This window comes from Cavia porcellus, unplaced genomic scaffold (assembly GCF_034190915.1).
Source record: "Cavia porcellus strain 051 isolate PalLab524CR breed Dunkin Hartley unplaced genomic scaffold, mCavPor4.1 scaffold_3, whole genome shotgun sequence".
In the NCBI taxonomy this organism is placed as follows: Eukaryota; Metazoa; Chordata; class Mammalia; order Rodentia; family Caviidae; genus Cavia; species Cavia porcellus.
Window position 1 is genome coordinate 27,045,102 of NW_026947486.1, and position 72,089 is coordinate 27,117,190.

Genomic DNA, 72,089 nt, shown 5'->3' on the forward strand with positions numbered 1-72,089 from the left:
TGGGTTTGTTTCATTACCTCAGTCATTACCATATCAGAAATTTCAGGTGCCTTTGAAAATCTTCTGTGGTTAATGTCTCCTGGACTTGTTCTGTGTGGGCTGGAGGTTTGAGTTTGTATTTCACTTTTTCATCTTGTCATTTTCTATTTAACACTTTTAATTCAGATTTTTTATTTTGCTTTTAGTGATGATCCTAGTGAATTTTTCTAGCAGGTAGCTATGTCACTAGGCTCAAGGCCTCTCTAGGAAAAGTCTGGTCTTCAGGAATGTCTTTTGTGTGTTGGAAATTCTCATTTGCATCCGTTCTAAGGTCCTCTCTTCCCAATTGATTAAAAATGGGATGTTCTTATTTGTTTGGCTTAGTCCCCAGTCATTTGGTTTAGGGATAAGTGAGATTATTATGCAAGAGCTTCCCAGAAGGTAGAACAAGTGATTACAACAAATCTGATATTCTAGCTAAAGTAGTAAAACTGAAAATAAAAATAGCATCAAACACAGTTTAGAAACAGACAAACTGTGGTAGCTATCGATTTTGCTCATTAGATCCCGTGGGAAAGATGCTATAGATACAGTAAAGAACTAGTCATAAATTAGAATTTTCTATGCAAAGTGTTTCTCCCTTGTAAAAGTTAAAGAGGATGGTGTATAACAATGATAACTTTGAAGGAATTAGAAGCAAAGCTGAAGGACAAAATGTAATCATTCAAGGTTTGGAAAACTAGAGAAGGAGGTAGAAAGTAAAGAATTAAGGAGCATTTGAGGGGTTATCTGAAATTGTTCTCTGTGTTTGGGGGATGGGATTAGCTTTCTGTGTCTTGATTTCTCCCAAGCCATTTAGAAATGAAAGAAAAAAGAAAGAATGAAATGAAAAAAGAAAAGAGAAGAAAAAGAAAATTGAGAGAATATGGCTGGTTACCATGTCCCAGCTTCTTCTTGCACTTGTTACAGGTCTCACAGTGTAATGGGAATGGCCAGATATGTGGATTACTGAAGTGGACCTGGTTAAGGAGTTCTGGCTTCTTTCTGCACTAGTTGCTGGTCCCATGGTGCAGTCTTGAATTGATTTTTGTACAATATGGACATTAGTGACCCATTTTCAGTCTTCTACAAATGAATATCCAGTTTTTTCAGGCTATTTGATGAAGAGGCTATTTTTTCCAATATGTATTTTTGGGTTTTTTTTTTTTTTTTGTCTAGAATCTGATAGCTGTAATCAAGTGGGTTTGCTCTTGTGTCCTCTATTCTGTTCCTTTGTTCCTTTTGTCTATTTTTGTGCCTGTAACATGTTGTTTTTCTACTATAGCTTAATAGTATAATTTGAAATTGGGTAATGTGATACCTGCTGCCTTTCTTTTTTGTGTTCTAGATTGATTTGATTATTCTCAGTCTTTTCTGCTTACATATGAATTTTAGGGTTGTTTGTCTGGTTCTGTGAGGGATGTTATTGGTATTTTCATGGGGATTACGTTGAATCTGTAGGCCAATTTTGAAAATGTGGCCATTTTGACAATATTATTTCTGTCAACCCATGAACATGGGAGATCTTTCTATCTTCTAGTGTCTTCGTCAATAACTTTTTTCAGTGTTCTGAAATTTTCATTGTAGATCTCATTCACTTCGTTGGTGAGATTTATCCTTAGGTACTTTTATTTTTTCAAACTATTGCAAATGGAATTGTTTTATTGATTAATTTTTATTTAGTTCATTATTAGTATATAAAAAAGGTATGCACTGTAATGTTATGCATTTTAATTTTTTTCTAAAAATGTAGAAAAAATTTCAATGAATGAAATAGAACTATAGTCAAAATGTTCCCCAAACAAAATATTTATTCATTACTATCCTTATAGTATAAAACATGGGCAAACATAATTTTAAGTAATTGATCCAATGAACATAACTGATATTATAAAAATTGTAATAATCCTGCCTGAAGTCTGGTGTTGTGGTGCACACCTGTAATCCCAACATTCAGGAAACTGAGGCAGGAGGATTGCTGTGAGTTTGAGGCCAGCTTTGACTATAAAGTGAGTTGAAGGCTAGCCTGAACTGCATAGTGAAATCCTGTCTCAGAAAGACAAATAGTAATAATAATAATAATGATAGTAATAATAATAATTCTGCCTAAGATGCATAATTTGAGCCTAATGATGAATACAAAAGAGAGAAACTCAAATTAATGAGCCCGTTATAAAATATCTGCATATTTAAAGGTATCAAGTATATAAAAATCAAAGAAAATGGTAACAATTACGGAACTGGAGAAAGAAATGTCAACTGAATAGGTAATAGATAATTTTTACTTGATCATCTTACTTTAAAGCTGTTAATGGGACATATTGGAAATTTAATCAGTAACAGGATTAGATGGTAGTAATATATTAATTTTAATTTTCTTATTTTGGTGGTCATGTTTGGGTTGTATATGAAAATGTTCTATTTTGTAGGAAATATATGCTAAAGTATTTGGGGCACAGGAGAGAGTGAGAGCAGTAAAACAGCACAAAATTTTATATATGTCATGTAAATTTAAGAGATCTATTATACAACACAGTGATTATAGTTAGTAAAAATATATAAAATTTGTTAAGAAAGCACAATTGTATTGCTCTTACTAAAAATAAATAAGAATTAAAGTGATGCATATGTTAATTATCTCAATTTAGCTAGTCTACAATGTACATATACTTAAAAATATCACATTGCACATTGAAGTTGTATAAAATTTCTTTGTTTTAAAAAACAACAGAAAAAAAGGATAGAAATAACACATCATTAAAAAACAATAAGAAATCAACATTACTTAATATAATACATGTTATTACCTTTGAACTAGTTGTTCAGGTTTCAAGATCTAGCATAAAAATGATAAATCAAACAATGAGCGCAAACTCTTCTTTTTGATGAACTAACAGAGCTTATCCTTTTATAACTGAGTAATATTCCATCGAATAAAAATGCCATGTCTTAGGGCTGGGGATTTAGCTCAGTGGCATAAGTGCCTGCCTGGCAAGGTCGTGAGTTCAATCCCCAGTACCACAAAAAAATGAAGAAAGAAAGAAAAATAAAGAAAAATGCCATGTCTTTTGTATCTATTCTGTGATTGATGGGCTTTTCAGTTGTTTCCAAGATTTAGCTATTACAAATTGGGCTGCTATAAACATAGTTGCACATAAATCTCTGTGGCATGACATTGTCAACTTTCCTGAGAAAATACACAGAAAAAGAAGAGCTACATTGAATGAGACTTCCGATACTAGTTTTTTGAAGAATCTCCACACTGATTTCCACAGTGGCCCACCAGTCTACATTCCCATCAACAGTAGAGAAGGTTCCGTTTTCCCACAGCCATACCAACATTTGGTATCAGTTGATTTCTTGATGGCAGCCATTCTTTCTGGAGTGAGATGTAATTCCAATACTATTTTAATTCAAATTTTTGAATGATCGGTGGTTTTGAACATTTCTTCATGTATTTATTTACCATTTGTATTTCTTCAGTTGAGAAGTGCTTATTCAACTCAGATACCCATTTTTGAAGTGGGTCTTTGAATGGGGGGGGCTGATGTTTTTCAGTTCTTTATGTGTTCTAGGTATAATTCCTTTGTCTGACATAGCTGGCTAAAATTCTTTCCCATTCTGTAGATTTTCTTCACAATCTGTTGGTGATTTCTTCCAAAGTTCAATAACTTTTTAGTAAGGTGAAGTCTCATATGTTGTTTCTTTGAAATACTTCCTGCATTGTTTGTGGTTTTTTCATGAATTGTGTGCCTACTCCTATGTCTTCAAGATTTCTACCTGCCTTGTCTTTCAGTAGATTTAGTGTTTGTATTTTAATATTTATATTTTTGATCCATTTTGACTTTAGTTTAGTGTATGGTGATAGACATGAGTCTAGTTTCAGTCTTCAGCATTTGGAAAGCCAATTTTTCCAGCACCATTTAATAAATAAATTATCTTTCTTCCAATGAACATGTTTAATCACTTTGTCAAATATAAGGTGACTAAGTGTCTTTGTAGTTGTGTGCATCTTCTAATCTGTTCAGTTGATGCTCAGGTCTCTTTTTTGCCAGTAAGTAATGCGCTGATTTCATCACAATAGTTTGTAGAATAATTTTGAGTCAGGGATTGTGATGCCTCCTGCCTTGATTTTGTTGTCAAGGATTGCCTTTGCTATTCTAGGTTTCTTGTTTCCAAATGAATTTTAGGAATGTTTTCTCTAGATATGCAAGAAACATACTTTCTTGTGTTTTGATAGGGATTGCATTAAATCTGTATAACAGTTTTGGGAGTTGTCTATTTTCACAATCTTGGTTCTTCTTAACCAAGAACAAGGAATATCTTTTCCATTTTCTGACATCCTCTTCCATCTTCTTTTTTAGAGTACTATAGTTTTCAACATATAGGTCTTCTACTTCCTTTGTTAGGTTGATTCCTAAGTATTTCATTTTTGTGGATTTTATTGTGAAAGGTGTTATTTCCATAAGTTATCTCTCAGTGTGTTTGTTCTTTGGGTACAGGAATGCAATTGATTTTTGAGTATTGACTTTGTACCCAGCTATAGTGCTGAATTTGCTCATTACCTTTAGTGGTAGTCTTTTGATGAATTCTTTAGTGTCTTCTATGTAGAATATCATGTCATCTGCAAATCATGGTAATTTAAATTCTTACTTTTCCATCCTTATTCCTTTTATTTCTCTCTCTAGTATAATTGCTCTGGCTAATATTTTTAGCACTGTATTAAATAGGAAGTCGTGATAATTGACATCTTTGTCTTGCTCCTGAGATTAGAATGAAGGCTTTCCATTTATGTCCATTTAGTATAATGTTGGCTGTTGGTTTGTCATATATGGACTTTAGCCGATTGAGGCAAATACCATCTATTCTGAGTTTTTGAAGGGTTTTTATCATGAACAAGTGCTGGACTTTATCAAAAGCTTCTTCTACATCTATTGAGATGATCATGTGATTTTGTCTTTGGCTTTGTTGGTGTAGTCTTTACACATATTGATCAGCATATTTTAAACCATCCCTGCATTCCTGGGATTAAGCCCTCTTGGTCATTATGCATAGTCTTCTTCATGATTTGCTGCATTCCATTTGCCAGTATTTATTGAGAATCTTTGCATCAGTATTCATTAGGGAGACTGGGCTATAGTTCTTCCTTTTGGTCGGGTCTGTCTCTGTTTCTTGTGTCACAGTAATACTTGCCTTCAGGAATGAGTTAGGGAGGATTTCTTTCCTTTCAATTTCATTAAAGAGTTTGAGGAGTATTGACATTAAATTTTCTCTAAATTTCTTATAGAATTCAGCCATGAATCCATCATGACCTGGGCATTCTTTGTTGGTGTCTTTTTAAAAAATTTTTTTCTACTTTTTTTTTTAGAATGTAGTAAAAACACAACAGAACAAGATAAAACAAAGCCAATTGAAACAATGTAGAGACATTGGTACAGAACTTCAAAGCAGGATACTGGGATAGTAGTAATAGGCAGTATATCTCATTATCGTCACAATAGTTGTCCAGTCAATTAGGTATAGTTAAATCAAACCAGTAACAGAACATTGTAAAAACAACTGAAGGAGAATATTGAATAGAGCATAACAATCATTACAAAACATAACAGTGAAAATAACCTTTGCCTTCAAACAGAACATAGAAGGAAATCCCCCTTATTTGCTGTATTGCATATCCTCCCCAGAGGTGGTTAAAACTGTCCCCAGTTGCTGACAGGGCAGGGGGAGATGTTTGATTCTTAACCCATGTGCCAGTAGGCTCACAGGAACAGCTGACTGGTTCTCCTCCTGGCTGGCACCAGGGTGGGCAAATTGCTTTCTTGTACAGCCACCTAACTTCCAACATGGACGGGTCTCGGGTAGCCACTTCTGGTTCTCCTCCCAGCTGGCATGAGGGGTGCTTATGTTGGTAAGTCTTTAATCATGTTTTCAATTTCGATAGCTAATATTGGATTATTCAAAATTATTATATCATCTGGATTCAGCTTTGGTAATTCACATATTTCTCAGAATGTGTCCATTTCCTCTGTGTTTTCCATCCTATATGAGTAAATATTTTCAAATTATGTATTCATGATCTCCTGAATTTCTATGGGATCTTTAGTAATTTCACCCTTTTTATTCCTTATTTCATGAATTTGAGTTTTTAATTTTTCTCAATAATGTTGGCTAGAGGTTTATCAATTTTCTTTATTCTTTCAAAGAAGTCAACTTTTCAATTCATTAATTCTTTGTATTGCTTTTGTTAGTAGCAATTGCATTAATTTATGCTCTGATCTTTATAATTTCCTCTTTTCTATGAGCTTTGGGCTTGCCTCTTTTTTCTAGAAGCTTGATGTGTGATATTATGCTGACTTGCCTAAGAGTATTAATATAAGCCAACCCGCAGTTCCTATTGTTACTGCGGCTTTCAGCTGGTTCATACTGCTGGATCTACCTGGCTATCATGTACACTTCAGCTGGAACACTAATGTCTCACTGGATGTCTCCTGTGCCTTTTTGAGTTCTTTTGGGTTGGGGATAGTCTTGTTGGCATTCTGCTCAATCCATCTGGTGTTGTCTGTATGGAAGAATGACTCACCCACACTCTTACTGGGTTTGCCAATGTCCTGTAGCTGGAGGGGAGGGTTTGTTGCTGCTCCTGTTTACCCACTGAGGTCCTCTATTTGAAGGGAAATCTGACCAATTTGTCACTGGTACACTGTGTCCTCAGTGTGTGTGAGGTTTTGCTGAGGCTTCCATCATCCCACCAGGGTTCTGAAGGGGTTGGAGGGGTTTGCTAGATTACACCCCCTGTTTTCCATATGTCTCATGTATAGTGGTGTAGATTGTGGGAGTCAAAACTGAAAGTGCATATATGAAGTGCGTTGCATCTAGGCAGTATATGTGTCCATCCTGACAGGTCAGCTAAGGGCTCTGTAGATGGACTACGGCATGACTTACAAGGAGATCATAGCCTTGCAGCCACAAAACATAGGCACATTTTCTGTGCTGTTCTCAAGTCGATCTACTCTAGCATATCAGCTCAGTTCCCTGTGCTATTGTCCAATATGAGTTAATTTTTACGGACATTAAAATGCATAAGGTGTCCACTATAATATATAGTTTTATATATTATTATCACTGTAGCTTTGTAGTAGGATTTCAAGTCACAGATTGTGATGTCCCAAATATTGCCTTGGTTGCCTAGAATTTCATTTGATGTTTTAAGTGTCTTGTGCTCCCAAATAATTTTTACAATTATTTTCTCTAATTCTGTGAGGTATATTATTGGTATTTTGATTGGGAATTCATTAAATCAGCTTTGCAATTTTTAGAGTATGACCATTTCACAAGATGTTTTTTCCTACTTAAGTACAGACATATCATTCCATTTTTAATGTACTCTTTGATCTCCCTTTTGAGTACTGTAGTTCACAATGTAGAGGTCTTTTTCTTCATTAGATTCATTTGTAGATATTTCATTTCTGGGAGCTATTGTGAAAGTTGTTGTTTCTCTAGTTTCTCTCTCAGTGAGTTTGCTAACTGTGTACAGAAAGGCTAAGGCATTTTTAGTGTTGGCTTTGTGCCCAGCTACACTACTGAAATTGGTTAGTAAATCTAAAAATATTTTGGGGTGATGTTTAGGATTCTTTTATGTAGAATATCATGTCATCTGTAAATAATAATAGTTTAACTTTCTTGTTTCCTCTATACTCTTCTTATGAAATCTTTCTCTTGTCTAATTGTACTGGCTAATGTTTCCAAAATCATTGAATAAGAGTGGTGATATATCCTTTTTAGAAATTTTTATTTTAAAGAGGGTAAAATTAAGCAGAACAAAACAGATCAGAAGAAAACAATGTAAGAGACACAGATTTCAAAGCAAGACAACCGGAGATGTTCACTATCACATTGTCTCTTATTTTCTTCCAAATAGTTGCCTATATCTTCACATACAATGAATTTGTACAAAACAAAATAGTATAAAACTGATTAGAACGTGATGATGAAGGCATTTTAGGTCTTCAAGACAAGACAATAGGGAAGTCAACAATGGCTGCCATGTCTCTCATTCTCTTCAAAATAGCTGTCCATACCTTCACATATGTTGAAATTAAACAAAACAGACAAAAATCACTCTGAACAAAGAATAATAGTATTGCTGGATTTCACATCATGATGCTATGGAATCAGCACTGGATACCTTAGTGTCTCTTTTTCTTCAAAGTAGCTTTTCATTTCATTGTGCATTATGTGATTGATTCTTATAAAGTGTTTAGAAGTTCTATGCATGCATGAGTCTCTTACATGTATAGCTATTCATTCTGTATTATAAGGAAAAACAAGACAAAACAAAACAAATTCCTAGAAAAACACAAAATAAAAGACATATAAACAATGATAGCAAAGAGCCTAGAACACTGACAATATAGGCCTTCAAATCAAGGTGGTATGAAAACAACTATGGTTGTTATTTTACATAATGACCTTCAAGAGTTCCTCAGATCATCATAAAATAATATGCACAATTGTTCCAATCCTATGAATATTAACTGTTTTGTTCCAAGAACTTATAGAATTTGTAGCACAATCATCTTAAGTATCCTAAGTGTTTTTATATAATTTTAGATAATTTTTATTTTCCCTTACTTTTTCTTTTTCCTCATTTTCCCTGAAACATTAGTTTTCTCCTTTAAGCAGATTCTTGTCCTTACACTGTGTTTATTGAGTTTTTTGTATCTTATGTACTCTTACCATTTCTTACACTAGGGATACTATATGGTATTTACACATGTGAGTTTGATTTATTTCACTTATGAGTACGGTCTCATGTTGTATCTATTTACTTACAAATATCTCAGTGTGATCATTCTTTATGTCAGAGTAGTACTCCATTGTATAGAAATATCACATCTTTTTTTTAAAATCCATTCCTCAATTGATAGGCAATAAGGTTGTTTCCAAGATCTATTACAAATTTTGCTGCTATAAACATGGGTGCACATATATCATTGTGGTATGATATTTTCAGTTCTTCTGGGAATATGCCCAGAAGTGGAATAGCGGGATCAAATGGGACTTCCAATCCCAGATTTTTGAGGAATCTCCAGACTGACCTCCACAGTGACTGCAACAGTCTACACTCCCACCAACAGTGAAGAAGAGTTCCTTGTTCCTGCAGTCTCTCCAGCATTTGTTGGTAGTTTGGACAATCTTTCTGAAGTGAGATGGAACCTCAGTTTTAACCATTTAACCTGGTTTTAATTTGCATTTCTGTAATGATCAATGATGCTGAACCTTTTTCCATATATTTATTTGCCATTTGTATTTCTTTATCTGAGAACTGTGTATTCATCTCAGATGCCCATTTTTTGGAATGGGTCTTTAAATTTTGGAGATCTGATTTTTAAAATTCTTTATATGTTCTGGGTAGAAGTCTCTTCTGAGGGACCATTCACTAATATTTTTTTTCTCAAATTTTGGGGTTTTTTTCACTATGCAAGAGATTTCTTTCAACACGTAAAAACAATTTAATAGGATGCTATCCCAGTTGTTGATTCTGTGAAGTATTTGGCATGCAGTTTGATTCTTGATCATGAATTCTCTACTTACCCCTATGATTTCAAGATTTCTACCTACTTTGTTTTCCACCAGATTGGGTGTTTCTGTTTTAATATTTAGATCTTTGATCCATTTAGACTTTAGTTTAGTACACAGTGATAGGGACGGATCTAGTTTTAATTTTCAGCATATGGAGAGTCAATCATTCCAGCACCCTTTGCTGTAGATACTATCTTTCTTCCAGTGGATATATTTGGCCCATTTATCAAAGATAAGGTGGCTGAGTGTGTTTGTAGATACATCCTTATTCTTTTCTTGATTTTAGAGTCAAAGCTTTCAATTTTGTCTACTTGGAACAGGGTTGGCTGTTGTGATTTCATAGATGGCTTTCATCAGATTGAGATGAAGACCATGTATTCCAATCATCTGCAAAGTTTTTTTGGTCATAAATGAATGTTGGAATTTATCAAACAATTTTTCTACATCTAATGAAATAATCATGTGGGTTTTGTCCTTGGCTTTGTTAATATTGCATATTACATTTGTTGATTTCCACATGTTGAATGATCCTGAATCCTTGGGGGTGAATCTTGGTCATGGTCTATAATCTTTTTGATCATTTGACACATTCAGTTTCCCATCTTTTTAAAGATTTTTGCATCTATTGTCATTAGGGTGATTGCTTGTAGTTCTATTTTGGTTGAGTCATTTTCTGATTTGGGGTAATTCTTGCTTCCAGGAATGAATTTGCAAATTTTGCTTTCCTTTCAATTTCATTAAATATTACAAAGAAGTGGCATCAAATCTTCTCTAAATTTGCTGTATAATTCAGTAGCAAACCCATCAAGATCTGAGATTTTGTCTGTTGGTCTTCACTTACATTGACTGATACTGGTTTAGCTAGAATTTTATAACTTCTTGATTGATTCAGCTTTGATAATTCATGTATATCTAGACATCTGTGCAATTCTTTGTTTTCTGTTTATTAGAATACAGTTTCTAAACTATGAATTGAAGATCTGGTTTTCTGAAGCATGTGTTTTGAATTTATACTTTTCATTCCTAATTACATGGATTTGAGTCTTTTTATTCCTTTCTTGATAGGGTTGGCTAAGATTTGTGAAATATATTTAATCTTTCAAAGAACAAACTCACTGATTCATTGATCCTTGTATTATTTTCTTAGACAAGATTCCATTAATTTCTGCTCAGATATTTACAATTTCTTCCCCTGTATGTGCTTTGGGCTTTACTTTCCTCATCTTTTAGTGGAAGCCTGAGGGTCAATATTAAGTTGCTTATTTGATTTTGCTCTTTTTTCCTGATATGGGAATTCACCAGTATAAATTTCCCTCATAGGATTGTTTTTCTTGTATCCCGTAAGTTCTGATGTGTTGTGTTGGCACTATCATTTAATTGTAGAAGCTCTCTAATTTCTTCTTTAATTTCATCTATAACCAATTGGTTGTTCAGGAGGATGTCACGTGGGTTTATTAAGCTCTTATAGTTTATTTTATGACTGATATCCAAATTCATTGCACTGTTGTTGGATAATAAGCATGGAATAAATTTAATGACTTTGTATTTATTTAAGCATGTTCGAACAGCTTCTTTGTGGCCTGGTTTTGAAAATGTTCTGTGTTCAGTTGAGAAAGAATTTATTTTTTTATTTTTTTTTTAAATTTTATTTAAGGAGAAAAGAAAAAAAGCAGAGAAAGGGTACAAGTTATACAGATTTGCAGAAAAAAAAATGAACAGTAGGAAATTACTAGTTAATGGATTACATATTGTCATCTTAGAAATAATTGTTCAAGTCACAAAATTAAAGCTTGTAAAGTGGACATTCCATCAATGATACTGCAAACAGTTCTGTTCAATGATCCAATAAAACTCTGTGATATCATTTTCTATCTTATACACTTAAATATACATGCAGTTATATAGTACAGAGCACTTTCTTTTCCTCTCTTTTGTACAATGACTATTACACATTTTGGGTTTCATTGCTCCCATGGTTCTTATTACTTTTTTGGAAGAGAGTAAAACCAAATGTGACATAACAGAACAGAATCGGTCAAGTCAAAAGGGTGGACATAATAGATAATGTGAAAACATAATACAAGGTGATCAACAATGGTTACCATAATGCCTCCCGCTATCTCTAATAGAATTGCCTATATTGTTAGTTACAATACAATTGAACAAAACTGTAAAGAATAAAACCGACAAAACCAAAACATTGGAGACATTGTAGGTCTTCAAAAATAGATAAAAGTCAATGAGAATGGGCGTCATAATGAATCTCATTATCTTCACAGCTGATGCCTAAATTTTCGAACCTGATACTATCCAGCAAAACAGAATGGGGGAACATCAGTTAAAAACCAGATGGTGAGAGTAATACAGGGCTTTAAATCGAGGTAATGGAAAGTCAAAGTGGGTTACTATAATATATCCTGCTATTTTTTTCCTTTAATTAAAAGGATAAAAATAAAAAAGTAAATAATGGAGTGGAGATTGAGATAAAAGAGGGCATAACAACGAAACAGCACAGATCAAAACATAACCATTTAAGCAGAATAGTGTTTCACCACCAGATAATCCTGACCTAAAAGTAGTTACCATATTATCTCTTTCCTTGAAATCCTTGAGTACAACTTCGTATACTGTAGCATTAAGTATATCAAAACAATGTAAAACCATTCAAGAGAATGACAGCATTACAGAGTATTTAGAATCGACTAACAGAAAATGAACAATGGTTTCTGTATAATCTCCTTGTCTTTAAAAGGTTTTTGCTTATACTATCATACATAATAAAATCCAGTAAGATACAACCTATTTGGACCATTGGAGACAGAAGGACAAAAGCTAGATGAGACTTCAAAACAAGATGATACTAAATCAGTATTACCTATTAAGATGTCATTTTCTCCAAAATAGCTGTTCCTATCATCCAATCTTCTCTGCCTCATTTCTGTTGAGCTCTTATTCTGTCAGTAGCTGTCAGTTTGTCTTCTTCACTTTGTTCTCTGCTCCATTCGTTGTGGCCTCCATTATTTCTGGATTCTTTGTATTTTTCTTTTTTTAGAATATCCTGCAATACTCTCTGTAGAGTTGAATTGGTGGTTGCAAATTCCCCCAGTTCCTCTTTATCCTGGAAGCACCTTGTTTTTCCATCAATTTCGAGGGACAGTTGTGCAGGATATCTCAATCTTGGCTGGAGATTATTATCTTTCAAAGCTTGAATTATTTCCCCCCAAGCTCTTCATGATTTGATGGTTTGTGCAGAGAAATCTGCTGTAATTCTGGTGGGTGTTCCCTTGTAAGTGGTCTGCTTCTTGTCTCTGACAGCTTTTAATATTCTGTTCTTGTATTGAATTTCTGGAATTTTTATTATTATATGCCTGGGTGTTGCTCTGTTTGGGTTGTAGGTAGCTGGGGTCCTGTATGCCTCATACATCTGAGTATCTTTACCTTTTGCTAAATTAGGAAAATTCTCCTGGATTATTTCTGTGAGTAGCTTTTGTAGTTCATTTGTTTGTGTCCCTACTTCTTCTTTTATGTTCTTAATCCTTAAGTTATGGCTCCTCTTATCATCTTCTTGTCTTTGTATTATTGCTGTTTGTTTCTTTGTTATTTTTAAGAAGTTTTTCATTTCATTCTCCCATATTACAATTCTGCCCTCCAGTTCAGATAGTCTGTCCTTAGTTTCTTTCAAGCTGTTATGCCAGTCTTCGATAGACTTCTTAGTTTCTTGGTAGTCCCTTTGAACCTGCTTCACGTATTCTATGCTTTCCCTGTTTTCTCCATCAAACACTTCTCCCCTCTTTTTCTGTTCTTCCATTCCACCATCTGTTTTTTCTTGGGTGGTGCTTAGTATTTCTCTAACTATTTTGCATACTTCTAGCTTCAGGTCGTTGATAACTTCATTCCTGAATTGGTCTATGAGGCTCTCTATATGGCGCCTTATGTGTAATGGTGCGGTGTCTGTTATTGCCTGTTTCTCAGAATTGGGGGCCGAGGAGCCTTTCTTGTTGCTGCCTCTTCCCATATTCTCTGTTCCTTATGTATGCAAGCTTATATGAGAGGCCTAGCTTCTCTCTCTGTCAGCCACAGCCTGATCGAATTGCGCCGGTTAGGTGTTTCCACTCACTGCTGCACACCAGGCAGCCTACGCGGGGGCCCGCCCCTCCCGGCCTCTGTCAGGCTCTGGGATCTGGGTTGGGCCAGCCTATGGGGTCCGCTGGCAGCGTCACGCAGGCCAGGCACTTTTCACCAATCCCGCCCGACAGGGGAATGTGTGGCTGGAGTCGCCAGCGCGCCCTGCTCCCGCAGGACTGCCTGGGCCCAGAAAGTCCGCTGGAGTCAAACTGTGGTGGAGTGTCAGTTTCTCTCACTCACCTCGCCACAAGTCAGAACATGCCTCCCTGCCTGTCCTGTTTTCAACTCCGTTCACAGACTCCCGTTCTCAGAGTTTCCGTGCGTCTCTCTCCTTGCCGAGCCGATGTAGAGGCAGCCAGCCACCGCGCGGCGGGAAACCCAAATGGCGTGGGGTCCAGCCTCAGCAGCGAGGCTTTTCTGTTCCTGTTTTAGCACCAGGACTGCATTCCGAGTTGGTTTCTCTCAGCCGAGTTCGTTCCTGAGTCAGCAGAGCATAACTCCACCTGCTTATGTCTCTTTAGTCCGCACCATACCTGGCTTCTGAGCCTAGTTTTCAGAGAGCCTCCGGTAGTTGCTGTTATCTGTCCGCCATGTTCTCCCGGAAGTCTAGAAAGAATTTATTTTGATATTGTTGTTTGGAATACTATAGACATCTATTAAGGTTATTCCATCAAAAGTTTGGTTAAATTCTAAAATTTTATTGACTTTTTGCTAGTTGATCTGTCCTTTTGTGACAGTGGGGTATTGAGGTCATCCACTGAAATTATATTAATGCTTATTTGACTTTTCACTTCTGATAATATTTGTTTTATATAACTGAGTGCTCTGGTATTTGGTGCATATATATTTATATTTATGTTTATATATTCCTTTTGGATTGTTCCCTTCACAAAGATATAGTGACTGTATTTATCTCTCTTAATAATTCGAATTGAAATTCAGTTTTTCTGGAAAAAGAATAGTTACTCTTGCTTTCTCCATGTTCCTGTCATATGGAGTGTTATTTTTCATTCTTTGACTCTGAGTTTATGCACTTATTTTGAACTAAATGTGTTCATTGTGTGCAACATATTGTTATATATTGCTTCTTAATCCATTCTGCCAATGTTTCTTTCATTGCAAATTGAGATCATTTACATCGATCATTAATGATATGCATTGATTTGTTCTTGTCAAGTTAGTCTCCTACTGTTGGTTACCTTTTTTTCTCACCTGTATGGTTGCTTGACTTTCCTAGTGGATTCCTTATGTAGGCATTCATGGAGTTGTATTCCTTGTTATCTCTTTTTAGAATGTCTTTCAGAACATTTTTTAGAGCTTGCATTGTGTTCATGAATTTTTTCAGGTGTTCTTTGTCATGGAAGCATCTTATTTCTTGATCAATTTTAAAAGGTAATTTTGTGGAGGTACATAATTCTGGGTTGGAGGATGTTTTCTTCTATTACTTGGAACACTTCACTCCAAACTATCCTTAACTTGAAGGTTTGTGTTGCGAAAACTGCTGTAATCTGATGTGGTTTCCTAAATATATTATTTTGTTTCACTTCTCTAATAGATTTTAATGGTTGATCCTTTTGATGACTTTCTAGGATCTTGACTATTACATGATTTGGTGTAGATACTTCTCATCATGGCCAATTATAATTCTATATGGCTCACTTCTCTGAATGTCAAATTTTGTTTCTCTGCTTAGGAAGTTTTCTACCGTGACTTTCGTGAGCAGTTTTTTTGTGTGTCATTAGTGGTATCTCCTTTTTTATTGACTCTGATCAATCTTATGTAACTGTTTCTCTATGATCCAGAGACTATTGTATAGATTTCTTATTGTGTCTTGATATTTTAAAGTATCTTTCTTATGTGATTGCTAATTGCCTTCCAGTGTTCTATATCTGAGATTATGTGCTCACATTGGTTTATTATGCAGTGTATACTTTAAATGAAATGTTAATATCTTGGATATGTATTAGAATGTGTTTCACAAATTTAATGTCTTTTTTGTGTTTGCAGTTTAAACAAAAATGATGGTGTTCAACAAAATGATGGTGTTTCCATCATTTTTTTGAGCTGCTCTATTTCTTTTATCTGTATCTGCTCTAGAGTCACCAAGTAAATCTTCCATTACAGACACCATCTCTGTAGTTAACTGAGAAACTATTTCTGTTTGGTTTTTTTTCTAGAGCTTCATTCATCTGCTGTTACTTCTGCTTTTACCACTTCAGGGAATCCAGACAGGTGGCTTTCAGATTGTTCAAATTCATTACTTTGTGTGTTTGCCTTTGGTAAGCTGGAAGTCTCTGGTTGCATCTTGTTTAAATGTGTTCTCATTTCCTGGTGTTTTTGTTTGATTGTTTGCTTGATATTTGTAAATTTCTTATGATGAAATTTACAAATTTATACTTAATCCTTATAATCATTCGGACATGACTACTTCTCACGTGTCTTCCAGAGGTACTTGAAATTTGAATTTTGGGTGTTTTGCAAGATCCCAATTCTTCAATTTATTGTGAATGAAAAGTTGCTGCCTACTTTATTCAGTCCCTGGTTTGGAGAGGCCCTTCTATAGCATTTTTTTTTGAACCATAGGCAATCTCAGTCTTTGTATGTCAAAAATAACTAGTAACTTCATTTGTTAAAATTTCTTTTATTTTAAAGAGATTAAGATAAAAGAGGACATAAAAAAGCAGATCAGAAGAGAACAATTTAAGTAACACAGTATTTCACCCCAACACAACCTTATGTAACAGTAACTATCATGTTCCTTTCTTGAAATAGTTGAACATACTTTCATATAAAATAGTATTAAACATAACAAAATAGTATAAAACTACTAAAGAAAATGAAAGTATTACAGGGCATTCAGAACCAAATAACAGAAAATGAACAATGGTTACTATATTATTCAATTATCCATAAAAATTTTGTTTATACTACCACACATGATAAAATCCAACAATATACTACATGATAGAACCAATGGAAACAGAAGAACAAAAGCATGGTAGGACTTCAAAACAAGATGATATTAAATCAGCACTGGCTATTATAGTGTCTTGTTTTCTTCAAAATAGCTGTTCTTACCCCCACAGATAATAAAATCAAACAACCCAGGATAATACCATTCCAACTAATTAATAGAAACAATATAAGGATTCAAAACAATGTAATGGGGAGTCGGGATTACCGTAAATTATTATGCACTCTTACTATTTCTTACACTAGCGAGACTATACAGTATTTATACATGTGAGTTTGATTTATTTCGCTTATGAGTATGGTCTAAAGTTGCATCCATTTTTAAATAAATATCTCAGTGTGAGTTTGGAATCCTCATTCAGCCCCAGACAGGGAATTTCGCAGCTTCCTGTTGTCCTGGACCAGCTCCGTAGGTCTTGAACCGGCCTGCACAGGTCTTGCAGCTCCCTGCTGGGCTTCGTGGACTCTGGAGTTCTGGGCCTGCCAGCACCATCCTTGCAGAGGCTGGGAGGCCTGGGGTGAGTGTTGCCACACCATCCCTGGAGCCCAGCTAGTTTGGAATCCTTGCTCAGCCCCAGAGAGGAAACTTAGTGCTTCCAGGGCTTCCTGTTGCACTGGAACAGCTTGGTGGGTTTTGAGGCAGGCTGCCCCATACCAATGACCTACTTTCAGTCCAGGGACCTGGGCAGGCAGAGTCCCAGAAACTGAGGGCATAGAAGAGGATTTCTAACAGGCCCTGGAGAAGCCTTGGAATAACACTTCAAACACAGAAATATAGGAAAATGACAAAATGAAATACCAAATTACAATCTCAAACTTCTAGTCCATTCTAAGAAACGTTAGGAACTATGTACATAGAAGAACATATATGCTATACACCTGAAATATCAGACATAATGGTAACTGAAATAAAGAAGCAACTCTGGTAAGCTTTAAAGTAATTCAAACTAGAAATAATCTCCCAGGCAAAAGAAGAAATGATAAAAGAAATGAAAGAGATGCTGAATATATCTAAAGAAGACAAAGTTAAAATTTGGAGAAACTAAACAAAAAGGTAGAATCCCTGGATGAACAATATAAGAAACAGAATACATAAAGCAGATGCAAAGAGATAAACTGGAAATCAAAAATTCCATTGAAAGTTGTAAAAACTGCCTCAATGAAAGTGAAGATAGCATTTCAGACCTCGACGTCAAGATTGCAGCTAGTGAACAGAAAAGGAATGATCTTTTAAAAATAACAAGAAATCAGGGAATAAAAATTCAACAGCTGCAAGATGATGTAAAGAAAAACAATATACAATAGATAGGGATATATTATAAAAGAAAGGGACAACATAAAGGATGTCAAGAGGATATTTAGAGAAGTAATAGATGAAAATTTCCCAAACATGAGATTGGAAACTGATATCAGGATCAGTGAAGCATAGAAAACACCAAATAGCCATAACCAAAATAAAACTACACCTAGACATATAATAATCACCATCCCCGAAATCCAACAAAAGAATAGAATGTTAAAAGCTGTCAGACAGAAAAGACAGATCACCTATAAAGGAAAAGCTATCAGAATCACAGCCGACTTTTCAGCACAAACAATAAAGTCAAGAAGAGGATGGAGTGAAGTATTCCAGATCCTAAAGGAAAATTATTTCCAACCTAGACTGATGTACCCTGAAACACTGTCCTTCAAAATCAATGGTGAAATAAGATACTTCCATGACAAAGAACAGCTGAAGAACTTCATGATCACCAAGCAAACCCTGCAAACAATACTGAAAGACAGTGTAGATACACTTAGGAAAAAACCACTGAGCAAAGCAGACAAACAGAACAGAAAGATTTGGTTCTTTTTCAGAATAAATAAAATTGATAAGCCCCTAGGAAACCTTATTTTAAAAAGGGAAGAAAAAGCTCAAATTCCTGCAGTAAGTAATGAAAAATGCAAAATCACTTCAAACTCTGTAGAAATACAAAAGATCATCAACACCTATATCAAAAACCTTTACTCCCAAAAGTTTGATCACACAGAAGAAATAGAAAGATTCCTAGAAACATATGAAGTACCAAAGCTAGGTCAAGAAGATGTAAAACTGCTGAATAACCCAATTTCTATTAATGAAATTGAAAATGTAATTAAGTTCTTACTTACAAAGAAGAGCCCAGGCCCAGATGGATTCACTGCAGAATTCAACAAGAATTACAAAGAATACATAATGCCAACACTCCTTAAACTCTTCAAAGAAATTGAAAGGGAAGCAACCCTTTCTAAGTCATTCCTGGAAGCAAATACTACTCTATTAACAAAACCTGACCTGAGAAAGATCTAACTAAAAACAAACAAACAAACAAACAAAAAACTACAGACCAATCTCCCTAATGAACATAGATGAAAAAATCCACAGTAAAATATTGGCAAATAGGATGCAGCAAATCATCAAGAAGATTATACACCATGACCAAGTGGGATTCATCCCAGGCATGAAGGGATGATTCAACATATGTAAATCAATAAATGTAATCCACCATATCAATAAAGCCCAAAGTAAGAAGCACATGATCATTTCTATAGATGCAGAAAAAGCTTCTGATAAGGTCCAACATTCATTTATGATAAGAACCTTACATAAAATTAGAACAGATAGTCTTTATTTCAATATAATAAAAGCCATCTATGACAACCCAACAGCCAGTATCATACTAAATGTCCAAAAACTGAAGGTCTTTAGTTTAAAATCAGGCACAAGACAAGGATGTTCCTTATCATCACTCCTATTTAATGTAGCACTGGAAACACTAGCCAGAGCAATTAGACAAGAGAGAGAAATAAAAGGGATAAAGATAAGAAAAAGTTAAATTATCATTATTTGCAGATGCCATGATACACTACATAGAAGACCCCGATATATCTATTTGTTATATCAATTTTGTTAGATATAACAAATCAATTCAGCAGTGTAGCTGGATACAAAATCAATACTCAAAAATCAGTAGCATTCCTATACACTAACTACAAAATCACTGAGAGAGAAATAAGAGAAGCCACACCCCTTCACACTAGCAACCAAAGAATGAAATATTTAGGAGTTACTCTCATTAAAGAAGTGAATGACCTATACAGGTAAATTTTCATACACTGAAAAAAGAAATTGAAGAGTATCTCAGAAAGTGGAAAGACATCCCTTGCTCATGGATAGGAAGAATAAATATTGTGAAATTGGTCATTCTCCTCAAACTGTTTTACAGATTCAATGCAATCCCAATAAAAATAACATCAACATACCTCATAGATCTAGAGAAATCACTCCTAAAATTCATCTGGAACTAGAAGGGACCTAGAATAGCGAAGACAGTTCTAAGCAGCAAAGGCAAGGCAGGAGGCATCACAATCCCTGACTGGAAGTCATACTACAAAGCAACTCTAGTAAAATCAACATCATCCTGGAATCAAAACAGAGCTGAAGATCAATGGAATATATCAGAACATACAACCACAACTACAAACACACTCAACCACCTTATCTTTGATAAAAGGGCCAAAAATGTTTACTGGGAGAAGACAATCATTTTAATAAATTGTGTTGGAAAAACTGGCTCGCAGTATACTAAAAATTAAAACTAGACCCATGCCTATCACCATGTACTAAATTAAAATCTAAATGGATGAAAGATCTGAATATTGAAACAGAAACTCTAAATCTGTTGGATGACAAATTGACTAAAAACCTTAAAGACATAGGGGTAGGTAGAGAATTCATGAACAGGAATCAAACCGCATGGGAAATACTTCCCAGAATCAATAACTGGGATCACATCTTATTAAAAAGTTTTTGCAAGTCAAAAGAAATCTCCAGAATATTGAAAAGAAAACCCACAAACTGGGAAAAAATCTTAGTGTACTCTCCCTCGGACAGAGGACTTCTGACAAAAACATATAAAGAATTAAAAAAAAATCAGACCCCCAAAAATTCAAAGATCCAATCCAAAAATGGGCATCTGAGATGAATACTCAATTCTCAGATGAAGAATTCTCAAATGGCGAATAAATGCCTGAAAAAATATTCATCATTATTACTCCTTTGATAAACGCAAATTAAAACCACACTAAGATTCCATCTCTGTCCTGAAAGTATGGCCAGGTCAAGAAAACCAACAACAACAACTGCTGGAGAGGCTGTGGGGAAAAAGAAATTCTCCTGCACTGTTGGTGGAAGTGTAAATTGGTACAACCATTGTGGATTTCAGTCTGGAAATTTCTCAAAAAGCTGGGATTGGAAGTCCCATTTGTTCCAACTATTCCACTTCTAGGCGTATTCCCAGAAGAACTGAAAGCCTCATACCACAGTGATATATGTGCCTCAGTTTATAGCAGCACCATTTGTAATAGCCAGATGTTAGAAACAACCTAAATGTCCATCAACTGAGGAATGGATAAAAAAATGTAGTATTTTTATACAATGGAGTACTACTCAGATATAAAGAATGATCACATTGAGATATTTATAAATAAATGGATGCAGCTTGAGAGCACACTCATAAGTGAAATAAATGAAAGTCACATATATAAAAACTGAATAGTTTCCCTACTGCACGAAATGGTAAGAATACATAATAGTATGTGGTAATCATTACTCCCCATTTTATTGCTTTGAAGCCTTATAATGTTTTCATTCAGTAATTGAAATGGTTTTATTCTGGGTTGTTTGATTTTTGTCTGTGATGGTATGAACAGCTATTTTGCAGAAAACAAGACATTATAATAGCTAGTGATGATTTAATATCATTTTGTTTTGAAACCCCACCAAGCTTTTGTTCTTCTGTCTCCATTGTTTTAATCATGTTTCTTATTAGATGTTAGTGTAAGCAAATTTTTATAGGTAAGGAGATAATACAGTCACTATTGTTCATTTTCTGTCAGTTGGTTCTGAATACCCTGTAATACTTCCATTCTCTTGGGAGGATTTACACTGTCTTGTTATGTTTGATACTATAGTATATGAAAGCATATTCATATTTCAAGGAAAGAGACACTATGGTAGCTACTGTTATGTCAGGTTATCTTGTGGTTAAACACTATGTTGCTTACATTGTTGTGTTCTGACCTGTGTTGTTTTATCCTCTTTTATCTTAGTCTTTTTTAAATAAAAAATCCATGATTCATTTATTTATATTTCCAACTGACCAAAAAATTTCCAAAAGACAGAGGTTATTAATGTATGTAAAAGTAGAAATGCTTATTACTCTGATTTGTTTGTTATTCACTTTATACGGGTATTGAATTACAATAGTGTATCCCTTGAAGATGTACAAAGATGTGTCACTTGTGGAAGTAAAAAGATAGAAAATCAATAACACAGGTGTCAAATTGAAAGAAAATCACAAATTCTGCAATGTAACAATACATATAAAGACTAACATTTTGATCAAGTAGAGTTCTCTACACATGAAAATGTGGTTCAATATGAGCAAATAAAAAGTATAACCCACCAAATTCATGGTTTAAAGAATAAAACAAATGATTATGATATTTTCCTAAAAATGTATCAAAGCTTTCCGTAAAGTTATTATAAATAATAGGGCATGTGATATTGGAACACAAATAGATACTTAAAATATTTAATATCACAGAAATAATATTGTTGGTGAGAAAATGATGGACATTTTCATAAGTCTTGCTTAGAACTTATTTTATACATGTAAAAGAAATAATGTAATACTACCATCTCATAACATATGAAAATTAGCTTTAGGTCGAATTAATGTCTGGCTCTAAAAGATAGAATTTTATTTGTCTTAGATAATAATGTATGCATTATATTAGGACATGCTTTCTGTATCAAAACATTTAAGTGAATGAAGGAAGCTGCAGGATGCAGAAGGAAATGTGGAACTGCAATACAGTTACAGCAAACATTAGAGTCATGAGTGTTCTGAAGAGTCAGCGATGCTTCAAAGTTGCCCTAAAATGAAGCCATAGTCTAAGCCTTTATAAACCTGCATTAAGAAGCACTCAAATAATTCAAGGAAAGAGGTACTATGGCGACTATTATTATGTTAGATTATCAGGTGGTGAAACACAATGACGCTTGAATTGTTCAGTTCTGACCTGCATTGTTCTGTTACAATGTCCTCTCTTATCTCAATCTCCCCCCATTTTTAAAATTAATCTATTTTCTATCATTTTTTAATTAAGGGAAAACTAAATTAAAAAATAGCGGGACATATTATAGTAACTTTCTTGGTTTTCCTATTAACCTGATTTGAACCCCAGTATTGCTGTCCCCATCTTGTTCTGTCTGATTATTACATATTCTATTTTGTTTGATAGTATCAAGTTTGAGGGTATAGGCAACCACTTTGAAGGCAATAAGATATACTATGATGCCCATTATGGTTTGACTATTATCTTCTTTTGAAGTCCTCTAATGTTTACAATGTTTAGGTTTTATTGGTCTTGTTCTGTACTGTTTTGATCAATTCTATTATACCTGATGACATAGGCAACTCAATTTAAAAATAGCAAGAGGCACAATGGTAACCACTTTTGATCACCTGGTATTCTATTTTTGCATCATGTACTATGTCCATCCTTCTGTTCTAACTGACTCTGTTTTGCTTAGTCATGTTTGGTTTTATTCTCTTCAAAAAAAGTAATAAGAACTGTGGGAGTAATAAAACCCAAAAAGTCTAATTGTTATTGTGAAAAAGAGAGAAAAGGAAGGTGGACTAAGGGATATAACCACAGATATGTTTGAGTAGGATGTAGGATTAAAAACCATATTACTGAGCTTTTGTTGGATCATTGAACGGAACTGTCTACAATGTCACTGTATGAATGTCCACTTTATATGCTTTAATTTTGTAATTTGGACAACTGTTTCTGGGAAGATAATATGTAACCTATCAACTGGAGATTTCTTACTACTGTATATTTTTTTCTTAAAATTCTGTATTCCTTGTACCCTTTTACTGCTTTGTTTTTTCATGTCCTTTCTTTTTTTTTCTCTTTAAATAAAAAAAAAGAAGCTACTGAATTTAGGCTATAAATCCTAAAATGGGTTTTTAAATTTCAGTCACTCCAGTCTGGGGAACAATTAAGCTGAGACATGTATGCTTCAAACATTCTCATCAATTTGAAAACAAGTGTCTCTTCCCAGAATGTGGTGTATTGGAGGTATGTAATAGCATCCATTATTGATTTCAACAGACATTTCAGTAGAAGATATCTGAACGGTCAATAACTGTGTGAAAAATATCTAATTTTATTGGCATTGAAAAAATTCTGATGAAAGCCATAAAATGTCCTATACACCAATAAATTGGTATTTTTAAAAAGTTCACTATTTGAAGGTATATTTCAGTGGTAGATCTTGCCTAGCACATATGAGTCCCTGGGTTACTTCAAAATCAAGATGGTATTATATTACCACAGATGTAGGATAATTTAAACACTCATACATTTCTGATGAAAACATAAATTGTAACAACTGCATAGAAAGAATTGCTTTATCTAGCTGAATTTAAAATGCAAACACTCTATATAGCAGGAATTCCAACCTTAGATATTTTCCTGAGGTAAATTTTTACACATGTACATGAGACATTTAAAAGATAATCAGAATTTTGTTTTCCTTAAATATTACTTTTAATCTGTAGCAATATCAGGGAATTTTAAAGTTCAAATGGATGTACTTCTTTCTATAATAAAAGTATATTTGCTTATATAGTTGAGTATCTCAGAGCAATGTAAATAAAAGTACTGTGGTTGCAAATATTTCATGGATGAACCTTATAGATATAATTCTGAGTAAAAAATCAAGGCACAAATTAATGCAATGAGATTCTATTTATTTAAATTTCAAAATCAGGTAAAAGTAAAATATTATTTAGGTTTGATTTCATCTACAATAAGATTAGTTTTGAAAGAAAGAAAGAAAGAAAATGGTCATCATTGGAAACAGAATAGAAGTTACCTTTGGGAAGAACAAGGAGAATGTGATAAGGGATTTGTATCTGGATATTTCTCAAGGTCTGAGCAATAAGTGTTCTATTGTCCATCAGAGTAGTGAGTATATGAGCATATACACCATCATTATTCTTTCAATATTTGATGCATGAGTTTTCATTCCCCCCAAATTTGAATAATCATCTAAATGAAAGCATTCCTTCAATGTGACTAAGTGAGGAATATCATTCTTGAGCAGCTAGCAAGGACCCCCAAATAAAATTTTGAAATCTCAACCAAAGACATAAGAGATTAAGAAACTGAGAGAACTTACCCTATTATCTGTAATTGCCAAAGATATGATGGAGTACAAAAGGATCACTGTAGCTACCTTTATTCATGTCTGAGACAGCACCACAGGTACACATGAGTTACTTTATCTCTCAGTGACACAATGTAATGACAATTAACCTAAATTCATAAATTGAAAAAGCAAAAAAGAATTTATATGGGGTATTAGAAATTGAAATATGGGAGACACGGACTCAGGAAGCACTGAATTATTGTCTAGTAAAGGCAAAAAAAAGTGAGAACTTATCTGGGCTATTGGATGTTGAAAAGAAATAGGGAATATGTGACTGACAAAAGATACAGAATGTATACATATAATGGAAATGTCCACAAACAGAACAATAATTTCTTGACATGTATCTTGAACCACTGAACCCAACATAATTGTTCAGTCAGTTTAGTCATTCCAGATACCTGTGGTCCAAGTTTCTATTTGACAAAAGTTCATATTTTTAGGCAAAGTTTGAATTATGCATAAATCTTACTTCTTTAATGGCCTCCCAGTACCATTTTGAAAAAACTAAAGTTTGTTTCATCATAATTTTTCTTTTACTTTCCAAAAAGACATGAATAAATGGATACTGCTCAAAAATCCATAAATTCTGAGACTCAATTTTGTCAGTTGTAACAAAAAATCTCATTCTGGCAGCCCTTTCTGATGTCAGCTTCAAACTCCTTCAAAGAATTCCTCTTTTTCTGTTACAGTGCAGTATTTCTTTGATAGACCAAATCATCAGATAAGACAACTTTTCACAGTCCTACTTGGGTTTGTTATTTGTATTAGAATGTCCTTGATGATTAAAGCTGTCACCATACCCTCCTTTCTCCTAACTTCTTAAGAACAAGACTTTAAAAAATGAGGAAAAGAGACCTTTGTAGAGAAACCTAGTCAAATGAGTCTATATGTCACAAAATTCTGTGGAATCATTTATAGAAATACACCAATGGAGCATACAGTATTCATGAGCCTCATTCACTGACATGGCTGAATATATTACCAAGAACAGAGAATTCCCAACACGTTTAAACAGAGAAATTATTGTTTGAGACAGCCCATCTTCTTTGATTGCCCCATAACATTATGCAGTAATTTCATCTCAGCTTTACTCAGTTAAGAGAAAGATTATTAACTAGTACTATGTTGAAACACAATTTGGAGACAAATTTAAAGTAATAACCATGGTGTCTGAAGTTAAAAATATTTTATGAATAAAAAAGCACAACAATCAAACTGAACAAATAGGGTAGACTAATTGATGTGAATTTGAGTTGAAGACACCAACATGCACTCCCATACACCTAAACTATACGAATGATCACATAAGTTAGTGTACAAACATATATTTCCTGTCCTGTCAACTGAGGAGATCTTCAAACAACAATATCTCAGCAACAACAAGCCTACCTGATGCCCAGATATTGGTTTCTAGTAACAATTTGCCAGTAAATGTAACCAGGACTCCTTTGAAAAGAGTTTAGTGTAGGGATGAAAAATAATCCCATAAGAGCTTGGAGTCTAGAATATAAGGATACCCTAATAAATAAGGGTAGTATGTCAAAAAGACTTGAGAGTCACCATAAAAGAGTTCCCAATGACCAAAGCCAAAAACAATTTGGTCAGAAAAATAATTAAATTAGTATAGAATTGCAACCTACAAACAAACATCCATGAATCCTATATAAATCCATGAATCTCTATATAAGCAAACAATTTTATAAATAAATAAATGAACAAGACACAACTCTCCCATTTAGAATAATTCCAAATAGCTTATAGAGGTATTTAAAATCAAGAATGTGGTGAATACCTAATTAGCACTTTAAATGTGGATTGTACATAGTGACTTTTTTGGAAAACGTATGAAAGGGAGAAAAAGAATACACATGAAAAAGATGATAGGGGGAGGAGCAAAGATGGCAGATAGACAACAACTGGCTACAAAGGCTCCCTGAGATAGTCAACTTAGAATTCAACATAATATAGAGTGGGGAGTGCCAAACAGAGGGAGATGAATTCTCTCATCCCAAGAAGAAATTAAGGCAAGTTGTTGACCATCTGAGGTCCCACCACGACGGGCCAATGTTGTGACTTGCTGGAGTCCCACTGCAACTGACTGAGGTCCCACCACAACTGGCCGGGGTCCTGCAGCAACTTGTCAAGCTGTCTGAGGTCCCACCACTTCGACTCACTAGAGGCGCAGTTACAGTGAGTTCAGCGGTCATCAAGCCGAATCGAGAGCTGAGTTGGCAGGGAGCCTACATCGACCTGTGGTGAGTGAGGGGAGTGGAAGCATTCCATAAATAAGAGGGCTCTGGTGGCGACATTCTGGGATCGGGCAGAACTGGCAAGTACAAGGGGCAGCAGTGACTTCAGTCATTTGTTCCCTTCCCAAACGGGATTGGTGGAGTGAGCAAGGCCTGGGTCATGTGACCTGGCTGAGACCCAATAGGTTATCCGAGGTCAAGTCCCTGAAGTGGTGGCACACACTAACTGGCCCAGTGGGACTTCGAAGGTATGGATGATCAGGAGGGAGGTGGTACAAAATAATACATTGGTGCAGGTGGTATCAGCTTGACTGATCTGGAGGGAAGGTGCCAGCATATGCTAGCCCTGTCTGTAACTCTCTAACACACTGCAGTGTGAAAGGTCATCTAGCCAGCACACTTCAGAAGAATTGTAACCAACAAGGAAAGAAACTGGGGACTCCTAGAAGAAGCAAAAAAGGTGGGAAGAGGAAGGAACAACAAAAAAGTCCCCAGGCCCTAACCCTGAGAACACTGACCCAGGACAGGTAAATAAAAAGGAGAATGAGAACAGCAACATGCAATATCAGACACAGTGCTAGGGGACATAAAGAGATATATTTGGGACCTCATAGATGAGTTCAAAAGTGAGATATTTAGCTAAATAAAGCAAGATATGAGAAGATTAATAAAAGAGATACTAAGCACCCCTCAAACAGACACAGACGGAAGAAGGGAGGAACTCAAACACAGGAGAGAACTATTTGGTGAAGAATATAAAAAAATATAGAATACATGAAGCAGATTCAAAGAGATCACCAGAAAATTAAAAACTTTATGGAAAGATGGCAAATCAGATTAAAGGAAACTAAGGATAGATTATCCAAACTTGAGGACAATTTTGCAATGTGTGAATATGAAAGGGAAAACTTTTTAAAAATAACAAGGAAACAAGCAGTAACAATAGAAAGTCAAGAAGATGACAAAAGGATCTATAACTTGAGAATAAAGAATGTGAATGAAGAAGCTGGGATACAAACAAAGGAACTATAAAGATTAGTCACAGAAATAATTAAGGAAAACATCCCAAACATAGGAAAAGGAAATGATATTCTTATATATGAGGAATACAGAACTCCAGCCACCTACAACCAAAACAGAGCTACACCCAGGCATATAATAATCAAGATCCCAGAAATTCAAAATAAGATCAGAATATTAAAAGCTTTTAGAGACAAGAAACAAATAACCTACAGAGGAAGGCCCATCAGAATCATGGCAGACTTCTTGACACAAACCATCAACTCAAGAAGAGCCTGGAGCAAAGTATTTCAAGCCCTGAAAGAAAATAACCTCCAGCCCAGATTGATATACCCTGCTAAACTCTCTCTAGAAATTAATGGAGAAATAAGATGCTTCCAAGACAAAGAGGAACTTGGGAAATTTGCAACCACCAACCTAACTCTGCAGAGAATACTGCAGGGCATTGTAGAGAGAGAGAAAAGTACTAGGATTCCAGGAACAGTGGCAGAGAGGCCTCAATGAATGGAGCAGAAAACAGAATGAAAAAGATAAATAGACAACTGATGGCAAAAAAAAGAGCTTAACAGAAATGAGGCAGAGAAGATTTTATTCAAAACTGATATGCTTGATAGTATCAAGTCTGAGAGTATAGTCAACTACACTGAAGATGACAATACTCTAAGATACACATTCTGGTTTGATAACTGCCAGGTTTTGAAGTTCTATACTACATACAAAGTTGTTTTTATTAATACTGTTATGTACTGATATATTCAATTATACTATGTCTGATGATATAGCCAATTCTAGTGGAGATAACAAGAGACAACATAGGAACTATGGTAGAACGATTTGTTCAATGGCTTTATATGTTTATTTCGTTTCATGAGTTTATAGGAATATGTTTTGTTTTGCCTTGCCTTGTTTTGTTTCTCTCTCTAATATAGAAAGGATAGAAATACATGCTAAGATTCATGCACATGTTGAATCTATAAACAGTTTATGAGAACTGATCATATGACACATGATGAGATGAACAGATACTTTGAAGAAAAAGAGACACTAAAATACCCAGTGCTGATCCTGAAGTGTCATAATGTGAAACCCGGAAATAATATTATTCTTTGTTCAGAGTGATATTAGCCTGCTTGCGTTTATTCAATCTCAACATAATTGAAGATATGGATAACTGCATGTATGTTTAAGTGTACAGGATTGATAACCACATTTCTAAGTTTTTGTTGGATAGTTGAACAAAACTGATTGCAATCTCACTGTTTGAATCCCCACTTTATATGCCCCACTTTAGTATCTTGAATACTATTTGTAAGAAGACAATCTGTAATCTTCAACTAGTGATTTCTTATTGTTTGTTTTTTTCTTTGAAATTACATATTATTTCTACCCATTTTCTGTTTTGTTTAATCTTTCTTTAAATAGAATTTTTTTAAAAAGACACTACAGTACCCGGTGCTGATCATGGAGTGTCATGATGTGAAATCCAGCAATACTATTATTCTTTGTTCAGAATGACATTAACCTGCTTTATTTTGTTTAATCTAAACATAAATGAAGCTATGGATAACTGCATGTATGTTTAAGTGTATAGGATTGACAACCATGTTACTAAGTTTTTGTTGGAGAGTTGAACAGAACTGTTTGTGGTCTCGCTGTTTGAATTCTCACTTTACATGTTCCATTTTTGTATCTTGAACAACTATTTGTAAATCAACAATATGTAAACATCAACTAGTGATTTCTTACTGCTTATTTTTTCTCTGAACGTATGTATTATTTCTACCTATTTTCTGTTTTGTTTAGTTTTTCTTTAAAGAAAAAGATGATAAATGCTATCTTTGTCAAGTGCTCAAGTTAAAAAGAATGATATTATGTAAATATCATGAAAATATAGCACTTTATCCTGTGATCTTCTTTCCCCAGAGCCCCAGTTTCTCCATGGTAAAAAACTAGATAAATCCAAACTGAAAAACTTACTGTTCAATGCTTCCAGGGCTATTGAAAACAAAGTAAGTCTGAAAATCTCTCATAAACAGAAGAACCCTATAAAAATTTGATTACTAAATGTAATATAGTATATTGAATACTGGAAGTATGATAAAAGAGAGGATAACAGATAAAAATGAAATCAATCTGGATAAAGTATGAACTTCAGTTAATATATCAATGTTGTTTCATTAATTGTAACAGATGTACAATAATAGTGTTCAAAGTTAATAATACATGGAACTAGATGCAGGGTATAGGGGAATTTCCTGTACCAGCTTGACCATTTTTCTGTAAACCTGAAAGTGTTCCAAATGTAAACTTTATTTGAAAAGATTTTCATGTTGCCAATATATGTATTTTAAACACAAAACACTCCACTAATTTACCTTACAAGTTCACATTTCATGTAATCTTTCTTAAACTTTACAATCAGAATTATAAAATAGTTATGTTCAACTGCCAATAATCTACAGATCGTGAAATTCCACCGCAACAAATCCCAAGATATTATGCAACCTCATTATATAAGACCATTGCTATGTCCTAGGCAACTGTCATGCTAACTTTGCTTTGTTGATATAAATATACCAAATTCAATGAAATCCAAAATGTTTCCTAAGTGAGATACTTTTTAGTATCTCACGATCTACCTAGTAAAATTTTTACATGCTTTTCGTGGTGTAACTCTTCAGTAGCACTGTATTTTAATTTACATACTTTATGAAATATCTTTATAGAATTTTAACACATTTCTTAAAATATGTTAAATCATTCAAAAGTTTTTGTTTTGTGGGTGGGTAGGAAAATGGTAACAATGAAAATAGAGTTAGAATTGCTTCCTGACTAAAGCTAATTACTAACAGTCACTTACTATTTTGCAGAAAAAATTTTAAATAAATCTTCCCCTGAAGATTTCGCAGGGACAACAATATTTAGGATACTTATTTAATCATCTTAATTACTTTTAAATAGGCCATACACCCAATGCAAATGTCTTGAGATCTTAGGGTCACAGATGAGCTCTAGAAAAGGAATCAGTATCCAAACCATGGAGGTAAAGGTTAAACCTTTGAGCTCTACTCTGAAATACTGTACCAGCTACACAATTGTAAAGTTTGAATGTATGTAAGATCGGAGTCCGCCAGTTCCAAATGATTTCATAGCTACTCAGAGGTTCTGAATAGCATATAGGCCCTAAATATTCCCTACTGCATCAGTAATTAGTTCATAGCTTGGACTTGTATATCCAAAATTAAGAAAAAGCCCATGACAAAATAATAATGATAGTAGTAAAATCCTACATGTTATTTCAAAAATGTAAGTGATCCTTAATTTATAGAGGGTTTATGGTCTGAAAAGACATTACAAATTGAAATGAGGTAAATAAAAATCTAGGTATTACAAAAGTTTTAGAATTAAAAATCTGTGTGTCTAATGTTATATGGCAATAACTACAAAGACATTTTTTCAACTGTAAATGGTTTTCTGTAGTAAAGTTTTTGAAAGGTAACATAAAATTGGATAAATATTATAGCCAATCACATAAAATTTTCATTTTTCTTGTTTTAATTGTGTCATCTCTAGGACAATGAGTGTGCAGGTCTATAAGGCCTCAAGAAAAAATTTGAAGAACTTGACCCATATTTATCACCTCTCTTACATATGAGAGATGTGTAGGAATAAACATTATAAAATCCCCTTTGGATACTAGAATTCTATGGTTTAATTAGTATGGACATCTCAAGAGGTAGTAACCTAAAACATTCAGGCAGAGATTGATTAAGTATCTGCCAAGGAAAAAGGATTCAATAAGAAGACAATCTTTAGGAGACAGTTGACTTCAATTGTTGACTGAGTTGACTTCAATTGTTACAGTGCCCCACTCACTTTATCCTGGAAGGGGAAATACATCTCATGGAAGTAGATCTGAGATTCAGGGATAGAAATAGGGTGTATAGCCCAAAGGATATTATGAAACAGTCTGACTGGACAACCAAATGTGTGTATTACACAATCTGCTGTAATGGGTAAAAGAAATGTCTTAGGTCTTCATTATAATTATAAAACTTCAAACTGCCTTTTAAAGTTAATTTTTACCAAAAGCTTCGTATATTCATTATAAAGCACAGGAATAAGTGCCAAAATGTCATGCAGTGAACACAATTCCTTTCTTCCAACTACTCACCTCTATATGACATGGCCTCTGTGTGATTCTTCATTATATACCAGACCAAATTTGTTTATGTAAACAAAGGGATAAACAGTAAAGAGTCATCCCACAAGACATCTCAAAAGACTGCCATTTGAATGCAGTTTGTGATTAATATCACTGTTGCTATCCTTTCTAAATGAAACTCACCTTTTATTTGCCATCAGGATCATTCTAAGTCTACTTGTTCTTGTCTCTGATGGACATATTTATTTCAAAATCCTTGTCTCTTTTACAATTGTCTTGCTGTACTTTGGACATTTGCCCAAATGTAACCTAACAAGGCATGTAACTGTTCCACCTAATCTTTACTCTTAAAGCAGGTGGAAGAGGAAGAAAAAGATAAAATTTCTTTATTCCCTTTGATGGGTTTAAAAAAAGAAGCACCAGCACTGCCTGAAAACCAAACCATAAGTAGAAATAAGGTTGAATTTATAAAACTTTTAACTTTGATATAAGGCTGAGAATATTCCTTATCAGCAGCTTGCAAATCTCTCTAAGTAGTGTAGTATACCTATTAACTTCATAGTTATCCTTCATCCATCCCAGAATTGAAACAATCATAAAAAACAAGGGTAAAATAAAGGGAAAATGAAGCAGCAAACATTTGTTCACAGCCTTGAGTTTGATTCCTGTTTTGTTATTGTAGGAAGAATGTCTATTTCAGAGGAGGGAAGATTGAGGTTAGGGGCATCCATGCATGCCACACTAGAAATCAATCCATGCAGAGGCTCAGAAAGTTAAGTCTAGATAGAGTGGAGGTGAAGGTGGAATATAAAGGGTCCCATGGAAAGCCAGTCACCTCAGTCTGGCTCAGTAGGCTGCTCCAATCCCATTCCAGAGGCAAGTCCAAGTCAAAAAGCAAAATAGGGTTGTGTCTGTAACATATACACAGGAAATAAACGAGTACACCTCCACTGGAGTGGCCTGTGGAGCTTACATGGTGTCATGGCATCGGTGGTGCAGAGACAGGTGGTTAGATCGAGAAAAGCTGTGGTTGCAGTCTGTGCACCTGAAGAATTTGGTACCTGTGTGCTTACAGAAATGGTGTGTGAGCTCATCTGAGTGAGCAAATTTCCAGGAGCAGCCATCCAAGGTGCATTTATAAGGTTTCTCTCCTGAAAAGGGAATATTAAAAAAAAAAGGAAATCAGAGAGGAGATAATTGGCTCCCAGAAAGGTAACAGAACACATACATATCTTTTATTAAACCTCTAGTCTAAAGATGGAAGCAAGCTAGGCATAAGTATGCAAGTCTGTAACCCTAAATATTCCAGAGGCTGAAGCAGGAGGACTGCAAGTTCTAAACCAACGTTCACACTTTAGGGAGGCTCTGTTTCAAAAATTAACAAAAAGAAATAGGTCAGATGTGGTGATGAATGTCTATAATTCCAACACCCTGGAGGCTAAGGCAGAAAGATTGCCATGAGTTTGAAGCCAGTTTGGGGTATAGGGTGGCTTCAAGGCCATCCTGAAGCACATAAGGATATACTGTCTTAAAACATCAAAAGAATTAAAAATAAATGAATCAACATTGTTGGGTCTATAACTCACTATCAAAGTGATTGTCATGCATGAAGCTCTGGGTTCATTCCTTAGTACCACAAAATGGAGCAGGAGCAACAATAACATTGAGGAACATGTTTTATACCTTTTTAATTAATTGGAACATATATATATATATATATATATATATATATATATAGTACAACATAATGTTTTGAAATATGTATACATTGTGAATTGGCTAAATCAGGGTACTTAATATGTATATTACCCTCATACTTTTTTGATATTGAAAACACTTAAAATATATTCTCTTATAGATTTTAAACAGTAAAAAATATTGCTACTCACAGAAGTACTAAAGAGAGGTTATTATGGCTTATATCTAGATGTTTCTTCAAAGCCTCATGTTCCCAAAGGTGGGGCTCGCTGTACAGTGTGTGATATACGGATTAAGGGTGTGTGGTACTAAAATTATTCCACTGATTGGAATTAGCATAGTTCTTTGTGTGGCTGAATGGATTTACTAAAGATATATACCTCACCCTTGGTGTGCGTGGCACTGCTCATGGGGTACATAGCATAGATACGATAAAGGGGAAAGGCAGCTGGCTGCTTTACTGCACTGCCTCCTGTCTATCCTGACATGGACTATTCCCTTTTTGTGATGCCATTCTGTCATGTAAGTCTGCCTTAGAGTCAGTAGACTGTGGGCTGAAACTATAAGCTAAAATAACCATTTCCTTCTTTAACTTTGGATACCTGGTATTTTTTCTCAGCAAAGTGAAAAGTAATTAAGGAAAAGGCCAAAATAATAGATTGAAAAACACATCAAATAGGTCTTTATTTGAATTCAGACTGCACACAAACCACACTAGTTTTGTGTTCATAAATAATCCATAGCTAAGTCTTTGTTCCCTCAATTCTCATGGGGTGCGGGGAGTAAAATTATCTCCCAAGATTGTTCAAAATGTTTTCTTTTTTAAAAAGATAATTGTCAAGCAATAGAACTGGTATCGAAAACTGAAGTCTTTTGACACTTCACCAATCTATTACATTGTAGTAATTGTATCTTTTTCTCTAATATCTCTCATAAAACATCATAAATATAGCTAAATACACAAAACGTTTGATTCAAAGAAAAAAGTCCTCAACTGAAGCTACAAACTTTTTTCTGTGCAATGCCAGAAACTCATGTCTATGGAATGGCATGGAGAGAGATGCCAGGCCAAGTTTTAAAAATATAACTCAGCACTCAGAAACTTCAGGTTGCATCTGGATTACATATAGGATGTATATGTTCAAAATAGGAAACTAAAGGGATGCATGTGTTCAAAATAGGAATGTGTATGTTCATATGGGATGTATATGTTCAAAATAGGAAGCTAAAGGGAAAAAAGTATAAAGCTCTGAAGCAAGTTATTGCCTCTCTCTCTCTATCTGTGTGTGTGTGCATATATAAAATCCTACACGTGCATACACTCAAAATAAAGGCAATATCAACACACATAAATGTAAATCATTAGAAAAACTGGTAACATTTAGCAAAGAGAAGATGACAGATACTGAGAGGAGGGCTATTTCTTTTTATTTTACGTCTTTTGATATGGTCTGAATGCATTAAAATTGTATCTTCTATAAAATTTTAAAGTAGAAAAGGAAAGAAACTATGAGTGCAAATAAACACTCATTTAGTCTGTTATATGATTAGGGTCATATTTATTCTCTTAATATAGTTCTCTTTTCAATCTATTGCAAAGAATATATATTATTTTATTTCAGAAACAAACAATGAGGACACAAAAGCATTGGCATTTTAATGCTCTATCTTCTGGCTCTTACTCCCTTCTCATAAATTTTCTGGGACATTTAACTTTTTGCTACTTTGAATTCTAGTGGTAACCTGGTTTGCACAGACTGTTTTTCAATTTAGTGCTGACCACTGACTAATCCTATCAAGTGTTCACTAACTGTATAACTTCCATATAATGAACAGCAGAATGGTATAAAAACATTGGGATGGAGACATGGCTATGTTTAGGTGAGTAGATCAAAAGGCATAAAGCAAACAAGTCTACTACGGTCAAGGTCTTTCTTATAAGTCAATGCAGTGAATGGTACATAATATTAACAACCTTTGCAAGCAGGGAATCTTTATAGTAGTACTGAGTTGATTTATATTATGAAAAACATGTTAAAACTTTGGACTGATTAAAAAAGATAATTTAGACTTAAAAATTACAGGTGCTAATACAAAAATAAGAATGGGCAATGGAAGCAGTTTTCCCTATCTACAGATTATAACTGAGATGTATTGATGATAGAAAAATTTTTAAAAAACAATAAAATATACTAAAAGTTAGTTTGTTGAATAATCCTCATGTAAACTTTAAACCATGTAAATGGTACCTCCCCACTCAGAAAGACAGCGCCTACTTTCATCATCATTACTCATTAGAGAAATGCAAATTAAGCCCACACTGAGATTCCATCTCACTCCTGAAAGAATGGCCAGGATCAAAAAAACCAACAATAACAAATCCTAGAGAGGCTCTGGGGAAAAAGGAACTCTTCTGCACTGTTGGTGGATGTGTAGACTGTTGCAACCATTGTGTAGGTCAGTCTGGAGATTTTTCAAAAAGCTGGGATTGGAAGTCCCATTTGTTCTAGCTATTCCACTTCTAGGTATATGCCCAGTAGAACTGAAAATATCATAGCACAGTGATATATGTGCACCCATGTTTATAGCAGCACGATTTGTAGTAGCCAGATCTTGGAAACAACCTAAGCATCCATCATCTGAAGAATGGATAAAAAAAATTAGTGGTATTTTTATACAGTGGAGTACTACTCAGCTATAAAGAAGGATCACATTGAGATATTTCTAAATAAATGGACGCAGCTTGAGATCATACTCATTAGTGAAATAAATCAAACTCACATGTATGAATACTGAATAGTTTCCCTAGTATAAGTAATGATACAAATACATAAAAGTATGTGGTAATCATGACTCCCCATTATATGACTTTGAAGTCTCATAAAGTTTTCACTCTTTAATTGGAATGGTTTTATTCTGGGCTGTCTGATAATATTGTCTGTGATGATATGAATAGCTATATTGAAAACAAGACATCATAATAGCTAGTGCTGATTTAATATCATCTTGTTTTGAAGTCCCATCAAACTGTTGTTCTTCTCTCTCCATTGCTTTTATCATGTTGTATCTTATTGGATTTTATTATATGTGATAGTATAAACAAAAATTTTTATAGGCAAAGAGGTAATATAGAAACCATTGTTTGGTTTCTGTCAACTGGTTCTAAATACCATGTAATACTTTCATCCTCTTGAATGGTTTCACACTGTCTTGATATGTTTGATGCTAGAGTATACAAAGTTATACTCAAAAATTTCAAGGAAAGAAACACTATGGTAACTACTATTAAGTCGGGTTATCTTGTGATGAAACACTATGTTGCTTAAATTGTTCTGTTCTGACCTGTATTGTTATGCTGTTATGTCCTCTTTTATCTCAATATCCCCCTTTTAAAAATAAATGTGTATTTATTTATTTATTTTTTAATTAAGGGAAAAATTTTTAAAAATTAGCAGGGATACATTATAGTAACTTTTTTGATTTCCTCTTAACTTGATTTGAAGCCCTGTATTGCTCTCACCATCTTGTTTTGACTGATTTTACTCTATTCTGTTCTGTTTGATGGGTATCAAGTTTGAGGGTACAGGCAACTACTTTGAAGGCAATAAGATTCACTATGATGCCAATTCTGGTTTGACTATTATCTTCTTTTGAAGTCCAGTAATGTCTCCAATGTTTAGGTTTGTTTGGTTTTGCTCTGTACTGTTTTGTTCAATTTTATTATACCTGATGATATAGGCAATTCTTTTTAAGATAGCAAGAGGCATTATGGTAACCATTGTTGATCACTTTGTATTCTGTTTTTACTTCATGTACTATGTCCATCCTTTGTTTTGACTGACTGCTTTGTTTTGTCACATTTGGTTTTATCTTTTCCAAAAAAAGTAATAAGAACTATGGAAGTAATAAAACCCAAAGTGTGTAAATATTATTGCAAAAAAGAGGAAAAGAAAATGCTCTAAAGGATACAACTGCAAGTGTGTTCCGGTGTATAAGATAAATGACCATATTACTAAGTTTTTGTTGGATCATTGAACACAACTGTTTGCAGTTTCACTGTTTGAATGTCCACTTTGTATGCTTCAATTTTGTAACTTGAACAACTATTTCTAAAATGACAATATGTAATCTATTAACTAATGATTTCTTACTGTTTATTTTTTTGAATTCTGTATTACTTGAACCCTTTTACTGTTTTTTTTTCTTTTCTTTAAGTAAAATTTAAAAAAAAGACAGCACCTATTGTCTTTTCTCTATTTCATGGTACACCACTTCATGAAGACATTGAGGTATATGTTCAGTTAACACCAAACATTTCTTTAATTTTAGAATTTCATACTCAAAATTTCACATGAAAATTATCTGGCCATAATCCACAATGTGGATTGCACTGATAAGAGGTCACTGGCACATAAAATAGGTTGTAAGATCAATTATTTTTTGAATTGATACAGCGTTCAGTAATAAATGTAAGAAAAAAACCTAAGGGAGTAAGTCTAGAACTGAACAGATCTTAATGACTAAAATTTACAACGTGTTAACTGAATGTCAGATACTATTCTAAATGTCTTACATAATTACTATTATACAAGAGTAAACAGAGTAATGACAGATTAACTTTCAAAAATAAGTGGTATGACAAATATTACAGTGTAACTTCACAATATATTTACATCTCTCAATAAGATACCTGAGAAAGAAATAATAGAACTTTAGAAAAATAACTATAAATGTAAGAATACTAGGAATCAATGATAAATTTTGAGCCTGGGTGAATAGATGTTGCTATTTTAAAAACTGGGACTTGACTGTATATTTAATACAACAGTTGCATTTTTATTTCCTGCCTTGCATGATTTCAAGTTTAAAGAAAATAAAGTGCTATACTGCATGCTAGAGGTGTCTTCCAGTTAAGTAAGAGCTTCATGGCTGTCTGCTAAAAAAATACCAAAACCCATGCATATCCCTCTCTATGACACCTTGGCAATGCACTACAATATTTGGATGGCAGAGGATTAGGCAGTTTCCTTATTCTCAAGGAACTTGTAAATTACTAACAGTGTAAAAGGAATAGCTCAATTGTGTACCAAGGTTTCATTTTAAGAGGTTTTCTCACATAAAAACTGTGTGATTATCAGCAAACTCTCCAACTATAAGTAACATATCTGTCCATCCAGTTACCCAAAATAGTAAGCCAAAAATCAATGGAATCTACTCAGACATCAATATCCTCTGTTGGCAACATCCTAGTCAGTTTGCCATCATTTTTGCTGGATCACTATATTGGCTTCTTAAACGTTCTCCCCTCTTATACTCTTTCACTTCAATACTTCTCCCAGCAACCATGTACTAAATATACTCTAGCTATGCTGGGTTTAACAAAACAAGCTTATTTCTATGATGTAGCTATTGTACTTTGTCTAGCTAATAATACTTTCTCTGAACTTTGTGCATAGCTGCCTCCTTCTCATGTTTATGTTATTGTTCTAACTTAAAATACCCTCTTATCAAAGAGTTAAATAAGGTTTAATGTAAATAATTGGGAGGGGTACTGCCAAAGTTAGGGTTAGGGAAGAATTTTCCAGGACAGAAGACATTTAAACTGAGAGCTGAAGAAAAGGTGTTATAAAATAAAAGTAATGAGAATTGCTATGCTACAGGTCTTTTACAATATTATTAAGGATTTGAATTTCATTCAGAGTATTATGGAAAGCCATTAGGCTATTTTAAGCTGCAATAGTTATGTGATCTTATTTACATTTAAACAAAAGAAAAATAAAAAGATTAAAGTCTTGTGTTGTTTTTCTGAATAGTGAGTTGTAGTGAGGAAAGAATTAAAGTAAGACCAATTAGGGTACTACCTTAGTTCAAGGATGGGATTGCACACAAAATTGCCACAATCTGACTAACTCATGCAAGTTAACTTGCTTCTTTGAATTGCCTTCAAGACCACCCTCTGAGATCATATATCCATGGCAAAGACTTCAAGTCAATCCTAAGAACTGTGTGGGACCAAAACAATTCCAAATCTAAATGAAATAAGGTTCACTTGGATACCAGTTGTCATGATTCATAAGGCATATATTCTCATGACCATTTATTAAATAAGCCATTCACTTATGCTACTGAAAACTAAAACTTGTTTATATTTTAGGCCTCATTTTCTCTCATTCTAAAAGAAAAATACTATGTGGAAAAATACAACTGAAACATGAGAATTATAAGGGTTAGTGAAATATATGATATATGTTCAAAAATATTTTTATATTAAATGTATATTGCCATTAATTCCAATCAAAATACTCCCTTTCACTTTGAATACATACACTTATCCAATGGTTCTTGTCACTTCCTGAAGCACTTTTTAGTGTCCTGTTTTGTATCTCTACAAGGTGTGACAAAAAATATGGAGAGTTGCTTATACCATTTCACAAAAAGGTAGGCAACAGGCCAGGAATTTAGCTCAATAGCATAAGCACCTGTCTGGCAAGCATGAGGTTGTGAGTTTGACTCCCATTACCAAAACAACAACAATAACAAGAAAAAATGACAATAAAATGTAGGCACTTAGAAACATTACAGTATATTATCATCTACCTTAATCAGTGGATTTGGCACTCTGGGACTTCTCAATTTTCTGAAATTCAAAATGACTATGAAAATTCAACACCTATTCACAAAAGAGAGCTTCTAGAACAAGTTCATAAAGTAGTAAGAACAATAAGTGGGTTCCAAATAAGTGGAAGACTTTTGAAGAGGTTTAATGACAATGTGTCTTTTATTGTAATATGTTAAAAAATTTTTAAAAACACAATATTTTAAAATTGCATTTCATAAATAAAAGTAAATCATGACTCTTGTTATATCAGTTCAAGAATAGAGGCTAAGGGAGGAAGTGAGAATGTGTTGGCAAGTAAGGGAATTGAAAATGATCAAGATATGCTACATTCAAGAATCAGTTCCTTACAATGAAGGAAACAATTTTTTTATTGCAAACATACACTAATTTACAAAAAAAGAGGATGAAATAAGAAAGACAGTCAGACCTTTACTATTGTAAAGCAATTTCCACCCTGTGAATATTTGGAATCTTCTAGAAGGATAAATGCTAGGATACATTGGAATTCAGGCCATAGGGTTCCAGACTAAAAAAAACAGTCACATGGAATCTCCTAGTCCAATTCCCTCATTTTGGGGCTGGGGAAACCTGAGATCAAAGAAAGAGGAAAACTTGTATCAGATAACACAATAACTTAGAAGATTTGTGATTAGCACTTAGATATTCTAAGCTCATTGTTTATTGTTTTTATCTTGATACATTCAAGGAGCATAATTTTAAAAACTAGAGTGAGATATGCAAGTTATTATGACCTAATGTCTTTGTGAATATGAGAGGAACAGATTTTAGTAAAGAAAGAACATCTAAACTCAAACTTTGTGGATGTATTTATTATTATAAATGTATGCTAAAATTATATACATTGTCTCTCATTAAATGAGTTCATTCAACTGTCTTCAGATCTGCTATCAAGCTTTATAACCATTTGGAAAGTATAAGTTTGAAACTCACAAATTTCAACATTACAGAAAGACAACCAAAAGAGCATGTGCTTTCTAATAACATGAAATATAAAGTACACACTACACATGATATGTTGTTGCGTAAAAGAGAACTTAAGTCTGTTTAAACTTTCAGGAATAGTTATCCTTTCACAGGAATTGGGGGGAGTATCAAATATATTACACTTACACATGAAGATGTAATTAGGAAAATTCAAAACATGGAAAACTAGACTGGACAAATAACTCAAGGTTTTCTTTTCTTTTTTTATTTAAAGGAAAAAAAAACCCAAAACAGTATAAGGGTACAAGTAATACAGAATTTCAAAAAAAAAAAAAAACAGTTAAGAAATCACTAGTTAACAGATTACAGGTTGTCATCTTAGAAATAGATGTTCAAATTACAGGACTAAAGCTTACAAAGTGGACATTCAAACAGGGAGACTGCAAGCAGTTGTGTTCAATGATCCAACAAAAGCTTAGTAATATGATCATCTGTCTTAGCACACCTAAACACACTTGCAGTTGGATGCTTTAGAGCACTTTTTTCCCCTCTCTTTTTTTTTACAACAACATTTACACATTTTGGGTTTTATTACTCCCATAGTTTTTATTACTTTTTTTGGAAGACAATAAAACCAAATATGACAAAACAAAGCAGTCAATCAAAACAGAAGATAGACATAGCATATGATGCAAAAGCAGAATACAAGGGAATCGACAGTGGTTACCATAATGCCTCTTGCTACCTTAAAAAGAATTGTCTATATCAATAGGTATAATAAAATTGAACAAAACAGTATGGAACAAGACCAATAAAACCTAAACATTGTAGGCACTATAGGACTTCAAAAAAATGATAATAGTCAAACCAGAATGGGCATCATAGTGAATCTTACTGCCTTCAAAGTAGTTGCCTGTACCCTCAAACTTGATACTATCAAACAGAACAGAACACAATAAAATCAGTCAAAACAAGTTGGTGGGAGTAATACAGGGCCTCAAATCAAGTTAAGAGGAAATCAAAAAAGTTACGATACTATATCCTGCTAATTTTTTTTATTTTTTTCCTTAATTTAAAAAAATAACAAATAAATAGATTTTTTTTAAAAAGGGGGAGGTTGAGATAAAAGAGGACATAACAACATAACAATACAGGTCAAAGCATAACAATTTTAGCAACCTAGTGCTTCACCACAGGACAACCCGACTTAATAGTAGTTACCATAGTGTCGCTTTCCTTGAAATATTTGAATATAACTTCGTATACTATGGCTTCAAACATAACAAGGCAATGTGAAACCATTCAAGAGGATGAAAGTATTACATGGTATTTAGAACCAGCTAATGGAAAAAGAATAATGGTTTCTATATTATCTCTTGGCCTATAAAAATTTTTGTTTATAACATATAATAAAATCCAGTAAAATACCACATGATAAAACCAATGGAGACAGAAGAACAACAGTTGGGTGGGACTTAAAAACAAGATGATATTAAATCTGCACTAGCTATTATGATGTCTTGTTTTCTTCAGAATAGCTATTCATAGCATCACAGGCAATAATATCAAACAGTCCAGAATAAAGCCATTCCAGTTAATGAGTGAAAACTTTATAAGCCTTCAGCCACATAATGGGGGATCATGAGTACCACATACCTTCATATATTTGAATCATTTTGCACAATAGGGAAAATATTCAGTATTCATACATGTGAGTTTGATTTACTTCACTTATGAGTATGGTCTCAACCTGCGTCCATTTATTTAGAAATATCTCAATGTGATCCTTCTTTATAGCTGAGTAGTACTCCACTGTATAGAAATACCACTAATTTTTTTTTCCATTCCTCAGTTGATGGACACTTAGGTTGTTTCCAAGATCTGGCTACTACAAATCATGCTGCTATAAACATGGGTGCACATATATCACTGTGGTATGATGCTTTCAGTTTTTCTGGGAATATGCCTAGATGTGGGATAGCTGGAAAATTGGGACTTCCAATCCCAGCTTTTTGAGAAATCTCCAGGCTGACCTCCACAATGGTTGCACTAGTTGACCCTCCCACCAACAGTGCAGGAGAGCTCCTTATTCCCCACAGCCTCTCCAGTATTTGTTGGTGGTTTTTTTGATCCTGGCCATTCTTTCAGGAGTGAGATGGAATCTCAGTGTAGTTTTAATTTGCACTGCTCTAATGACTAATGATGATGAAGATTTTTTCATGTATTTATTTGCCATTTGTATTTCTTCATCTGAGAAGTGTGTATTCATCTCAGATGCTCATTTATGGATTGGATTTTTGAATTTTGGTGGTCTGATTTTTTTTTTACTTCTTTATATGTTTTAGACAGATGTCCTTTGTCTGAGGGAGAGTTCACTAAGATTTTTCCCCGTTTGTGGATTTTTTTTCACTGTGCTGGAGATTTCTTTTGACATTCAGAAACTTTCTGATAAGAAGAGTTCCCAGTTATTGATTCTGGGAAGTATTTCCCGTTGGTTTGAGTCCTGTTCATGAATCCTCTACCTCCCCCTATGTCTTTAAGGTTCTTAGCCAATTTGTCATCCAATAGATTTAGTGTTTCTGTTTTAATACTGAGATCTTTGATCCATTTAGATTTTAATTTAGTACATGGTGATAGGCATGGGTGTAGTTTTAGTTTTTGGCATATGGAGAGCCAGTTTTTGCAACACCATTTATTAAAGAGACTGTCGTTCTTGCAGTGAACCTGTTTGGAACCTTTATCAAAGATAAGGTGGTTGTGTGTGTTTGTAGTTGTGTTTGTATTTTCCAATCTATTCCATTGGTCTTCAGCTCTGTTTTGATTCCAGTACCACATTGATTTCACTATGGTTGCTTTGTAGTATAACTTCAAGTCAGGGATTGTGATGCCTCATGCATTGACTTTGTTGCTTAGAACTGTCTTTGCTCAAGCAGGCAGTCATGGTTTTGAACCCTGGTACCGATAAAAAGGAAAAAGGCAAAAAACAAAAACAAAAACAAAAAAAAACCCTGTCTTTACTATTCTAGGTCTCTTCTGGTTCCAGATGAATTTTAGGAGTCATTTCTCTTGATCTATGAGGTATGTTGATGGTATTTATATTGGGATTGGATCTGACTCTGTATAAGAATTTTTAAAGAATGGCCATTTTCACAATATTTATTCTTCCTATCCATGAGCAAGGAATTTCTTTCCATTTTCTGAAATCATATTCAGTTTCTTTTTTCCATGTATTATAATTTTCCCTGTATAGGTCTTTCACTTCTTTCATAAGAGTAATTCCTAAATATTTCATTTTTTTGGTTACTAGTGTGAAGGGTGTGGCCTCTCTTATTTCTATGTGATTTTGTTGTTAGTGTATAGGAATGGTATTGATTTTTGAGTATTTATTTTGTATTCAGCTGCATTACTGAATTTATTTATTATATCTAAGAGTCTTTCAGTGGAGTTTAGGGGGTCTTCTATGTAGAGTATCATGTCATCTGCAAAGAATGATAATTTAACTTCCTCTTTTCCTATCTTTACCCTTTATTTCACTCTCTTGTCTAATTGCTGTGGCTAGTATTTCCAGTATGATGTTAAATAGGAGTGGTGATAAAGGACATCCTTGTCTTGTGCCTGATTTTAAAGTAAAGGACTTCAATTTTTAGCCTTTTAGTATGATATTGGTTGTTGGTCTGTGGAAGATGGCCGTTATACCAATGTAAAGACCATCTATTCCAACTTTCTGTAAAGTTCTTATCATGAATGAATGTTGGACCTTATCGAAAGCTTTTTCTGCAGCTATAGAAATGATCATGTGATTCTTACTTTTGGCTTTATTCATATGGTGGATTACATTTATTGATTGAAGTTGAACCATCCCTGCATGCCTGGGATGAATCCCACTTGGTCATGTTGTATAATCTTCTTGACGATATGCTGCATCCTATTTGCCAATATTTCATTGAGGATTTGTGCATCTGTGTTCATTAGGGAGATTGGCTGTAGTTCTCTTTTTCAGTTTGGTCTTTCTCAGGTTTAGGTACTTAGAGTAATATTTGCTTCCAGGTATGACTTAGGAAGGATTGCTTCCCTTTCAATTTCTTTTTTTTTTTCTTTTTTATTGGTACTGGGGATCAAACTCATGACTGCCTGCTTGCAAGGCAGGTGCTTATGCCACTGAGCTAAATCCCCAGCCCAATTCCCTTTCAATTTCATTGAAGAGTTTGAGGAGTGTCTGCATTAGGTCATTTTTGTATTTTTTGTAGAATTCTTCAGTGATTCCGTCTGGGCCTGGGCTCTTCTTTGTAGGTAAGGACTTAATTACATTTTCAATTCCATTAATAGAAATTGGGTTATTCAGTAGTTTTACATCCTCTTGATGTAGCTTTGGCACTTCTATGTTTCTTGGAATCTATCTATTTCTTCTGTGTTATCTCTTTGAGAATAGAGGTTTTCGAAATAGGTGTTGATGATCTGTATTTCTATAGAGTCTTTAGTAATTTCACCTTTTTCTTTTCTTATTGCATGAATTTGAGCTTGACTCTCTCCTATTTTTCTAAATGTTTGAGGTTTAACATCATGTTATTTAATTGTATTTGTTCTGTTTTCATGTTGTGATTTACTCAACTCAAGAAATTTTCCTCTGAGGATGGCTTTCATTGCATCCCACTGATTCTGGTAAGTTGTATCTGTATTTTCATTTTCTTGTAGGTATTGTTTAATTTCTTCTTTAATTTCCTCTGTGACCCACTGATTACTCAAGAGTGTGTTATTCAGTTTCCATGTGTTTGTGGGATTTTTGCAATATCTTTTATCATTAATTTCTAATTTGAATGCACTATGATCTGATAACATGCAAGGGATGATTTCAACTCTTTTGCATTTGTTTAAATATGTTCTGTGATTTAATATATGGTCTATTTTAGAGAATGACCCCTGTACTGATGAGAAGAATGTATATTGTGATGTTGTTGGGTGGCACATTCTGTATATGTCTATCAAGTCTATTTGTTCATAGGTGTGATTCAGTTCTGTTATTTCTTTGCTCATTTTCTGTCTGGTTGATCTGTCACTTGGTGTCAATGGTGTGTTAAGGTCTCCTGTTACAATTGTGTTACTAATAATTTGATTTTTGATTTCTGTTAGTAGTTGTTTTATATAACTGGGTGCTCTGGAATTTGGTGCATATATATTTAAGATAGTTATCTCTTCATCTTGGAGTTTTCCTCCAATGAGTATGTAGTGACCTTCTTTGTCCTTTCTGATCATTGTTTCTTTAAAGTTCACATTGTCTGCAAACAGAATGGCTACTCCTGCTATTTTTGGATTCCTGTTGCATGAAGTATTGTTTTCCATCCTTTGACTTTCAGTCTGTGAGTAGACTTCTGGGTTAGATGGGTTTCCTGCAAACAGCATATGGTTGGATTTTGTTTCTTGATCCATTCTGCCAGTCTGTTTCTTTTGATTGGTGCATTGAGACCATTTACATTAATGGTTATAACTGTTATATGCTGGTTTATTTTTGGCATGTTATATTTCTGCTGTTGCATCTTAATCTTTCTGTTCTGTTTAACTATCTGCTTTGCTTAGTGGTTTTTTCCTTTGTGTATCTAAACTGTCTCTTAATATTTTTTGCAGGTTTAGCTTGGTATTCATGAAGTTCTTCAGCTGTTCTTTGCCATGGAAATATCTTATTTCACCATTGATTTTGAATAATAATTTTTCAGGGTATATCAGTCTAGGTTGGAAATCAGTTTGCTTTAGGATCTGGAATACTTCACTCCATGTTCTTCTTGACTTTATTGTTTGTGCTGAGAAGTTTGCTGTGATTGTGATAGGTTTTCCTTTATAAGTAATCTGACTTTTCTCTCTGACAGCTTTTAATAATCTATTCTTGTGTTGGATTTCTGGGATTGTGATTGTTGTATATCTGGTAGTTTTATTTTGGTTATGATTATTTGGAGTTCTATAGGCTTCACTGAACCTGATGTCAGTTTCTGATCTCATGCTTGGGAAATGTTCAGCTATTACTTCTCTAAATATCCTCTTGATGTCCTTTATGTTTTCCCCTTCTTTTTCATTAATCCCTATCAATCTTATGTTGTTTTTCTTTGCATCATCTTGCAGTTGTTGAATTGTTGTTTCCTGATTCCTTGTTATGTTTAAAAGATCTTTTCTTTCCTGTTCACTAGCTGCAATCCTGTCCTCAATGTCTGAAATTCTATCTTCACTTTCAATGAGGTGGTTTATACAGCTTTCAGTGGAATTTTTGATTTCCTATATATCTCAGTGCATCTGCTTTATGTATTCTGTTTGTTTCTTATATTCTCATCTAGGGATTCTGTCTTTTTCTTTAGTTCCTCCAATTTTTAAACTGTGTTTTCTTTAGATATATTCAGCATCTCTTTCATTTATTTTATCATTTCTTCTTTTACCTGGTAGATTACTTCAAGTTTGAATTCCTTTAAAGCTTCCAGGAGTTGCTTGTTTATTTCAGTAGCTATTATGTCTGATGTTTGAGGTGTATGGAATATATTTTCTTCTATATACATCGCTTGTAGGGTTTCTTAAGTTGGGCTGGAGGTTCGAGGTTGTAATTTGGTCTTTTGTTCTATCATTTTCCTATATTTTTGTGTTTCAAGTGTTTTTCAAAAGCTTCCTCAGGGTCTGTTGGAAATCCACTTCTATGTTTGCAGCTCCTAGGACTCTGGTACCCAGTTCACCCAAGCTGCTTGGCCTCTGGAACCCGTGGTGCTTGTCTGCCTGCTTAAAACTCCACAGTCCCAGATTGGCTGGGCTCTGGGGACAGTGTGCGCCCGCCTGCTTGCTTGGAACTCCACAGTTCTCTGAGCACAGCCAGAACCAGGAGATGGATGTAGGTGCCTCTGACCTGCCTATATACTTCACTGCACCCGGAAGGCTCAAGGGTTCTGAACAGCCTGGGCTTTGGGGAGAGTGCACTGGGCACTTACTGCAGGCCACGGGGCCTCTGGAACTGGTGGTGCTCGCCTGCTTGCTTAGAAATCCAGTCTTCCAGACACATGGGGAGGCAGATGCAGACGCCCCAGACCCGCCCAGCCATTCCACTGCACCCAGATGGTGCGAGGGTCCCAAGTAGGCTGGGCTCCGGGGACAGTGTGCGCCTGCCTGCTTGCTTGGAACTCCACAGTTCTCTGAGCACAGCCAGAATGGGGAGGTGGATGTAGGCACCTCAGACCCACCTAGCCACTTCGCTGCACCCGGAAGACTCGAGGGTCCCAAACCTGGATTGCTTAGTGACTTTGTAAGAACTCTGTCTCCAGGTAAAAAATAAAAAAGGACTGAAGATGAAACTGAATGGAAGATCCTGAGTTCACTCCCAGATTGTTTTTGGAAGTTTCAGTCCATACTCAGCTGGCTGCAAGGCAAGATGGCATGGCAGCTGCAAACAGCAGGTTCCGACCGGCCCTTAAATATATTCAAATGTGTATTTTGGAAATTAAAAATTCCACTGGAAGTTTGAAAAATCAAATGAAAGCAAGGATATAAAACCTAGAAGAAAAGATACTGGCTAGTGATTACAAAAAGATAGATCTTCATAAATAGTGAGGAAACATGGAAAACAATCAAACAATGGCAAGATAGTATAAAGAAGAGCAAATGGATTGACTGAAGTCTAAGAAAATGCAAGAGTGAGCATAAGAGGCAAAACAAACTGTTCACTAAATACAAGAAAACTTCACAAATATAGAAAAATAATTTGACATCAGATAAATGAAGCATACAAACTTCAATTAGTCAAGAACAAGATAAATTAACACCAAGGTATATAGTTTTTTTTAAGGAGAAAAAGGAAAAAAACAGAAAAAGGGTACAAGTAATATAAGATTTAAAAAATAAACAGTAAGAAATCACTAGTTAATAGATTACATATTCTCATCTTTGAAATAGTTGTTCAAGTTACAAAATTGAAGCACCTAAAGCGGACTTTCAAACAGTGAGAGTGCAAACAGTTTTGTTCAATGATCCAAAAAACACTCAGTAATATGGTAATCTATCTTATACACTTAAACAACACCAAGGTATAGAGTAACTAAAATTCCAGAAATTCAAGACAAAGGAAGAATACTAAAGTTTGTTAGAAAAAATAAGCGAATCACCTATAAAGCAATGCCCATCAGAATCAAAACAGACTTCTCAACAGAAACCCTTAAGTCAAGGAGAGCTTGGAGCAAAATACTTGAAGTTCTGAAAGAAAATAACTTCCAACTCAGATTGATGTAACCTGTGAAAGTATCACTCAGCATTGATAGAAAACAAAAACACTTCCAAGACATAGAACAACTGAAGAAATGCATGGCAACAAAACTAGCTTTAAAAAGTGTTCGGAAAGATATTCTATAAAGAGATAACTAAGGCCACAATTCTAAGCATACCAACAGAAAAAAGCCACCAAGCAACACAAGCAATTATATAGAGGGGAAAGATAGGAAAATCATCAGTGAGAAAATAATATAATAATAAATGTAAAAGGTCTCAATTCACTAAGGAAAAGAAACAGACAGAATGGATCAAAAAACATGATCCAGTAATATGTTGAATTAATGAAATACAAACGAATTCATACACTGAAAGTCAAAGGGCAGAAACAATACTTCACATGACAGGACTACAGAAAAATGTGAGGATAGCTATTATATTTGCCAACAATGTAAACTTAAACCCAAGACTGATCAAAGGAGATAAAGAAGGTCACTACATATTTGTTAAAGGAAAATTCCAAGAAGAGATGGTAAGAACCATAAATATATATTCACCAAATTCAGGATCACCCAATTATATAAAACAAATATTAAAAACATGAAAACCCAGACAAGTACTAACATAATTGTAATGAGGAAAGAATACACGCCACTGTTACAAATATATAGATCAACTATACAAGAAATCAACAAGGAAATATCAGAAATAAACCAAACCTGTGAACAAATGGACTTAGTAGATAGCTACAGTTTGCTACTGAACAACATCAGAATGCATATTATTCTCAATAGACTATGCAGTCTTCTATGTTGACCACACACTAGCCTATAGAATAAGTATGTACAAAGGAATTGAAATTATTCCAGTATTATCTGACCATAGTGCAATGAAATTAAAAACCAGTGGAAAATTAAACTTGAAATCTCCATAAAAACATGGAAACAAAATAACAAACTACTGAGCAAACAGTGAATCACAGGAGAAATTAAAGTAGAAATGAAACAGTCTCTGGAATTAAATGAAAATGCTGATACAACATACCAGAATGTATCAGAAGCAATGAGAGCAGTGTAAGTGGGAAAACTAGCAGTGAATACTTAAATCAGGAAAATAAAACTAGTCCAAATAAAGAACCTAATGTTGAACCTGAAACTTCTAGAAAAATAAGAACAAGACAAGCTCAAAGCCCATATGAGGCAGCAAATTAATGTAATTAATTCTTAATGTAATTCATAATGTAATGTAGTTGATTCCTGTTTTTCTTTTTTTGATGGTACTATTATAAAAGACATGGTTCCACTAATTTCTCTCTCAGTTGTCTGTGTACAGGCAGGAATGCTGTTGATTTTTGAGTGTTGGTTTTATATCCAACTCTGATACTGAATGTTTATTAAATCTAGAAGAGTTTGATTGAGATTTTTGGGTCTTTAATGATACTCTAGTATCATGTCATCTGTGAAAAATGTTACTATAACTTCTTACTTTCCTAACATTATTGCTTTTGTTACTCTCTCTTGTCTAATTGTTCTGGTTAATGGTTCTTGAAGTATATTGAACAGAAGTGGTGATAGTGGACATTCTTGTCTTGCTTCTGATTTTAGAGTGAAAGCATTCAGTATCTGTCCATTTAGTATAATGTGCTTTTATGGAGTTTAGGTAAGGAACATCTATTCTGATTTCTCTAGGGTTTTTGTCATGAATGAGTGTGGGACTTTGTTAAAGACTTTTTCTGCATCTATTGAAATGATCATGTGATTTTTGTTTTTGGCTCTGTTGATACATGTATTACAGTTATTGGCATTTGGGGGACCAATAGGCATTTTAGGGATGAATCCCACTTGGTCATGGTGTGCAATCTTCTTGACAATTTACTACATTTCTGTCTGCTAGTATCTTATAGAAAATTTTTGCGTTTATGTTCATTTGGGAGATTGTCTATAGTTCTCTTCTTTAGTTGGGTGTTTCTATGGTTTTGGTATCAGGCTACTGCTTGCTTCCAGGAATAAAGTAGGAGTACTGATTCCCTTTTAATTTCATTAAAATATTTGAAGAGTATTGCCATTAAATATTCTCTAAGTTTCTTGTAGAATTCAGCAGTGAATCATTTTGAACTTGTGCTTTTCTTTCTGTAAGTTTTTAATTACAATTTCAATTTCATTGACTTACATTGGATTATTCAAAATTTTTGTATCTTCTTAATTTAGCTTTGGGAGTTCATATGTTTCTAGGAATCTGTCCATTTTTTTTATGTTTTCCAACCTCTGTGACTAAAGACTTTCAAAGTAGATACTGATTACGTTCTGAATTTCCCCAATGCGTGTAGTGAGTTCAACTTTTTTATTCCTAATCGCATAGATTTGAATTTTTCTTTCCTTTTTAAAAAAATAGCTAGGTCTTAATTTTATTTATTCTTTAAAATAATCAACTCTTTGATTATTAATTCTTTGTATTGGTTTCTTACTCTCAATAGCATTAATTTCTGCTCTGTTCTTTATAATTTCTTCCTTTGTATGGGCTTTGTGCTGTCTTATTCTTGTTTTTCTAAAAGCTCAAAGTGAAGCATTATATTATTCATGCTCATTTGTTTTCCTGATGTGAGATTCACCACTATAAACTTCCCTCTTAGGAACGACTTCATTGCATCTCACAGATTCCAGTAAGTTGTATTTGAATTTTCATTTTATTGTAGATATTATTTAATTTCTTCTTTAATCTCATTTGTGACCCATTGGTTGTTCAAGAGGGTGCTATTTAATCTCCATGTATTTATGGAGTTCTTGTGGTTTGTTTTGTCAATAATTTCCAATTTTATGGCACTAGGTTCAGATAGTATACATGGGATAATTTTAATTCCTTTTCATGTACTTAGGCATGTTCCATTTCACTAAAATATGATCTATTTTACAGAACACTACATGTGCATTTGAAAAGAATGTGTACTCTGATGTTGAGTGGAATATTGTGAACATCCACTAGCTTCATTTGTTTTTAGGTTTGGTTCATTTCTTTTATTTCTTTGCTGTACTTTTGTCTAGTTGATCTATCTTTTTGTGACAATTGGGTATTAATCTCTCTCATTACAATTTTGCTATTGCTTATTTAATTTTTCATGTTTATTAATATTTTCTTTATATAATTGAGTACTTGGTACTTGGTGCATATATATTTATGACTGTTACCTCTTCCTCTTGAATTTTTCCCCTAGCAAGTATGTAGTGATCTTATTTAACTCTTTTGATCATTGTCATTTTGAAGTTCACTTTGTCTGCAAAACAAAATTTAAAAACACTGCTTGTTCCTGGATTCCTATTGCATCAAGTATTTTCTTTCATCCCTTGACTTTTAATCTATGAATTTCTTTGTGAATTAAATGTGATTTTTTATTTTAAAGAGACAAAAACACGGAAAAATTAAAAAGCAAACAAACAGAAAATAACAACATTAAAAAGCAAAATGACAACAACAAAGACAAATAATAGCAATATAAGATTTCAAATGAAGACAATAGCAATTTAAAATAAAAAATAAATAAAATGAGATCCTTGTTGTTGATTTGTTGTTGTACTTCCCATGCAGTTTGGTTTTGTTCATGAACATTCCATCTACCCTTATGTCCTCAGGATTTCTACCTAGTTTGTCTTCCATTTAGTATTTCTGTCTTAAAATTTAGATCTGGATTCATTTTGACTTTAGTTTAGTGCAAAGTGATAGGAATGAGTCTAGTTTAAGTCTTTAACATGCAGAAAGCCAGTTTTTCAAACCACTTATTAGACTATCTTCCTTCCAGTGAATATGTTTGGCCTCTTTGTCAAAGATAGTATTACTGAGTGTGTTTGTTTTGTGTCTGCATGCTAAATTCTGCTCCAATGATCCTTGGGTCTGTTTTTTTTTTCTTTTTTTTGTTTGTTTGATTGTTTTTGCCTGTACCATGCTGATTTGATTATACCAGCCTGGTAGTACAATTTTGAGTCAAGGATTTTGATGCCTCCTATGTTCCTTTTATTTTGTCCAGAGTTGCTTTTTCTATTCTAGGATTCTTATTGTTCCTGATGAATTTTAGGACTGTGTTCTCTAGATCTGTGAAATATAGTAATGTTATTTTGATCAGAATTACATTAAATCTATATAACAGTTTTGAGAGTATTTTCATTGTCATGATGTTGTTTCTTCCAATCCTTGAGTGAGATATTTTTTCACTTTCTGAATTCTCATTTGTTGATGCATTCTACCCATCTTTTCATTTTGATTGGTTAACTAGGCCATTCACATTGATGGTTTTAACTGTAATGTATTGGCTTAGTTTCATCATGTTATTTTCCTGCTGTTGCTTCTCTACTTTTCTCCCTGTTGAATTATTTTCCTTGTTTGGTGGTTTCTTTCTGCCATTCTTGGAATTTTGGCCATTTTTGCCTATCTCTATATCTTTTAATGCCCTTTATAGCATTGGTTTAGTGAACATGAATTTCTTCAAGTGTTCTTTGTCATGTAAGTATCTTATTTCTTCATTAATTTTGCAACATAATTTTGCAGGATACATCCAACTGGGCTATAAGTTGTTTTGTTTTGTTTGAGGACTTGAAATACTTCACTCCAAGCTCTTTTGGACTTGAGGGTTTGTGCTGAGAAGTCATAATTCTGATGGGCTTTCCTTCATAGTAATATGTTTGTTTTTTTCTAACAGCTTTTAATATTCTATTTCTGTGCTGAATTTCTGGGATCTTGATTATTATATGTCTGGGTGTAGATTTGCTTTTGTTATGGCTAGTTGGAGTTATATATGTCTCACTTATCTTTAGTTCAGGATTTTTACTCATGCTTGGGAAATTTTCTGTCATTATTTCTTCAAATAGTTTTTCATGTCATTTATGTTTACTTCTGCTTTTTCATTGACACCAATTATTCTTATATTATTTTCTTTGCATCAACTTGCAGCTACTGAATTTTTATTTCTTGCTGTTTTGTTATTTTCAAGAGATCTTTCCCTTCATGATTACTAACTACAATCCTGTCTTCAAGGTTTGAAAGTCTGTCTTCATTTCCTTTGGCATTGTCAACTTTTAATGAAATTTTATTTTTCTGGATATTTTTTAATCCACTTCATGCATTCTATTTCAAATATTGGTTAGTCATGATCTCTCTCTTCTTCCTGTCATCATCTATTGATTTAATCTCTCTCTACTCTTGATATACTAAGCAAGTCTATAATAAATGTTAACATTTCTGTTTCTATTGGAGAGCTTATTCCTTATCTGCTTTCCTCTACATTATCATGAATTTATTTCTTTACTTCAGTTGCTATCATTTCAGAGATTTCAGGTGTATATCTTCCAACTTTTTGTATATCAGTATCTCTTGAACTTGTTGTCAGTGGGCTGCAGGTATGAGATTTCATTTTGTTACTTTGTCTTGTCATTTTCTATTTCAAAACAAATTTATTTTGTTTTCTGTGATAATCATCCTGAGTGTTTATATTGGTTAGTTCTATCACTAGTATCAGGACCTCTCTAGGAAAAATCTTTTCTTCAGTGATGTCTTCTTTATGTAGGAGGATCTTGGTTTCTGTCTGTCACAAGATTCTATTATATCCTTATCTATGGGGAGCCATTACTGGCTCCTCTTGATGGAAATATTTGTTAACTATATTCACAATAATCCTGTTGATTCTATTATTTGGCCATGCATACTTAATTGATTCTCTGGCTTTGTCCCTTAAGACTTAAATCTGCATACCTACCCAAGATTAAAATTGCCTGGTATCTACTGAGGGCCATTAGCTAGAAGCTCTCCAGAGTATTCCTGACTGACACTCAACAACTATGATCTCTTTCAGCCTGAAGAATCCAAATGGGTCATCATCCATTTCTCTCTCATGATAGCTCAGGATATTTCTTCACAGAGGGGAATGTTATAGACAGCTAAGTTAGACAGACATATTATAGGTAGTCTGATAGGCTAGGCCTTCAAGAGAGCCAGCACAGAGGACCAGATGTCTTGTGACCTTGGAGTAGACAGACACCTTTGTTTCCACTATGGGACAGGTCCCAAGACAAAAGGCAAAATAAATGTGACCACACCCTAAGTATAAATCAGATATTGATATTCTAAATAGGCATGGATCACTTTGAAGAAACCAGAGATCACTATCCCTAACCCCTACAGGAAGAGTCACTGCTCCATAAGTATGTTCACTTGTTATGTGACTTACTTATCCATTTGTCCCGGACTTGATCAATTTTACCTAACAATTAAATTTATTGGTTAACCATAGTTCTGTCTCACCTCATGCCCATTTGCCTTGTGAGTTCCCATTTTCCCCCATCTTAGACCCAATTCATGTCATGGTTTTGCTCTGTAAAATTCCTAGAAAAAAAATGGAGTCCTTGACAACCCACTTGGGACCCCTTCTGTCTCTGTCAGATAGAAGCTTTCTTTCACTCAATAAATATATTGTGCTCTTAAATTTTTCTTAAATTGTATCAAGTAAAATTCAGAAACTGACTGTGTAACTATTGATTTTGTAGTTTAGCCCACAGGACATGCATATATGGTTACATAATAGAATCAATCATAAATTAGGAATTTCTATGCAAAGTGTTCCCCATTGGTAGAGTGATTTTACTCTGTGGTAGGGAAATTAGGGAGGATTGTGTATAACACAAAGATAACTGAAAGATTCTTGCCCTAGTATGAATTATTGTAAAATTATGGTGATGGCCTAACATGGTGGAAGGCCAAAGTGGGAATGCTTACCCTGATGGCCACTTTCTCCTTCTTCTCCTTTGGCCCAAATTGCAACTTCCTTTACCATTTGCATGCAAAGAAAATTCTAATCAGTTTCTCATGTCTCATAAACACCCACCCCATGTGCTACTTCTGATCAGAGGTGATATAACCTTCTGCTCCTCCTGAATCTGGTCAGAGGAGAAACCAAACCCACACAGGTTGTGGGCTCCTCTCCACATCTTCAAATAAGTAGACCACTTTCACTTTCTCTTTTATTCTGCTTCTCTATTGCACCAAAACTCTAATAATAACCAGAAAGGAAGTAGAAGGAAAGCTGTAGGATAAAGGATGATTGCACAAGATTTGAAAACTAGACAAGTAGGTAAAAAGGAAACAATTAAGAATCAAGTGAAGAATTATCTGAACTAGGTACTAAAATAATGGTCACAAGATTTGGGAAATGATAGGAGGAAGAAAAAAGAACATAGTGGGTTCTGAGGAACAATTGGATAGGGGGCTTACTTTCAATGCTCAATATATCAAGTAGGTTAACTATGACAATTTAATATTTCAAAATGGCTAAGTTTTTATTATTCTCACTGTAAATAATTTTATGACTGAAGAAATAGATGTACCAATTATCCTGATTTGATGATTGATTTGTATTCATGTATTGAAATGCTACACTGCAATCCAACATTTTCAAAATTACCATTTCTATTAAAAATTTGTGTGCATTTTAAAATTTCTCATGAATTTTAAATATAAGAGTACCTTAACATAATGGATGCCATATATGAAAAGCCCACAGCTAACATCATTGTTAATGGGAAAATGGGGAAAATTTTTCCTCTAAGAACAAAAAAAGTTAAGGATACTCACTCTTATCACTTATCTTCAACACTGTCTTGGTAGTCCTACCTAAAACAATTAGGCAAGACATACAAAAGTCATATAAATGAGAAAGAGAGAAATAAAATTATCTGTCATAATTGGTGTCTATATATCCTCCCAAAGCCTCATGCAGGTTTAGATGGGTTTTTTTCAGAGGTAGCTGAATCTAGACTGTGTCACTGATTCATAGTGCAATGCTGGGTTTAAGGGTGCTGGGATAAGGGTGTGAGTGCTACACCCACACCAGGGCAGGTAAATTGCATACAATATAAAGGAGATAAAGGGGATTATTCCCTCTATCTCCTCCCTTGTTGGTTTTGCTTTTTTGTGGGTATCATGAACAGTCTTCTTTTGTGATGTCCCTCTGCCTTGGATCCAACTAACCATGGAATAAAACCTCTACAAGCTGAGCTAATAAACATTTTCCCCTTTAACTGTGGGTGTTGGGTATTTTTTCTCAGCAAGGAGAAAATAACTAAGACAGAATTTGGTACCAGAGAAATGCAATCACTGCTGTAACCATACCTGCCATGTGATTGAGGAGCCTTTGGGAATAGCTTATGAGAACAGTTTGGAATGATTCAGAGATGCTGACTGAAAATGTAGAGCTGGAATGGCTTAGGCTGTACTGTTCAGGAGATTCTAGTCAGAGTTCAAAAGACCAAAAGGCTGATAGAAATACTCCTGGTAAAGATCAGGCTCTGGCAGTTTCTCCTGGGAAGGACCGCATTCACCATAAGATGTGTGTTATAACTTGGCAGAAAGCTTATCTGAACTTTGATCATGTCCAGAGAATTTTCCCGAGCCTAACATTAGGGATGGTAGCCTAATTAATCTTCCAGAAGAAATTTCAAAGCAGTTTAATGTTGAAGCAGTGGCATAGCTACTGTTGGGGGATTTTTAGACAGATTTAAATTGAGAATCAAGAACAAATGGCTCAGCAGAACTATTTAAAATGTTTTGAGTTTGACCAGAAATGTAGGTCTAGTAAAGCTGTGAACTGCAAAGTTATAGCAGAGGAGATCTTGATAACAGAGGAGAAACAGGAGAATAAAAAAGATGATCTGAGGGCATCACAAGAATCAGTAAGACACCACCATTTGCTGTTTCAAAACCGCAATAGTGAAAGAAAGAATTTGCTGTGAAAAGAGAGCCCCAGAGGATCATGTTTCATGATTTCAGAAAAAAGCCTAGAAGGCCAGGGAATTTGTCCGTGGAGGGCAATGTCTGCTGCTACGAGTGTGAAGCCAAATGTGCAGTGTAGACTTCAGAAATTTATGGAAACCAGGAACATAGATTGTCTGAGAAAATCTGAAATAAGGGGCAGGGCAGACCCAAGAACTTAGACAAAAAAGTAACTAAGGCAAGGCTATCACTGTATAACACTGCCAAGCCTGTTGTAGAGTTTGTGCTGGGTGTGGAGCTGATCTTGGCCTCTAGATATGGGGCTCTGCGGCCAGAGTCATCAGTCAGTAGTTTATGAATACCCCTTACTGTCCTACCCACTCTTCACCATTTCTCTAGGCATCTCTGTCCCAGTTGCTGTGCTGCTTTCAGACACAGACAGGAAGCTGCTTCAGTCCCATGCATAGCTGTCCTTGCTCAGCCTTCTGTGTTCCTTTTCCACTGGCAAGTCCTTGGTCTCTCAGATTGTTTATTTCAGGGTGAGCTGGGATGGTGCTATGTGATCTGACTCTCTGCTCCTACTGTCCAAGACTATTCAGTCCTAGTTCTTAATCCTCTTCCAAGAAGGGAGTGCTAACCTCCCACTAGTTACTTTGTGAGCAAAGCAACTACTATTGCCCCTGGCCTCTGCAGTAGTCTGTAACTTCCTCCATTGAGGTAGGATGAGATGCTGTGTGGTACCATTTTGCTCTTGCCCCTGGCATGGGGACAAACCCAGGCTTCATATTCCTGAGGTGCAAGGCTGTTTAATTCCCACACCTCTCTAGCCAGAGGTCATGGGAGAGTGATTAGCTCTTCCATTTACTATGTACTTGTCAGATCTTTAATCTTGTCCCTAGATGTTCCAGTTAGTGCTTGGTGCATAAAAGGTAAGGAGTGAGGGAAGAAAAGAAAAAGGAAAAGAAAAAGAGGAAAGAAAACTGGCCAATCATCAGGGAGGGAGAGGTTCACTCATGTGTGTGTTACTGGAATTTACTGCTGGCCTGCAGCTCCCTCTGTTGGAGGAAAGCAAAGGAGGCAGGGGAGCTTCTATTCTAAGTCTATCCTGTGTGGTTTTATTTAGACACTATTTTTGTATATCCACTTTTTTCTTTTTATAAGCTTTTAGGTATGACAGGAATTTTCCCATGATTCGGAGACCCACCAGCAGTCTGGTGGGTGGCTGGCCATTTTATTAAATCCTTTATCTATGTTTTGCTAGATCTATGAGTTTCTTATTTCAGATCGATTTTGGTTTCAAGCAGTAGATCCTCCCCTTTCTTTCAGTTACCTGTTTTTAGTTTAATTTCTCTGAGCAGCTCTGAACAAGGATCCTTTTCTATTCAACCATGTTGTTTGGTCCTTTGATGTTTTTTGTGAGACAGGTCTTACTCTGTACCTCAGACTGGCCTTGAACTCATGCCAATCCTCCTGCTTCAGCCTCCCCAGTTTTGGGATTACAGACTTGCATCACTATGCCTGGTTTAACAATATTAGTTCATTCTTTTTTTAAAATTTTATTTAAAGAAAGAGTGAACAAAACAGAAAATGAGTAGAAATAATACATAATTTCAAATAAAAAACAAACAGTAAGAAATCACTAGTTGATGATTACATATTGTCCTCTTACAAATACTTGTTTGAAATACAAAAGTGAAACATACAAAGTGGGAATTCAAACAGCGAGACTGCAAACAGTTCTGTTTAACTACCTAACAAAAACTTAGTAACATGGTTATCAGTCCTATACACTTAAACATACATGCAGTTATCCATATCTTCATTTATGTTGAGATTAAACAAAAAAGCAGGCTAAAATCACTCTGAACAAAGAATAATAGTATTGATGGATTTCACATCATGATACTACTAGATACTGCACTAGATACTGTAGTGTCTTTTCTTCAAAGCATTTGTTCATTTTGTCATGCGTTAGGAGATCAGTTCTCAAAAACTGTTTATAGGTTCTATGCATGCATAAATCTTAACATGTATTTCTATCCAACAAAGCAAAGCAAGACAAAACAAAACATATTCTTTATAGACACATGCAAAAAAGACATATAAAACCACTGTACAAGAAGTTCTACCATGTTTACTGTGTTGTCTCTTATTATCTTCAATAGTATTGTCTATATCATCAGACATAGTACTAATTGAATATAGCAGTACTTAACAATATTAATAAAACACAACTTTTTAGTGTAAAACATCAAAAACAGGTAGTAATTAACCAGAATGAGTATCATAGTGAATCTTGTCATCTTCAGTGTAGTTGCCTATACTCTCAGACCGGATACTATCAATCATAACAGTTTTGAATAAAATCTGTTGATACCAAACAGCAGTCAAACAAACCAGATTTAATTAAGATCAGGGCTCCAGATTAAGTTAATTGGAAATTAAAGATCATTACTGTCCTATATCCTGTTATTTTTGAGATAGCTATCTGTGCCCTCAGATCTAGTGCAAGTAGACAAACTGGGCATAATAAAATCTATCTAAGCAGAGTGGTGCAAGTAATATGGGTTTTAAATCCTGTTACACTATTAACATTATCTGCTGCCATCGTTTTAAAGACTATTCCTCTCCCTTTCACTCCCCCAGGGTGCACTGTGTATTTTTGGGTCTCACCAACACCTTCAGTTTTTAGATTGGGGGGGAACCTGTTATTTACTTAAGTGATTCTGAACCTTCTGCTTCCTGGATTTGATCTCTAGTTGTATTCTTTACCTAATAAAGCCTGTTTTTCCAACCTATCTACAAATACTGGTCGAGTTGCCCCTATTATTCTCTGGTTCCGTGCCACATAGAGCATTGTTTTCTCATATTTGATTTTTGGCTCACAAACCCTTTGTCAGGTTAATTATATTTCCAGAAAAGAGCATCTTGGTGGACCCTACTTCCTGATCTACTCTGGTTGTGTTTCTCTTCTTTGTGTGTGTGTGTGTGTGTGTGTGTGTATCTAGGCCATCTATATTACAAATTATAGCCTACCTTCTCTGCCTCATTTGGGTTTGCTCTTTTTCTGCCATTAGTTGTCTGCTTTTCTTCTTCATTCCACTTTCTCCAACATTCATTGAGGCCTCTCTGAAATTCCTGGAATCCTGATACTTTTCTCTCTTTCTGGAATGTCCTGCAGTATTCTCTGCAGGTTGTGAATTCCCCCAGTTCCTCTTTGTCTTGGAAGCATCTTGTTTCTCCATTAATTCCTAGAGATAGTTTTTCAGGGTCCATCAATCTCGGCTGGAGGTTATTTTCTTTCAGGCTTGGAATACTTTGCCCCAAGCTCTTCTTGATTTGATGGTCTATGTCGAGAAGTCTGCTGTGATTTCGATGGGTTTTTCTTTATAGGTAATCTGTTTCTTTTCTCTGGTGCCTTTTAATATTCTGTTCTTATATTGAATTTCTGACATCTTGATTATTATATGCCTGGGTGAAGTTCTGTTTTGGTTGTAGGTGGCTGGAGTTCTGTATGCTTCATATATCTGAATATCATTTCCTTTTCCTATGTTTGGGAAGCTTTCCTTACTTATTTCTGTGAGTAAACTTTGTAGTTCCTTTGTTTGTACCCCAGCTTCTTCATTCACATTCTTTATTCTTAAGTTATAGATCCTTTTGTTGTCTTCTAGCCTTTGTAATGTTATTGCTTGCTTCCTTGTTATTTTTAAGAAATTTTTCCTTTCATGATCCCACATTGCAAACCTGTCCTCCAGTTTGGATAATCTATCCTTAGTTTCTTTCAAGCAGGTTTGCCATTTTTCAGTGGAGTTTTTAATCTCCTGGTAATCTCTTTGAACCTGCTTCATGTATTCTTTGTTTTCTTTATATTCTTCATTAAACATTTCTCTCCTTTTTTTGTGCTCCTCCATTCTTCTGTGTCTTATTGAGAGGTGCTTAGCATTTCTTTTATCAATCTACTTATATCTTGCTTTACTTGGTTAAGTATTTCACTTTTGAACTCATTATGAGGTCCTGAAGATGTCTCCTTATGTCCACTGATGCTGGGTCTGATATTGTATGTTTGCTGTCCTCAATCTCTTTTGTATTTATCTCTTCTGGACCAATATTCTTAGGGTTGGAGGCTGGAGACTTTTTCTTGTTGTGTCCTCTTCTCATATGTTTCATTTATTCCATACAGGTGTATAGAGGAGGTTCCAGTCCCTTTCCTTGTTGGTTACAGTTCTTCTGAAGCACACTGGCTAGGTGATCCTGCCCAATCCAGTGTGTTATTGAAGTGCAAACAGGGGCAGTGTATGCTGGCTCCTCCCCTTTGGATCAGTCAATCTGTTGAGCCCTTCACTGCATTAGTGTGCATGGCATATAGCAAGTTGGTTTGGGACAGCTTATTGGGTCTCAGCCAGGGGCGTGACCCAGGCCAAGCATACCCCACCAATTTTGTCTGGCAAGGGAACAACTGACTGAGGTCAGTGCTGTTCCTTGTTCTTGTCAGTCCTGCCCAATTCTAGAATGTCATCCCATTGGTGCCCCTTTCCTGTGGAAGGGTTTAATTCCCAGCACTCACTGCAGTTTTTTGGCACTCACTGCAGTTTGATGCAGGTCCCTTGCTGGCTCCGTTGTCTGTTGGGCTCATCGACCTCTGATTTCAGTGTGACTGCACTTCAGTGCAACTGTGGTTCCAGTGAGTCAAAGTGGCAGGAATTCAGGCACACAAGAGCACCAAATTTTAGCTGCCTCAATAGTAGCACCAAGACTACATGTTTGACTGGTTCTTTTCACTTTACTTTCTTCATGGGTGAAGAGGATCCACCTCCCTCTCTCTGGGACTCCCCACAATGTGTTATTTCGGCACATGAGTTGTCTGTCTCAGGGAGCCTCTGTAATCTGCTCTTATCTCTCAGCTGTCTTTACTGGAAGCCTATTAATTCAGTCAATCAGTGAATGTAAGCTATTAATTCAATCAGTGAATGTAAGCTATTTTGCTATTTCAACTACTTTGTTTCAAGAGCATTTTATAGTTTTCATTATAAATCTTTTAGCTGCTCAGTTAAATAGTTATTTTTATCAGGTTTTTGTAGCTATTGTAAATGAGAATGTTTTCTTGATTTCTTTTCCAACTAGTGTGTTACTAGTATATAGAAATATTATGAAATTTTTTTGTCACTGGGGATCAAACACTATGGATTTGTTTTATTTTTCTTATATCAATCCAAGTCCCTCTTGGATTTGATCTACTTGTATTTTGTTGAGGCTTTTTTTCATCTGCTTTCATCAAACACATTGACTTGTAGTTTTCTCTTTTATCCTAATTATTTTGGCATCAGGGTTATATTGGTCTTGTAGAAAGTGTTTGGAATAAATCTCTTGATTTTTTTGTACTAACTCAAGGAAAATTTGTATTAGTTTTTTAAATGTCCAGTAGAATTCAGCAGTGAAACCATCTGGTCTTGAGGTTTTTCTTTTTCTTCTTCTTCTTCTTCTTCTTCTTCTTCTTCTTCTTCTTCTTCTTCTTCTTCTTCTTCTTCTTCTTCTTCTTCTCCTTCTTCTCCTTCTCCTCCTTCTCCTCCTTCTCCTCCTTCTTCTTCTTTTTCTCCTCCTCCTCCTCCTCCTCCTCCTCCTCCTCCTCCTTCTTCTTCTTCTTCTTCTTCTTCTTCTTCTTCTTCTTCTTCTTCTTCTCCTTCTCCTCCTCCTCCTCCTCCTCTTTTTCCTCCTCCTCCTCCTCTTTCTTCTTCTTCTTCTTCTTCTTCTTCTTCTGCTTCTGCTTCCTCTTCCTCCTTCCCCTTCAGCTTCTTCTTCTCCTCTTCCTCCTCCTCCTTCTTCTTCTTCCCTACTTCCTCCTTCTACACTTTTTTTTTGCCTTGTCCTCCTCCTTCTGACACAGTGCTTTACTGTGTAATTCAAGCTGGCCTTGAACTCACTTATGTAGGCTGGTCTGGCCTCGAACTCCTGATGATCCTGCTACCTCAGATTATCAAGTGCTGGGATTACAGATGTGTGCCACATGCCTGGTTTTGAGAATTTTTTTTAATGGGAAGCTATTACTAATCCAATCTTGTTACTTGTTATTAGTCTGTTCAGAATTTCTACTTCATGATTTTTATATGCTGTTGTGTTTGTATAAACTTTTTATGTTTTATTTACTATGAGTTGCTAAGGATTTTAAATCCTGAGATTTTAAAATGTATGTTCATCAATTATATCAGTCTGTGTTTTTCTTTTATATTGTGTCCTAGTCTAGTTTTGGTATCAATTAATTTTGGTCTTATAGAATGAGTTTGGAAACATTCTTCCTTTCACAGTTTTTGAATAGTTTGAGAATTAGTGTTAATCTTTCTTTAAAAGTTTGATGGAATACTGCAGTGAAGCCATCCAGACCTTGGCTTTTCTTTCTCTGGAGACATTTAGCTATGGATTCAATTTCACTTCTCATTCTTAATCTGTTTATGTTTTCTAGTTCTCATTAGTTCAACCTTAGTAGGTTATATTTCTCCAAGGAGTTATCTATATTTAAAAGATTTTGCAATTTGCTGATGTGTAGTTGCTTATAATGGTACCTAATTATGCTTTGTGTTTCTGTGGTATCAATTTTATTTTCTTTTCTATTGCTGATTTTTATTTATTTGAGTCTTCGTTTTTTTCTTAGTTGCTCTACCTAAAGTCATGTTAATACTATTTATATTTATACAAAATTTTCTATTTAACTGAACTTTTATGGACTTTTCATTTCAAAGTACAGTTATTAATTGTTTAGTCCAGTAAGTTTGAGTTTGGTTTGTTCTTATTTTATAGTTCATTGAGTTGCATTGTTAGGTTGTTAGGTAAAGTATTTATTGCTGCTTCTTGATGTTGGTAAAAATATCTTTTTTCATATTATTTCTATTGTGCCATCATGGATGTTATATTACTGTTTGACTTTTGTTGGTTTAGAGCAATTTCTTCATTTCTTTTTCAATTTCTTCATTCATTATTGGTAAGTTAAGAAAATGCTGTTTAGTTTCCATGTACTTGCACAATGTTCACATTTTGTCCTATTGTATTTAATTTCATTCCATTGTTGCCTGACAAGTTACATGAAATGATTTCAATTTGTAAACACATGTTGACATTTTTATTCTGGCCTGATATACATTCTATTCTGGAGAATGTTCCATACAGCAAGACATATAATAATTAGGATCCCAAACATACAGCATAAAAAGAGAATACTAAAAGCTGCTATAGAAAAGACACAACTCACCTATCAAAGTAAGCCCATCAGAATCACAGAAGACTTTTCAGTGAAAAACTCTGAAGTTAAGATGAGCTTGGAGTAATGTATTTCAAGCCCTGAAAGAAAACAAATTTCAATCCAGACTGATGCACCCAGCAAAACTGTCTTTCAAGTTTAATGTAGAAACAAGATACTTCCATATCAAAGAACAACTGAAGAACTTCATGTCCACCAAACCAACCATAGAAAGAGTATTGAAAGATATATTAGATTGAGATAAAAATGACCACAATCTCCAGAACAACAACAGAAAGAAACCACCAGGAAAGGCAAGCAATTAAATAAGGGAGAAAAAGCAGAAAACCAATAATAGGCAGACAATATGACAAAGTTGAGCCAGTACATATCAGTTATATCCATCAATGTCAATGGCCTCAATTCACCTATCAAAAGAAATAGGTTCAGAAAATGTATCAAGAAAGGAGATCCCACATTATGTTGAATACAAGAAACACATCTGACTCTAAAAGAAACTGACAGATTAAAAGACAAAGGATGGAAAATAGTATTCCATGCAACAGCAACCCAGAAAAAAGCAGGGGTAGCTATTCTCTGTGCCAACAAAGTGAACTACAAATCTAAAATGATTAAAACAGATAAAGAAGGCCACTGCATACTTGTTAGTGGAAAACTTCAAGAAGAAGAGCTAACAATTGTAAATATATATGCACCAAATACAGGAAATGCAACTATATAAGACAAATACTAGTGGACATGAAAAACCAAATACACAAGAACACAATTGTAATAGGATACCTTAATACCCCACTATCACAAAGAGGTAGATAAACTACACAAAAAATCAGCAAAAATATAATAGAAGTCAATCATACCTGTGAGCAAATGGATCAAGTAGGTGTTTGAAGAGTGTTCCACCCAACCACACCAGAATATACATTTTTCTCAGCTGCAAATGGGTCATTTTCCAATATAGACCATATATTAACCAATAAAATATTCTTAAGTAACTGCAAAGGTATTGAAATTATCCCATGCATACTATCTGACCATAGTGCACTGAAATTGGAAACTAATGACAAAAGAAACTGCAAAACCTGCACAAATACATGAAAATTAAATAACAACATTGTGAACAACCAGTGGGTTACAGGTGAAATTAAAGAAGAAATAAAGCAATACCTACAATTCAATCAAAATGCAGATACAACATACAGAAACCTGTGAGATACAATGAAAGTAGTCTAAGAGGGCAATATATAGCAATAAACTGTCACATCAAGAAAACTGAATGAGCACAAATAAACAACCTAAAGCTACACCTCAAGCTTGTAGAAAAAGGAAAAATAAGCCAAACTCAAATCTCATAGAAGACAGGAAACTGTAAAGATCAGAGTAGAAATTAATGTAACTGAAACTAAGAAAATCATACAAAGAATTAATGAATCAAAGAGCTTGTTTTTTGAGAGAATAAACAGAATTGATAAACCTCTAACCAACCTTATGAAGAAAAAGCTCAATTTCATGCATTAGGGACTGAAAAGAGAAAAATTACTACAGATCACATGTAAATTCAAAATATCATGAATATCAACTTGAAAATCTCTACTCACATAGGGTGGAAAACACAGAAGAAACATACAGGTTTCTAGAAATGTATGAAACACCAATGTTCAATCAAAAAATAAAACAATTTTGAATAACTCAATATCAGCTACTGAAATTGAAATCATGATTAAAAACTTACCACCAAAGAAAAGTCCAGGTCCTGATCAATTCACAACTGAATACTACAAGAAATTTAGAGAAGATTTAATGCCAAAACTCTTTAACCCCTTCAATAAAATTGAAAGAGAAGCAATCTCTTCTAACTCATTCCTGGAGGCAAGTATCACTCTGATACCAAAACCAGAGAAAGACCCCCCAAAAAAGGAGAATTCCAGGCCAATCTCACTAATGAACATTGATGCAAATATTTTCAATAAAATTCTTGCAAATAGAAAGCAGCAAATCATCAAGAATATTATACATCACAACCTGGATTGTACCAGGAATCCAGGGATGGTTTAACATACACAAATCAATAAATGTAATACACCACATCAACAGAGCCAAAAACAAAACTCACATGATCATCTCAATAGATTCGGAAAAATCTTTTGATAAAGTCCAACACTTGTTCTTGATAAAAATCCTTCAGAAATGGGGAATAGATGGTATCTACCTCAATCTGATAAAAGCTATGTATGATAAAACAACAGCCAACATTATATAAAATGGACAAAAATTGAAAGCCTTCACACTAAAATCAGGAACAAGGCAAAGATGTCCACTATCACAATGCCTATTCAATATAGTTCTAGAATCGTCAGCCAGAGCAATTAGACAAGAGATAGAATTAAAAGAAATAAATATGAGAAAGGAAGAAGGATAATTACCACTATTTGCAGACAACATCATACCCTACATGGAAGATCCCAAAACTCTATGAAGATACTTCTAGAGTTAATAAACAAACTCAGCAGTGTCTCTGGATACAAAGTCAACATTCAAAAATCAATAGCATTCTTGTACACAAACAACAAACTCACTGAAAGAGGAATTATGGAAATATTGCCTTTCACAATAGGATCTAAAAAACTGAAATATTTAGAAATCAACCTATCCAACAGTGTAAAAGAACTATATGCTAAAAATTATACCACTCTAAAAAGGGGGATTGAAGAGGATATTAAAAAATGGAAGGATATCCCTTACTCGTGGATAGGAAGAACCAACATTGTGAAAATGGCCATATTCCCAAAACTGTTATACAGATTTAATACAATCCCAATCAAAATAACATTAACATACCTTACAGATCTAGATAAAACCCTATTAAAATTCATTTGGAAACAGAAGAAACCTAGAATAGCCAGGGCAATTCTGGGCAACAAAGACAAGGCAGGACGCATCTGAATTCCCTTCTTCAAATTATACTACAAAGGTAGTGATAAAACCAGCAAGGTATTGGCAAAGAAACAGACCGGAGGATCAGTGCAACAGATTAGAAGATGCAAACACTGCTACAAAGACACTCAATCACCATATATTTGACAAAAGGGCTGAACATGTTCACTGGAAGAGGGATAGCCTCTTTAATAAATGGTGTTGGCAAAATTGGCTTCCCACATGCTGAAGACTTAAACTAGACACACGGCTACCACCATGCACTAAACTAAAGCCAAAATTGATCAAAGATCTAAATATTAATACAGAAACACTAAATCTACTGAATGACAGGATAGGTAGAAATCTGGGAGACATAGGGATAGGCAAAGATTTCATAAGCTAAACACAAGCTGCACCAAAAGTACTTCAAAGAATCAACAACTGGGATCTCATCTTATTAAAAAGTTTTTGCACTTCAAATAGATCACCAACAAAGTGAAAAGAAAACACACAGAATGTGAAAGAATTTTAGCCAGCTGTCCCTCAAAGGACTTGTATCCAGAGCACATAAAGAACTGAAAAACATCAAGCCCACCAAAATTAAAGATCATCTCCAAAAATGGACATCTGAAATGAACACACATTTCTCAGATGAAGATATACAAATAGCAAATAAATACATGAAGAAATGTTCACCATCTCTGGTCATTCAATAACTGCAAATTAAAACAGTATTGAGATTACATCTCTGGAAAAAATCGTTGCCATCAAGAAATCAACTGATAACAAACGTTGGCAAGGCTGTGGGGGAAAAAGGAACACTTCTTCACTGTTGGTGGGAGTGTAAACTGGTGCAGCCACTGTGGAAATCAATATGGAGACTCCTCAAGAAGCTAGGATTAGAAGTTCCAGTCAATCCAGCTATTCCCCGCTTAGATATTCCCCTTCCCAAAATTGAAAATATCATGTAACAGTGATATATGTGCACTCACATTTATAGCAGCACAATTTGTGATAGCTAAATTTTGGAAACAATCAAAATGACCCGTCAATCACAGAGTGGATGAAAAAGATGTGGTATTTTTATACAATGTAATATTACCCAGCTATAAAAAGGACGATCTTGAGGCCTGTATAGGTAAATGGAGGCAACTTGAGACTCTCTTCATAAGTGAAATAAATATGACTAAGATTTGTAAATATCATATTGTCTCTCTAGTGTAAAAAGTAATAAAAACTGAAAGAACAATAGGGTCCAAAATGTATAATAGATATTGTAAAAATGAAAGGGAAGGAAACTTCTCTAAAGGACACAACTCTATGTATGTTAAGTGTGTAAGATAGATGACCATATTACTGAGTTTTAGTTGAATCATCATTACAGTATGGTTTGCACTGTCAATGTTTGAGTGTCTATCCACTTTTTATGCTTTGATTTTGTACCTTGAACATCCATTTCTAAGAGGACAATATGTGATTCATCACCTAGTGATTTATTAGTGTTAATTCTTTTGAAATTCTGTATAATTTCTATCTTTTGTTCTGTTTTGTTTTTTTCCCTTTAAATAAAAAATTCATTTATGTGATAATCAGTAATAAAAGATTTTTCTCCACAAATATATGGCACATTAGGTCATGATTTTTTGTAAAATGTCTATTAATTGTTTGAGCTCATTTTCTGTGTGGTTTTTCCACTAGCGATGTGATTTTGTGTACTTTTTTACTCATTGTCAGAAGTTCCTTATGCATTCTCGGTATCAGTCACTTTTAACTATAAATGTTAACACTTTCCCTTACTGTTATGAATTTGTTTATTTAGATCAAGTAAATTAAACTGCCTCTGAAAATATTTAATTTGGATGTAAATTTAATTGACTTTTATCATTATTGACTTTGTTTTATGGATCTTCTTTAACAAGTCTTTCTCACCTTAATATCACAGACATGATTAGACAAATACTTTCTATTAGATTTGTCTATACTGTCAGGTAAATTTTTCAAACTTAAAAAAACCTTCATATAGAGTAAGAGATAGAGATGATATTATATATTTATATATAACAGCATTCCCAGTACCACGCCCTTCATAGTCTTTGACTCCTCCACTTATTTCTCTCCATCATGTTAAATACTCACAAAGTATAAATCTGTTTCTGGAATATCTGCTCTGTTCCAATGATATGCTACTGTGTTTCAGCATACTTTAAAGACAAATAAGTATTTGTGGTACATTTTTCTATTTGGGAGAAAATGTTTTAACTTTGCTTTTCTTTTTCAAATTGTCTCAGCTCTCTGTGTATCATCATCACTCTATATCTCATTTATTTAATTGTGCCCTCAAAAACTTCATGCTGGGATTTTATCTGGGAGGTATTGAACTTATAGATAAATTTGTGAAATACTGACACTTTTCCAATTTATCCATATCATTTTAAATAGTTTTTTGTGACTTTGTTTTACATTTATTCAGGACATGTGGGCAGTATATGAAGTTTACATTGATTTTAGGAAGTTACCTGTACAAAATACATCTTAATTCTTTTTTATTCTCATTCCCCTCCCCACCTACCTTCCCTGATTCTAACTCCACTTTTCCCATTTTCACTGTCATTAGTTTATGTTTATGATATATGATCTTTACGTTCTTTGTATTTCGTACATACACATGACATTTATAGATATTAAAAATGTCAATGCAACATATACCTCTGTGTACTCAGATAATGTATCATGGCTTTTAAATATAATTTTAAAATCTCTTATGCAATTTTTAAGATGTATTAATGTAAAAGATATAACAAAAATATTTATGAATACACTATAGATACCTATCAAATCATAACATTTTGTAAGTCTTGTTTTCATAGGTGATATTCAAAAACACTTAACAATCTATCAGTGGTGGTGAACCTATGACACACATATTGTTTTTCTTTTAAGAGAAAATATGTTAATATATGAGCTGTTTTTTTCCAAACTAAAACCTTAGTATTTAGGTTAAATTGCAGTGTTGGCACTTTGCAATAAATAAGTAGGGTTTGGATTGGGGTTTGGACACTCATCTATAAAATATGAGTATGTTATCACTAAATGTATTATCCATTTCTATCAGTTTAATACTACCAAGGTCTGCTTTACTCTTATATTCTTTAAAGCACATAGAATATTCTAATTATAGAAGTGTTTCCCCATCCCTCACTGTCCATATATTACAGTATTAGGATATTGTTCTAGTCAGGGTTTTCAAGGGAATAGATTTA

General features: G+C 34.5%; 1 long non-coding RNA gene across 1 annotated transcript; it reads right to left on the minus strand.

Annotated features, from left to right (window-relative positions):
- Window positions 1-30,433: 30,433 nt before the first annotated feature.
- LOC134475439 (uncharacterized) lies at window positions 30,434-57,748 on the minus strand. The gene is made up of 3 exons (XR_010046558.1): window positions 57,534-57,748; window positions 56,679-56,727; window positions 30,434-33,594 (listed from the first exon to the last, which is right to left on the minus strand). It is a non-coding gene; the product is annotated as an uncharacterized LOC134475439 (long non-coding RNA).
- Window positions 57,749-72,089: the final 14,341 nt, after the last annotated feature.